Source organism: Zea mays, chromosome 9 (genome assembly GCF_902167145.1).
Source record: "Zea mays cultivar B73 chromosome 9, Zm-B73-REFERENCE-NAM-5.0, whole genome shotgun sequence".
Taxonomy (NCBI): Eukaryota; Viridiplantae; Streptophyta; class Magnoliopsida; order Poales; family Poaceae; genus Zea; species Zea mays.
The window spans coordinates 27816471-27886154 of NC_050104.1; the positions used below are offsets into that span (position 1 = coordinate 27816471).

The 69684-nt window shown below is 48.2% G+C and overlaps 6 protein-coding genes and 1 non-coding gene across 15 annotated transcripts; 4 read left to right on the plus strand and 3 right to left on the minus strand.

The window, feature by feature from the left end:
• The first annotated feature begins 11443 nt into the window (after nucleotides 1-11443).
• LOC100276407 (uncharacterized) lies at nucleotides 11444-12196 on the plus strand. Its single transcript, NM_001150210.2, is given in 1 exon segment — nucleotides 11444-12196. A coding segment is annotated over 1 exon segment (510 nt). The 5' UTR covers nucleotides 11444-11491; the 3' UTR covers nucleotides 12002-12196.
• Nucleotides 12197-12260: 64 nt separating this feature from the next.
• LOC100383490 (uncharacterized) lies at nucleotides 12261-18121 on the minus strand. 9 transcript variants are annotated; one of them, NM_001362087.1, is made up of 14 exons: nucleotides 17070-17333; nucleotides 16862-16973; nucleotides 16682-16799; nucleotides 15424-15648; nucleotides 15145-15191; nucleotides 14656-14796; nucleotides 14491-14539; nucleotides 14347-14399; nucleotides 13620-14260; nucleotides 13400-13446; nucleotides 13273-13318; nucleotides 12976-13024; nucleotides 12740-12868; nucleotides 12329-12630 (listed from the first exon to the last, which is right to left on the minus strand). In NM_001362087.1, exons 4-14 carry the CDS (start codon nucleotides 15616-15618, stop codon nucleotides 12510-12512), a joined length of 1518 nt encoding a protein of 505 aa, NP_001349016.1. In that variant the 5' UTR covers nucleotides 15619-15648; nucleotides 16682-16799; nucleotides 16862-16973; nucleotides 17070-17333; the 3' UTR covers nucleotides 12329-12509. The 9 variants fall into 9 exon arrangements, 8 of the variants coding, with proteins under 8 accessions (XP_035818249.1, XP_035818247.1, XP_008658874.1 ...); NR_156722.1 differs by having other exon boundaries at nucleotides 12261-12630; nucleotides 13620-14066; nucleotides 14255-14260; nucleotides 15424-16973; XM_035962356.1 differs by adding an exon at nucleotides 17471-18121 and having other exon boundaries at nucleotides 12300-12630; nucleotides 15424-16967; nucleotides 17070-17340.
• On the plus strand, nucleotides 17783-20440 carry LOC100274012 (superoxide dismutase). Its single transcript, NM_001279630.2, has 8 exons — nucleotides 17783-17997; nucleotides 18413-18640; nucleotides 18715-18909; nucleotides 18991-19162; nucleotides 19433-19551; nucleotides 19644-19670; nucleotides 19759-19782; nucleotides 19873-20440. Exons 1-8 carry the CDS (start codon nucleotides 17842-17844, stop codon nucleotides 20110-20112), a joined length of 1161 nt encoding a protein of 386 aa, NP_001266559.2. The 5' UTR covers nucleotides 17783-17841; the 3' UTR covers nucleotides 20113-20440.
• Nucleotides 20441-20979: 539 nt separating this feature from the next.
• LOC100281027 (uncharacterized) lies at nucleotides 20980-22059 on the plus strand. Its single transcript, NM_001153946.2, has 3 exons — nucleotides 20980-21126; nucleotides 21467-21584; nucleotides 21718-22059. Exons 1-3 carry the CDS (start codon nucleotides 21115-21117, stop codon nucleotides 21861-21863), a joined length of 276 nt encoding a protein of 91 aa, NP_001147418.1. The 5' UTR covers nucleotides 20980-21114; the 3' UTR covers nucleotides 21864-22059.
• Nucleotides 22060-23459: 1400 nt separating this feature from the next.
• Nucleotides 23460-26019, plus strand: LOC100194095 (uncharacterized). Its single transcript, NM_001139149.1, has 3 exons — nucleotides 23460-23786; nucleotides 24502-24707; nucleotides 25500-26019. Exons 1-3 carry the CDS (start codon nucleotides 23691-23693, stop codon nucleotides 25825-25827), a joined length of 630 nt encoding a protein of 209 aa, NP_001132621.1. The 5' UTR covers nucleotides 23460-23690; the 3' UTR covers nucleotides 25828-26019.
• A 223-nt stretch (nucleotides 26020-26242) lies between these two features.
• On the minus strand, nucleotides 26243-27305 carry LOC100382496 (uncharacterized). Its single transcript, NM_001321462.1, has one exon. It carries the CDS (start codon nucleotides 27231-27233, stop codon nucleotides 26550-26552), a length of 684 nt encoding a protein of 227 aa, NP_001308391.1. The 5' UTR covers nucleotides 27234-27305; the 3' UTR covers nucleotides 26243-26549.
• Nucleotides 27306-33889: 6584 nt separating this feature from the next.
• Nucleotides 33890-33961, minus strand: TRNAH-GUG (transfer RNA histidin (anticodon GUG)). Its single transcript has one exon. It is a non-coding gene; the product is annotated as a tRNA-His (tRNA).
• Between the last annotated feature and the right edge of the window lie 35723 nt (nucleotides 33962-69684).

The following is a 69684-nucleotide window of genomic DNA, read 5'->3' on the forward strand; positions in this document are numbered from 1 at the left end:
TATAGGATTTTTGTGCCTCAACAAATTTATCATGCTCTTCATACAACAAATCCTCTTGCTTTTCTAAAAGTATATTCTTTTCATTCAAGGCATCAATTAATTCATTAATTTTGTCTATCTTAGATCTATCTAAGCCCTTGAACAAACATGAATAATCTACTTCATCCTCATCACTAGATTCGTCCTCACTTGAAGAAGCATAGGTAGAGTTGCGAGTACATACCTTCTTCTCCCTTGCCATAAGGCATGTGTGACGCTCGTTGGGGAAGAGGGTTGATTTGTTGAAGGCGGTGGCGGCGAGTCCTTCATTGTCGGAGTCGGACGAGGAGCAATCCGAGTCCCACTCCTTGCCTAGATGCGCCTCGCCCTTTGCCTTCTTGTAATGCTTCTTCTTTTCCCTCTTGTTTCCCTTTTCCTAGTCACTATCATTATCGGGACAGTTAGCAATAAAATGACCAAGCTTACCACATTTGAAGCATGATCGCTTCCCCTTGGTCTTAGTCTTGCTCGGCTGTCCATTGCGACCCTTTAGCACCGTCTTGAATCTCTTGATAATGAGGGCCATTTCTTCTTCATTAAGACCGGCCGCCTCAATTTGCGCCACCTTGCTGGGTAGCGCCTCCTTGTTCCCTGTGGCTTTGAGAGCAAAAGGTTGCGGCTCGTTGATCGGTCCATTCAAGGCGTCGTCCACATACCTTGCCTCCTTGATCATCATTCGCCCGCTGACGAATTTTCCTAGGACTTCTTCGGGCGACATTTTGGTGTACCTGGGATTCTCACGAATATTATTCACCAAATGAGGATCAAGAACGGTAAAGGACCTGAGCATTAGTCGGACGACGTCGTGGTCCGTCCATCGCGTGCTTCCGTAGCTCCTTATTTTGTTGATAAGGGTCTTGAGCCGGTTGTATGTCTGAGTTGGCTCCTCGCCCCTTATCATCGCGAACCGTCCAAGCTCGCCCTCCACCAACTCCATTTTGGTGAGCAAGGTAGCGTCATTTCCCTCATGAGAGATCTTGAGGGTATCCCAGATTTGCTTGGCGTTATCCAAGCCACTCACTTTATTATATTCATCCCTGCACAATGAGGCTAGAAGAACAGTAGTAGCTTGTGCATTCTTATGGATTTGCTCATTAATGAATATAGGACTATCCGAACTATTAAAGTGCATTCCACTATCTACAATCTCCCATATGCTAGGATGGAGAGAGAATAGGTGACTACGCATTTTGTGGCTCCAAAATCCGTAGTCCTCCCCATCAAAGTGTGGGGGCTTGCCGAGTGGAATAGAAAGCAAATGTGAATTTGAACTTTGCGGAATACGAGAGTAGTCAAAAGAAAAGTTAGAATTAACCGGTTTCCTTTGTTTGTCGTGGTCGTCGTCCTTTTGGGAAGAAGAAGACTCATCGCTGTCGTAGTAGACGATCTCCTTGATGCGTCTTGTCTTCTTCTTCTTCCCATCTTTTCGCTTGAGGCCCGAGCCCGAGTCATTGGACTTGTCATCCCTTGGCTCGTTGACGAAGGACTCCTTCTCCTTGTCGTTGATCACAATTCCCTTCCCCTTAGGATCCATCTCTTCGGGCGGTTAGTCCCTTTCTTGAAGAGAACGGCTCTGATACCAATTGAGAGCACCTAGAGGGGGGGTGAATAGGTGATCCTGTAAAAACTTAAACTTATAGCCACAAAACTTGATTAGGCGTTAGCACAGTTTATGCCAAGTGGCTAGAGAGGAGTCAAAACACAATAACCACAAGAATCCAATCACAGAGATGACACAGTGGTTATCCCGTGGTTCGGCCAAGTACAAAACTTGCCTACTCCACGTTGTGGCGTCCCAACGGACGAGAGTTGCACTCAACTCCTCTCAAGTGATCCAATGATCAACTTGAATACCACGGTGTTCTTGCTTTTCTTTTCTCAATCCCGTTTGCGTGGAATCTCCACAACTTGGAGCCTCTCGCCCTTACAAAAGATGTTCACAGAGAATCACAGAGCAAGGGAGGGATTAGCAACTCACACACGACACAAAGATCACAGCGAATACGCACACACAAGACCCAGACTTGAGCTCAAAAGACTAGCACACTAGAACGGAGCTCAAATCACTAGAATGTCGAACAAGTGCGCGAGATTGATGTGTGAGTGATCAAGAGTGCTCAAGGAATGCTTGGTTCTCCTCCATGCGCCTAGGGGTCCCTTTTATAGCCCCAAGCCAGCTAGGAGCCGTTGAGAGCACATCTGGAAGGCTATCCTTGCCTTCTGTCGTCGGGCGCACCGGACAGTCCGGTGCACACCGGACATTGTCCGGTGCCCGATTTATTTCCATAAATAGCCGCAGCCGACCGTTGCCGACCACTGCAGATCTGGCGCACCGGACAGTCCGGTGCACACCGGACAGTCCGGTGCTTTCTTCCGACCGTTGGCTCGGCCACGTGTCGCGCGGCGATCGCGCGGCCGACCGTTGGCCCGGCCGACCGTTGGCTCACCGGACAGTCCGGTGTACACCGGACAGTCCGGTGAATTTTAGCCGAAGTCGCCGGAGAAAAACCCGAGAGCGGCCTCTTCGGCCGAGGCAACCTGGCGCACCGGACACTGTCCGGTGCACCACCGGACAGTCCGGTGCCCCAGACCGAAACAGCCCCTTGGCTGCACACAGCCAAGTCTTCTCTTCTCTTCTTCTTTCTGTTTCTAACACTTAGACAAAGATATTAGTACACAAAACCAATGTACTAAGACTTAGAAACATACCTTTGTTGAAGATTTGCACTTTGTTCATCCATGGGCGTTGATTCACATTTAAACACTTGTGTTGACACTCAATCACCAAAATACTTAGAAATGGCCCAAGGGCACATTTCCCTTTCAGCGGCGCGCCAAGTCGTTCGTCTTACTGGGTGATGAAAAGGAGCTCTACCACCGTAGCCCCTCAGGCATTCTCCAACGATGCATATCCGTCGCTGAAGGACAGGAGTTATTGCAAGAAATACACTCAGGGGCTTGCGGTCACCACGCAACACCTCGAGCCCTTGTGGGAAACGCCTTCCGACAAGGTTTCTACTGGCCGACCGCGGTGGCCGACGCCACTAGGATTGTACGCTCTTGCCAAGGGTGTCAATTCTACGCAAGACAGACGCACCTGCCCGCTCAGGCCCTGCAGACAATACCCATCACCTGGCCGTTTGCAGTGTGGGGTCTGGACCTCGTCGATCCCTTGCAGAAGGCACCCGGGGGCTTCTCGCACCTGCTGGTCGCCATCGACAAATTCTCCAAGTGGATCGAGGTCCAACCCTTAACCAGCATCAGGTCCAAGCAGGCAGTGGCGTTCTTCACCAACATCATCCATCGCTTTGGGGTCCCGAACTCCATCATCACCGATAATGGCACATAGTTCACTGGGAAGAAGTTTCTGGACTTCTGCGAGGACCACCACATCCGTGTGGACTGGGCCGCCGTAGCTCACCCCATGACGAATGGGCAGGTGGAGCGTGCCAACGGTATGATTCTGCGGGGACTTCAACCGAGGATCTACAACGACCTCAACAAGTTTCGCAAGCAGTGGATGAAAGAGCTACCCTCGGTGGTCTGGAGTCTGAGGACGACGCCGAGCCGAGCCACGGGTTTCTCGCCGTTCTTTCTAGTCTATGGGGCCGAGGCTATCTTACCCACAGACTTAGAATACGGTTCCCCGAGGACAAAGGCGTACGACGACCGAAGCAACCAGACCAGCCGAGAAGACTCACTGGACCAGCTCGAAGAAGCTCGGGACGTGGCCTTACTGCACTCGGCGCGGTATCAGCAGTCTCTGCGACGCTACCACGCCCGAGGGGTTCGGCCCCGAGGCTTCCAGTTGGGAGACTTGGTACTTCGGCTGTGACAAGACGCCCGAGGGCGCCACAAGCTTACTCCTCCCTGGGAAGGGTCGTTCATCATCGCCAAGATTTTGAAGCCCGGAACATACAAGCTGGCCAACGATCAAGGCGAGGTCTACAGCAACGCTTGGAACATCCAACAGCTACGTCGCTTCTACCCTTAAGATGTTTCAAGTCGTTCATATACCTCGCTTTTTTCTTTACATACATAAATAAAGTATAACCGTCAAGGGAGGATCACCCTTGCCTCGGCAAAGCCCGACCCTCCCTCGAGGGCTAGAAGGGGGGAACCCCCTCTGCGTCAAAATTTTCCTCGAAAAAGTCTTTTGCCAGAATGTCTTTCGCGCTTTTCGACTACTTCGATAGCAGGGTCCTAAAAACGACGAGAGTACACGTAAGCGGCAAGGCCGACCGAGCCGAGGGACTCCTACGCCTCCGGGATACGGATACCTCACTCATCACCTTCCACGAATAGTAACTCACGCTCGAACGAGGGATTCTGCTGCCGAACAAGTCCTAACGCTTGAAAACTTTTCTGCCAGAACGGCTTTCGTGCCGTTTCGACTGCTTTGATAGCAGAACCCTAAAAACGACGAGAGTACACGTAAGCGGCAAGGCCAACCGAGCCGAGGGACTCCTACGCCTCCGGGATACGGATACCTCACTCATCACCTTCCGCGAAAAGTAACTCACGCTCGGAAGAGGGATTCTGCCACCAAACAGGTCCTAACACACGAAACAAGAGGAAAGAAAACGTGGCTTTATAATCCGGCGTTAAAATGTTTAGGCCCCAGCGGCCGCAAAAAACATACACATACTACAGACAAACTGTTCCTGTAGGTTCAGACATCGGCAGAGGGAGCAGCAGCACCCTCGGCGTCGTTTCCACCCTCGGCGGAACCTGGCCCAGCCTCGGACGGCGATACAGGCGGAAGGATCTCCACCCCAAGGGAAGACGCCAGCACTGCGCTTGGGCCCTCATGGTCAGGTTCTCCGCAAGGGTTCCGGCCCGAGCGGATGCCTCGGCTGGCCGCTCCGTAGCCTTAGCCAGCTGTCCCTCGAGGACCTCAGCCCGGCTCACGGCCTCGGCAGCATGACTCCAGGGTTGGTCCCGCTAGCGGACAACCTGGCCAAGCTCCGGCCGCCGCTGCCGCACCTCCTCGGCCAGGGAAGCCACGTGCTCCCGGGCCGATGAAGCCTCTTTTCGAGCCGACTCCGCCTCTGTCCACGCCGACGCCGCTACCTCCGGCTCCAGCTCATCGCAGAGCAGCCGAAGGTTCTAAAACTGAGCAAGAGAAGCCTTGAGCGACAAGGCCGACCGAGCCGAGGGACTCCTACGCCTCCGGGATACGGATACCTCACTCGTCACCTTCCGTGCAAGGCAACTCACGCTCAGTTAAGCGGTTCAGCTAGCCGACAGGCGAGTCCTAGTGCTCAAAATGAGGGAGAAACACGATATTACACTCAAATACCCAGATGTTTAGGCCTCGACAGCCACAATGAACAAACACCCATACTCAGGGTACCATTACAAACGGGACTCCGGTTCCACTCCCGCGGGTATGAACAACCTCCACACCAGAGGGCCTGCGGGACAACAAACTCTGGGTGGCTTGCCGGCGACCGCTCCATCAGCAGCGACAACGACCTCCGCCTCGGGTGGATAAACAGCAGCAGCGATGACCTTAGGGCAAACGCTGCTATGAGAAGGCCCTCGCCCACGTCCCCACTCGAGGGGCGAGGACAAGCCATCAAAGCCAAAGAGCCGGAGGTCTGACCGCGGGTGGCGCCAACGGTCTCGTCGGCGGAGAAACCTCCTCTGGCGACCACCACCTCAGCACCGACGACAGCGGCCACCTGCGCGCTAGCGCTACGCCAACGAATGGCGGTCGCCCCAGCCTGCACCGGCAGATCCCCACTCAAGTCCTCGCGAACGGGCAGGCACCGACGTCCGCACGGAGGCGTCGTGCCGGAGTGAGGACAAGACAATCCAAGAACACGAACGCCGCCCATGCGGCATATGACGTCTTGGACGATCCCCCGGTGCACACGGCGCAACAGTCGCCCGTGCGGTGGACGGACGACCACGCCTGGATCAAGCGGCAGGAGGCAGCGTCGGAGGCCGCGATAGAGCCAGCTAAGCTAGCGAGCCAGGCACGCTGGAGCTGACGACGCTTGCGGCCAACCGGTCCCGCGTTGTTGAAGTTCGCCCCCTCCGCAAGGCCGGTGAGCGCCCTCTCCCCTGAATGCTGAAGGAAGATGCGGCCTGCCGGCCCATGCGGGAGGTAGAACCCCGGCTCAGCTCGCCCTCCGCCACAGCAAGGATGATGAAGATCCTTGAAGCTGAGGGCGGGGCAGAGGCCGCAGCCCAGCTTGCTTCTCCCCACCACCGAACTGGTGGTCATCATCCTGGATGACCATTGGTGAGGGAATGTAGCTGGGCTGCATGATGAAAATCCTTGAAGCCGAGCGATGGCTGAAGGGCGCCAACCCCCGCGAGGTCGCGCTCCTCCAACAGCAGCAAGACGAAGGCAACGCGGGTGCTCCCCATCCGGGGCTCGAAAGGTGGAAGGGCGCGATGCATGAGGGGAGTGCGAAGACATGGCTACCGCCCGGGGGATCGACCCCTTTTTAAAGGCGGCACTCCCCACTCGCATCCTCAAGCGTCGCGAGCAAAGTCTCCACCGACGAGCTCCAGGGTTCCCACCCTCCGGCGTGGGGGCTGGGTCCCACACGTCATGCGGGCTGACCAAAAACGGAAGAAGCCAAACCACTGCACGTGAAGCAGGTAACCACCCCGCAGTTATAAGCGTTCCCCCATTCTCGCCGAAACCAGCGGGCGAAAGGGCGGACCGCCATGCAGGAGGCGTGCAACCGCACCACGGTTGTGCACCCTTTCGGCTTCATCGCGTCTGGTGGGCCAGCGTGAAGGCCTGGGCCTGCATGTCTCGCAACCGGCACAACGGTTACTGCGTGCAAGAAACCGCACCGCCACTCGCGCCAATGTCGCGCCTTCTCGACTGCGAAACCGGTGCTGCGACTCGAGGCAGCCATGCGCATGACCCAACAGTGCCAATCGAGCACAACGATCACGGGTCAGTTAGCCGCGGGAGGAGGCGCGACAGTTGATGTGGCCAAAAGTGGACCGGCAGTAATGGTGGCAGCAGACGAGCGGAAGCAGCGGTCAAATCGCCTGCAGGCTCGCGTCCCCTCCTGAAGCGGCAGGGGGGCCCTCTCCCACTGCGTGAAGACGACGCGCCTGTGTTCCGTTCCTCGAACGACCCGCGCACACGGCCGCCTCGCGAATCGCCTGTCCCGTCGCATTAACTCCTCGGCAGGGCAAGCGACACCTTTGGCAGGTGAAGCGGGCATCGTTTCACCTCCGCCATGATGACCGCGTCAAAAAAGGTGCGCCACACTATTTAAATTCACATCCTTTTCCTCTTCCCCTTTCTCTCTCTTGTTAACAGGGACCGGGAAAGGGGATATTTCGAAAGGGATCCTTCTCCGCGAAGGAAGCGGGCCCTGAGCCCTCCTACTGATCAGGGGTTCGAAGGCTGGCCCCTCGGAAGGGTTTGATAGCCGCCCCAGAGCACTCGGGCTCCGCGCCCACTACTGATCAGGGGGTTCGAAGGCTGGCCCCTCGGAAGGGTTCGACAGCCGCCCCAGAGCATTCGGGCTCCGCGCCCACTACTGATCAGGGGTTCGAAGGCTGGCCCCTCGGAAGGGTTCGACAACCGCCCCAGAGCACGCAGAGTGAGGGATGACTCTGGTACGTCCGTTACATGGCCGAGGCTCGGGCTACGCTCCCGAGGTACCCTAGGATATTTTCGAGACCAGCAGGAGCGATTTTGTAACGGAATCCCACCAGAGGGAGGCATCGACCCTCGGACCCTATCGAACGGGTCCGGGTCCGACAAATCACCTGCAGGTACTTTTGGAGCGCGCCTCTAGGCCACTAGCCAACCCTTATCGAACGGGGCACGGGCGTCCACTCGGATCACCCGTTAGCAACTCACTGGAGACACCATGTTCGGCGCCCTCCGAGGGCAACATGGCGCTTTCCCCCCCTTCCTCCTTGCGGAAAGGCGACGAAGGGGCGTATAATAAAAGTCGAGACAGTCCTTGATCGTCCTCTCGCTCCGTGCAGAGGCTCGGGGGCTGCTCTCGCAATCCGGCTACGGCCAAACCGTTGACAGCGTCAACAAACCAGCCTAAAAACTCGGAACCTGACCATGCACCCGGGCTACAATCAGGTCGCATGAGGGAACAACCAGGCCGGCCAAGGCATCACAAAAAGCATTAAGACCTCAGAGGAGTCAAACCACTCCTCCGAGGCCTCGGGGGCTACACCCGGCGGGTGCGCTCGCGCGCACCCACCGGAACAAAGTATAACCGAGAAAGGCCGGTCCCCTCGCAAAAAAGTGCGGCAAAGCCTCCAAGCGAGTACCAACACTCCCTTCGAGGCTCGGGGGCTACTGTCGGGTACCGTAATTAGGGGTACCCCCAACACTCCTACACATGGCTGGTAACCACTCTCAGCACAAACCGCAAAGACTGATGGGCACGGTTCAGGTCAAGGCCTCGCCAACCAAGGGACGCAATCTCGCCTCGCCCGACCCTGACCTCGGGCGGGAACAGTAGTCCTAGACGAATTCACGCCTCGCCCGAGGGCCTCCTCAGGCAATGGGCGCACCCTCGGCTCGCTCGAGGCCCAGCTCGGGCAGGCTTCGTCGAGAAGCAATCTTGACCAAATCGCCTCTCCAACCGACCGTATCGCAGTCGCATTCAATGCGAGGATCGCCTGACACCTTATCCTGACACGTGCGCCTCAGTCGGCAAGGTCAAAGTGACCGCAGTCACTTCACCCTTTCACTGACCGATCTGATAGGAAAACAGCGCCGCTCACCCTGCTCCGACTATTGTGCCAGCCACCCGGGCAAGGCTGACAACAGCAAGTTCAGCCTCAGGCGCAACAGGAAGCTCCGCCTCGCCCGACCTTAGGCCTCGGCCTCGGGAGGAGGTCTCCGCCTCGCCTGACCCCAGGGCTCGGCCTCAACCTCGGCCTCGAAAGGTGGTCTCCGCCTCGCCCGACCCCAGGGCTCGGCCTCAACCTCGGCCTCGGGAGGAATCGCATCCTCGCCCGACCCCGGCCTCGGCCTCAGGAGAAGTCTCCGCCTCGCCCGACCTTGGGCTCGGACCGACCGCGCCACGGGGGATACATCATTATCCTACCCCTAGCTAGCTCAGGCTATGGGGGAACAAGACCGGCGTCCCATCTGGCTCGCCCCGGTAACAAGTAATGATGGCTCCCCACGTGCGTTCATGACGACGGTGGTTCTCAACCCCCTATGGAAGCAAGGAGACGTCAGCAAAATTCCAGCAGCACCGACAGTTGTGCTTCTACAGGGCTCAGGCACTTCTCCGACGGCCATGTTACCGCGTACACAGGGCTCTAGCACCTCTCTGACAACCACGTTGGCATGTACACAGGGCTAAGACACTTCCCTGCCATACACGTTAGCGCCTAGCTACACCCCCCATTGTACATCTGGACCCTCTCCTTGCATCTATAGAAGGGAGGTCCAGGGCCTTCATGCGGGAGGAGGTGTGGGGGAACGAGCTAACGAACAGGCTCACTCTCTCTCTCTCTCGCGAACGCTTGTAACCCCTACTACGAGCACACCCCCCTAGTGCGAGATAATACGAGCCGCGTTTCTCCCTTGTGTTCCATCTCGCGCCAACCCATCTGGGCTGGGGGTCCAGGGACCCCCCCCGGGGGTCGAAACGCCGACAATATGTGTAAAGGTGATATTTGTGCAGTAAAAGCACCGCGCTGGGTGCACGGGAAGGTGTCCTACCTTCGCACTATCGTATATGCTCGCCTGATGGTTGCTTATGTGTGTTTTTCCCTATTGGTCTTGGCCTTGCGGGCGATAATGGTCGTGGCTCTTGGTTGCGTGACCATTGACACCTCTGCTTCGTCATCCGTCTCCTGTTGGTAGTGACATCAATCTTATGCCAGGTGGACCCATTATCTCACACTCTCTTTAGAGGCTTCATCCCCTTTAAGGGCGTTGGATGGTAGTTTATGGTGCCTGGATGTGCTGTCTATGGGGTGCTCGTCATCAACTTCAAGAAAGATGGTTGTTCTTTGGCAAGCTTCAACTGGGGTGCTCCCTCACTCTTAGTCCTCTCTCAGTTGGGTGGTCCCTCATCCTTTCAAGGATTCCTCCTCTTGTTGTGTGAAATGGAGGAAGACAACTGTGTGGCGTTGCTACGACGGATGATGTTGTTTACATTGGTTTGGGCTAGCCGACGAGTACATTGTTTGATGATGAGGTCTTCAGGAATTCGGTTGTCGTTGTCCTACTCACATCAAGTCTATTCGTGTTGTGTTTGCTTTCTTTTCCTTCTTGTCGCTAAAGTACTTGCTGTGATGTGCTTGCAACTGCCTATAATCTGTGGCCTGCCACAAATATGAAAAGGTTTTCCGTCGTTTCCTTAAAAATGAAGTCATTGAATCATTGAAATTCATGTGGGAGCCCCTCCCTCCGTTAACAGTTAAAAAAACTAGAAATGGTTGATGAGCGTCTAATTATTTTATATCAAATTTTACTAAATAGAAGTTTACAACACATACCTCTACTAGTTTTGGCATTATTCTGGCACTTGTTCGTTGGTTTTGGTTCCATATTTATTATTCAATATTACTAGTATATAGTTCGTACTAACACTATGATCTCGAAGAAAAGGAGAGGAAGGATTGACAGCGACGACGATGATACGAAGGGAGGGGGAAGCTGGAGGCGACGGGTCGCGGGGGAGAGATGAGGGTTATATCTTGATGGAATTGGATTGATGGTTGTCTCAATGTTGATCCTTCAAATTTTATGAACATGTCACATTTTTGGGCCTGCCTTATTTCTCGTGCTTGAATCATTAACTACTTAACCGAGACTCTCATGCTAGGGAAATTGAAAAATAATTTAACATCTTCTGTTTTGTGGAATTTATGAGAATGTTCACATGCTAGTATATAGATCATGATTAAATATATTGTTTAAATTACTTTTAAAATTTTTATATTATAATTTAGAGGATGAGTTTACGTGGTAAGGCTCACGGCTCGCTGGCTCGATGAGCCGAGTCGAGCCGATTTTTTAGGTTCACGAGAGGAGTGAGGCGAGAGCTCGACTCATTACTTGACTCTCATTAGTTGACTGATGAGCCGAGGTTCGACTTGTTTTCCACCGCCTACTTCTAGTAATAGAACCTAAATTGGATCCAACGGTCCCAAAAGATGGGAGTGTCAGGTGTTGGGTCACGATGGCTGCATTATATAGCTGCATACAGAGTTGCAGATAATGGTAGCAAAACATGCGTATAGCGTTGGAGATTATCCTCGACTAACAGAAATTAAAGTGTTGGAGATACAGCTCCCATCTAATCTACAAGAAAATCTCAACAACCAAATGTCTGTTTCCGTTACACCTCTGCCTGCGTCGGACTCCGAACGACATCGATATTGAGGCGTCCATATATATATAGACGCCGCCTGCCGCCAGCATCTCATCCCCGACCAAAACCAATCGAACAGACTCGAGGTAGCGGCGATGGAGATGGAGAGCCTCATTGCCATGGTGGCCTTCAGCGAGGCACCGTTCGACCGCACCTCGGCTGCGTCGTCGCTTGCCGCCGGGAACAGCCCATCCTCATCCAACGTTCCCAAGGCTGCGCCGTCGAGGTTGGCGTTGCTGGCCGCCAAGTGGCCGATGGAGAGGGTCGCGGCCATGATGGCCTTCTGCGAGGCGCCGTTCGACGGCGCCTGGGCTCTGTCGCCAGGTGCCGCTGTCGGAGGCCGCGCCTGCGCAACGAACGTCCCCGAGGCCCCGGCGAGGCTGGCCGCAGCCGCGAAGACGAAGAAGCGGCCGGTGGATAGGCTCGTGGCCACGATGGCCTTCTGCGAGGCGCCGTTCGACGGCACCTTCGATGGCACCTCGTCGGATGCCGCCGGTGACGTTGAAGATACGGCGGCGTTGAGGCGGCGGCCGTGGCTGGCCGACGCCAAAGAACTGGAACGAGTGGCCATTGCGGCCGCAGCAGCGGCTGCTGGTGAGCGAAAAGGTTGATGGGCTCGCATCGCATTGGAGTGACCGATGGAGTCAGCAAGGACCAAGGAGATTGTTTTTTTTTCCAGTCTCTTCTTTTCCTTTTTTTAAGATGGTCTTTAGGGAAAAACCGTAGGTGTCTTCGCTTTGCGATTTTCAATCTAATTAAGACTGCTGAGTTTTGTTCAAATCTACTACTGAAATAACGATTACCCGCATGTCATGTTCTGTTTTTATTGGTTGCAACTAGATACACATAACACACATACTCCACATTCATATCACACGCATGTTCTGATTGATACCCATGAGGCCAACATGCTGCAGGAAATAAACTGTAATCCCTGATCCCTTTGCTTGTTGATATTCGTATACGTTACACTTGTGAAAACAAGGAAAGAATGGTACATTTAGGCCAGCACTTAATTCTTGCTGCCCCCTGCTGGATTGTGTATGTGTATTTGTATCTAGGACCATTTCAAGTCTAATTCTATTAGTATATAAAAAAATGTCAGAAATGATTGGGCGGTCATGTGTTGGGGTCAGAGACAATCCTTTCGATCTCTTCCACCAGCCGCTCCTTCTCTTCGGCCAAATCCTCGTTTTGCTTCTGAAGCTCCTCGATCTGCTTGGTCTGTTCTGAATCTTTCCTGTAATCGTGTTTATAAACATTTAATCAACTCGGTTTACAAAGGTGGCTTATGATTACTTGACAAGAATTTTTCTTGGAAACTTGTGTCCTTGCGACAGTGTACCCACCTGTTCATGAAAGACAGGTTAAGTTTTAGTGATCGGACCTCCTTCTCTAGGGTTTCACAGCGTTTAAGTACGGCTTGCATATCAGATGGTATTACTGGTGTGGAACTTCTTTCCTTTGCTTCTGCCATTCTGAACCGTAAGAATGTAATGGAACATCACATACTGTATGATAATTATAACTCATTGTTCAAGGACAATGTATTTTTTTTCTGAAATAAGGGAGAATCATCACATACTTGCGTGAGCGCTCAACCCTGCGCTTCTTTGTAGGATCTCCATTATCAGCTGCAGAGTTAACTAATTAGATTGTTTGGTGATTAAGAAGAAACTGTACAGTAGTATATGATATGCTAAACAATTGTTCATTTGGCACAAGCACATCTGCGCACGACAATTTCATATATTTCAAGTCTCCCCCTCCCCCCCCCCAAAAAAAAACCTTATGAACATGTGTTTAGGGTGAGTAATTGTTTTGAGAAATCACCATATGCTAAGTATTTAGTGCCTAAAAATAAGTCATCTTCTGGATATACCTGCTTGTTCAGATGAAATGGATCCTATTCGAGTTAGGGCTGCTTTCTGCAAACGAGAAAATGATTCATATTAAAATAATTCGACAGAGTAGTTTTTTTATGCTCCAGAAGTATTAGTTGAACTTACCTTCCTCCCATCTTTCAAATTATCCTTTTGTACCCTCTCTCTATACTCTGCAGTTTGAACAAATAAACACAATGTTATTTTCCCATGGCATGATAACAATGACATCATTATAAGAGAAAAGATCAAGTGTTCTCACATCCATGTTGTGGCTATAAGTATCTATGCCAGGCCAAGTAAAGCTTTGCTTAACTCAAGGATATATGTATTGACAGAATTATACCTTTGCCTTTTGATTTGCAGTCGGTTGTTCCATTTGCAGCATTTTTTCTGGTGCTCTCACAAACACTCATCGCTTGCGCTGCAGGAGGTAGCTCATCACACATTTCAAATCCAGCTGAATGAGTAGTCATAGCAGTAGACGATCCACTGTGTGAAGGCTCTCGAGAAGCTGCACTGAACCAAACCTGGTTTGCAGGAGCAACGAAGTTACCATTGTTTGGTTCCATGGGCCTGTCAACCTTGGGAAGCATCAGGGAATCCTGAACTTGGGCAGTTGTCACTATGGGAAAGAAATCTGTTCCTCCAAGAATGTTTTGTTGAAACTGCTGAGTGTCATAGAATCCAAAAGAATTGCCTGCTGAGGTGTCTTTGTTAGCATGGCTACCAAGCTTCTTGCGCTCAAGTGTGTCCTTGAGCATGCTCACCACTGAGGTAACAGTATCTTGTGCTGCCACATGTGGATTATCCAGAGGGGATGTTGATGAACTTGAAGGAGATACAAACTTTGGTGTATGAACAAGTGTGTTGCTCATTGGTGTGATGTTTGTTGTGTTTGTAAAATCTTGTTTTAATTGGTTAGGTGTTTCAATGCTTCCTATTGTTATTGGTGCCATATTAGTTTGCATCGCAGCATACCTCCTCCTGCAAATATGACCAAGAAAACTGAGGCAAGAACCATATATTTCATGCGGGAAGGTAATAGCGCACATGGAATCAGAAGGTCCTGCCTTAACTCTGACGAACGACTTCTAGTCATTGGTTGAGTGCTGTGGAACCAGGCCTACAAATGGATAAAATGAGAAAAGCTACTGCCTTTTACTCATATACAAATTTGTGAATATAGCATCAACTGGATTGTGAAGATGACTAACTTTTGCTAGAAGTAGGTCACTGGCTTGCATTCCCTTCTCTGCTGCATTTCTGTTATGGCAAAAGAGCAAGGTCAATAAAACTTATAGTACATAGATCATAAAGTAGAATGCAATTTTATTTTTTCAGAAACTGTGGAAGGTGATGTTGGTGTATAAATACAGTACTTGAGTGATTGCTGGTTGTGGTTATTTGGATATTCGACAGAAGGAATTGTTAAATTCTGTGGAACCAAGTTGTCAGTGAGAAAACTTTGTTGAGCAATGTCATGCTGTTGATTCGGAAGGCCTGCGGCTTCTGATGACAACCTGCATAGTTTTGGGCAACACTTTGTGAGTTAGGAATTACAGTTAAACAAATCATAAAAGTTGATCATAGTAGGAGTAGACCTTCCATGCATTTCCAACCTTTAATTGGGTAATACGTGTACCTTTATATGCTTTCTTAAAGTCATTTTTTCTCTTTAAAATAGATAACACAATCTATTTAGTATCTGAGGCATATGAGTTCAGATAGCCTTTTTAGATTTGTTTCAATTAAATTTATTATCTTTGTTTTGAGGTGTTCTCTCCACCTACGTAAACATTTTTTTCACTGGTGTATATTTACAGATCTAGAAAATTTAGTTAATTCTGCATCATTTACCAGCATCCTACCTAGATGGTTGTCGAGGGTGATTGTTCACTGACCCAAATCCAGGGATCTGCAAATAAGCAGCCATACATTTAGGTGACAGATTCTGAGTAAGAGATTAGTCAACATAGTCAGTGGCACTTTAGTATTCATATAGCTTACAGAATATCCACTATGTACTTTCCGAAATGATAGAAGTGAGTGATCCCCAGCAAAAGGGACCATATCTTCTGAAGCATGAGCTATTTCATCTTCATGCTCGCAGAAAAGAAGAAACGACAGGAAAATTTCAGAATTCTTGCCTCTCCATTCATAAGCCAGTTGTTGAACAGCTCCTCGCTGTCTTCTCTGAGACTTCGCGACGTGTTCTTGAACCCCAGCATCTCCATGCTTGGCGCTGCTGCTACTCCCATCGAGTTCTCCATCACTGCCTTGAGGAAGATCTCCTCGCTGGTGTTCCTGAACAAATCAGACAGGCCTCTGCCCTCCATCTCCATGAAACCCCTCTCAGCTCACCCTCCCCTCTCCTGGTGCAACGATTGACCAGATTGATAACGGGAGTCACAAGAAGCTGTCTTTAGTAGTGTTGCAGTAGCAGGGCTACTAAGGACAATCGCTTGAAATTCAAGCAACAGAAGCAATGAAACATATGAGATAATATAAAATAGAATCCCACCTAAAGCACCAAATAACCTTACAAAAATAGTGCCTGGCAGAAGAGTTCAAGCACAGAAGACATGTACTAGTTGAGTGTGGCACTAGCTAGCTGGGACTAAACAAAGTGATGGCAGGTATCTTTCCCTTCATCGGAGGCAAAGATTCCGTTCTCCTCATTTTGTCTCATCAGTGGAAAAATCGGCCAGTGAAGAATTTGGCCACTTTCGCGCCAATGAACACGCACAAGCGGCCTATATTAGGTGTATGTATGAACAGAAAAGCAGTACACTGCTTGAATTCAACAACACGTCTCAGAATTCCTAGTCCAAGGATTAATTTGCAGCAGCTTGGTCCTAGGTGTTTTGACACTGACAGCATCTAACATGATGCAGCAATTGGAGGAAGTGGATGGCCAGTCTAATAAGTGCCCATAGATTTACTCGGCATTACAGCGACATATTTGAATCATATATATAAAACACTGACGCAAGGCTGAAAAGCGCCGGTTTGGAGCCTCCCTTCCCTAACATGGACCTCTCGCCAAATCATGTCTCTGTATTACTGGTAAGGTAAACTGGCTCCTCTCGTCATGTTTAATTGTTGACATAGTTTTTACAGGAAAAAAAGTGTTGCTTTGGAAGCTTCTGCTGATCCTGACAACGGTTCCTTTTCGAATTTCTTGCGAAACTGCAAATCTCACAAACGAATTTTTTTCCCATCCAATCAAAAAACAAAACATCTGGAAAAAAAGGTTGTGTTTCGTCATGCTCCTCTAGCTGCAGCAGTCAAACACGAATTTACTGGCTAGTTAACACGGCAAAAACTGTACCTTCTCTACCTTTTCTCTAAACCAACTGAATGACCAGAAAATTGGAGGGGATCCATGTGAAGAAATCTTCTTACCAGATAATTGAATAGCAAGAGAATTTTCCCACTTCAATTCTCTGATCACCAAACAAACCTTGTTTTTTCCCCAATGAATCCAATCCCCTCCGATCAGGGATCAACCACCAAAAAGGGCCTGAAGAAGGGGCATGGTGATGGATTCACACGAATTTGCATATGGTTTTCACTGACACTGACCTTTGTGTTTCCTATCCAACTTCCATTTACAGAAACAAAGAGTGTTTGACCAGGACAATCAACCGAGATCTCCGTCGTCAGTCCGTCCAGATACATCCCTGGCTGCCTGTGTCTAACAATAAACAACCCGGATTAGTTGGTCTGTCAGCATCAGCCACGATCACACAGCAAGTATTCTACACCAAAACCGCACCACACTAGACACTACCTCGCCAATCTTTGCAGCAGCCGTAGGCCCAATAGCTCCTGTCCAGGCGCAAGGGCGGATTCTGCCGCCGGCGCGCACGCGGACGCGGCATCGCCCCCCGGCGATGGCGACCGCACCCGTCGCCTGACCTCAGAACAGAGGGGCCCGCATTTCTTTAAACCCCCCTTCATGGCGTCGCCGGAGTGCCAAACTGCAACTTGCTTTCAGATCTTTGACGGTGTCGCTGACGGGTTCAGGGGTGGTCGTCACGCGCGTGCTTGCCTCTCTCTGCCTGCGTTATTCCGGACAAATAAAAAGGATATAATATTATAGTACGTTTCCAATAGTCACGGTTTATGATTGGGTCTTCGTCTGACATGAATATTCGACGGGAGGATCCGGAGATGCTTCTTCTTTCTTACAATAATATGCGCAGTGCAGGTTTTTGTTGTCTTCACGCATGCTTCAAGGTTCATGCTCACCCGCTCAGGTTATTCAGAGTCTTTCAGCCTTTCAGCTTAGATGTTGACGCCTCCGACGTGGAAGAAGCGTACTTTCTAGTATACGCCTTCACGAGACGGCTGCACTTCTGGGCAGTCAAATGGGCCGCTGGATGAGATACGTGCCACGAATCGGCCGCAAAGCTAAAGCGAGGCCCAAATCCGAGGTCCGTTTGAGGCAATCCGCTCCGCGGCCGCGCTTATCCCCTCCGGCCGGCCCTCTGCGGCTCTGCCACATCTTAACTTTGCCTCGCTCGAAACCCAAGTCGGAAGCCCTCAGGCGTAGCGCGTCCATGGCGTCCACCGCGCTGGTGGCAGTGGCAGTGGGGGGCGCCATTTCTCTCGGTCTCGTCGCCTCCTCTGGCGTCGCGTCCTGCTCCCTGCGCGCCGGCGGCGACTCCCGGCGGTTTGGCCCCCGACTCGTCCTCCTGCGGAGAGGAGGCGCCGAGGTGAGAGTTTTCGTCTTCCCCGTCCCTCCTACCTCCCCTTGCCATTCCATTACTTGGTAGCTTCGAATCGGGAGGTACTTGTCTTTGTTTCGTTATCTGTGCGCTATTTAGTATATTTGCAACTCTGTCTGCCGAAGCAGAGGGGGGTGTTTGAATGCACTAGAACTAATAGTTAGTGGCTAAAATTAGTTGAAGACATCTAAACATCCTAGCTAATAGTTTAACTATTAGGTATTTTTAGTAAATTAGTTAATAGTTAGCTCTCTTTTTGTTAGCTAGCTAATTCCAGTAGCAATTTTTTAGCTAACTAATTATTAGCTTCATGTCAAGTTGTACCATTTTTCTTTTGCCAAGGAGGTCTCCTGACTTAACTGCAAGGCTAATTTGATGTGATTGAGTGAATCCTTTTGATCAGGGGGAGGGGACGAGGACACGGAATTGCCCAATATTTCGTTGTGCCAATAAGGTGGACGTTGTGACCGAGGATGACAGCGTCGATGGTGACGTTACCGACGATGGAGAAGACCTTGAGGATGCAGCTGATGACGCCATTGATGCTGATGTTGGTACCGAAGATGAACTGGAGTCTTCGCTGCCTGAGGATGTTGAGTGGATAAAGCAGCAGCCACTTCCTTATCCTTTGGTATGTACTCAGTGTCGATCTGCTAAGATTAGTAGTGAATGGAATGACAGATAGCCGCCGGGACGGTAATGTAGGATGCTCTGGAGCCATACATAAGCAAGGAGACGGTGGAGCAGCACTGGGGAGTTCACCAGCAGATTCACGTGGACCGGCTCAATGGCATGATCGGTGGCAGCGAGTGGGAAGGCATGTCGCTGGGGCAGATGATGCTCGCCTCCTTCAATGAGGGCAGGGAGCAGCCCCATCCTCCCTTCTTCCATGCCGCACAGGTACCATTTGGCCATCGCCTGCTGCGCATCTATGCTTACTTGCGTATGCTGCCAGTAGCTAACTCTTGGCCATGTTTTCAGGTATGGAACCATGATTTCTATTGGCGATCCATGAAACCTGGTGGCGGGGGCAAGCCACCGGAACGGCTCCTGAAGTTTATCAATAGAGACTTTGGCTCCCACGAGGGTATGATCCGGCAATTCATGGATGCTGCACTAACTCAGTTCGGTTCTGGATGGGTTTGGCTTTCCTGTAAGTGATGCTGACGACCATGCCTCTTGCCTTCACTGTTCTACGTACTCTGTAGCGGGCCAATTCCCTGTATGCCACTGGAAAATATACTCATTCCTTATATGACACTGGCCCCACATGTCATAGACACCAAAAAATATACCTATATGCCACTCAGTGGCACACAAGGGATGAGTATAAAATCTGATGGCATACCAGGAATTTTCTCTACTCTGTAAGTCGCACATGTTGGTCAGATGAGCATAAATCTTTTCTTTTTACTGGTTGTAGACAAAGGAAGCGGGTTGCCTTATGTGAAATCGAGAAGCCCCATCCCATCGGACAACCATGGTAGGCTGGTGATCTCAAAGACTCCAAATGCCATCAACCCTCTTGTCTGGGGCCACTCTGTGAGTATCAACTCCACAACTCCCTCTCCCCCCCTCGTATCACCATGAGTTCATGTATCTACATGAGTCTCACGAATCTGTTTCTTTGGCAGCCACTCCTCGCGATTGATGTTTGGGAGGTATAGTTTTGACATTGTACTTTTCCTTTCCTTTCGTTTTCATAAAGTTTACATCTTTACTAACAATTATCTTCACTTCCGGGGACAGCATGCATACTATCTGGATTACGAGGTTAGACGTGGAGAACGATGCTTGAAGTTTGCCGGTAGTTGAACAGCACATTTTTCTCTGACGTGTTTAGTTTCCGTTTCATTCTTACAGGATCGAAGGGCTGACTATGTTTCTGCGATTCTGGAGAAGCTTGTGTCGTGGGAAACAGTCGAGTCCAGGCTCGCGAAAGCCGTTGCACGGGCGGTAGAAAGAGATGAGCATCTCCGCAGAAGGATTCTAAGGAAACAGCGTTTAGCTCAGGCAAACGGACAGAGCAGAGCTAGGTCTCGCGCTCGGCAAGGGAGGCAAGGAGACCAGGAAGTCGCCAGGAGCCGTCCCGTGGAGGCATGACAACGCAGCTGGTAAATGGGGTGCATCAGGACACCGTTATGTAGCTGAATGGCGATCAACCTTTTCCCTGGTGACAGTCTTGAGAGCTTGCATGGTCATATTGGTCTGTTTTAGGCCGCATCCACCCTCAGCACTGCGAGGAGGGTGGGATAAGTTTTGCTAAGTAGGATTAGGGGTAGAGGTAGAGATGTAAAATAGACAGAATTTCGTCAGACTTGGACTCTTGGAGAATTCGTTTTGCTCGTTATTCTTTGTGGGATGTGAGTGACAATGTAAGAGGACATGATTGTGTGTTCTGATTTCTACAATCCAGTGCTCGGTTTTGGTGAAATATATGGATTTAAGATCTCAACTTAACTGCGCAGATACTTGTGTTTTATAGATTTATTATTAAATCTAGCGGTATTGTTTTTTTAAGTAATAAACGATGTGTCTAGCAATAGTAGATTTATGCGGGTTTATTCTTTGGAAGATGTTCATGTTACGTTATCGTAAATATTCCCTCCGGTTTCCTATTAGTTGTCATTTTGGATAATGTTCGAGTCAAACTTATAAAATTTTGACTACAAATAACTATTTTGTTATTTAGTTTTAGAACCTAATATTTATATGCATAAATTTATCATAAAAAGTACTTTTATAAAAGTATAAATGTATTAAGAGTTTATTTGTATTTTAACGAAAAACATTGGTCAAAGTTATATTTTGGAGACCGTGTTGTTGTCCTAAACGACAACTAATAAGAAACCGGAGGGAGTATGATAAGTATACATGCTGCGTTAAAAGAAAAGGAAAGGCCTTGGAGCACTCGGAGTGCAAGCTCAGCCCCGCGATAAAATCCAAGCCGGAGGAGAAACAAAAGACGCAAGAAGAGCAAGCAGTAACGCGGGAAGCGAGGGGGGGCGGGCCCACGGACAAAACAGTGGATAGATATAAACAAGAGGGCGAGCGCATCAGCTCGGACTTCCCCGCCCCGTCCAAGAGCAGCGCCGTCTCGTCGCCATGGGTCTGCAGGTACGGCTTCTCTCGCCGCTCTGTATTTGTATCTCTACCTGCATCTTCGAACAAGTGCCGTGTTTGGGTTGTGGAGCAAAACCTGCTGTGTGGTTTAATTTGTGACCTCGCCGTCGCCGGCCGGTTCGGTTGTTGCTTGCTTGGTGGCAACAAGCTCAGTCTCTCTGGATTAGGTGGGATGGTACCGCCCAGCGTCGTCGCTGATGTATGGATGGAGTCCGTGGTTCAGGTTCCATCCAGAGCCAACGAGACGGTAGCGCATCGCCGTCGATGCCGGCAACGCCATCCGATCCTTGCTTTTATGGGTTGCGTTTGCTAGCCTTCTCTCTGATTTTGGCAGGAGGAGTTCGAGGAGCACGCCGAGAAGGCCAAGACCCTGCCTGCCACCACGACGAACGAGAGCAAGCTCGTCCTCTACGGCCTCTACAAGCAGGCCACCGTCGGCGACGTCAGCACCGGTACGTTTGCGTTTTTTTTTGGTCTCGTCGATCTCCAATCTCCTGCCTGCTGCTGCTCGGGATGTTTTCTACAAGTATTAGTTCCAATAATCTCGTCACTCTACTCTGAACCTAGCTGTTCTGTCTCTGCTAGGTCGTCCTGGCATCTTCAGCCTGAAAGAGAGAGCCAAATGGGATGCTTGGAAGGCTGTTGAAGGGAAATCCAAGGACGAAGCAATGGCCGACTACATCACCAAGGTGAAGCAGCTGCTGGAGGCCGCCGCCGCATCCACCTCCTAGGCTACTCAAGGGAAAACAAAAACCATGATCCGCAGTCGCATATACGTATACATGTTGTCATGATATACGCTCGCCAATAAATCTTATCATTGTTGTACTGCTTGGTATGGCTTCTGATGCCATATATACTCATCACCCTTCAAACTAAGGCTGTAAACTCTTGCGAAAACAAACTGGATGTCCCTGTGATACTAGCATATGCTGAAATGTTTAGGCTGGGTCCCACTAACATCGGCGTCGACGGATGACATGGCAGTCGTTATTGCCCGGTTGGTCTAAATGTCAACTGGTCTGCGCTTTCGACCAGTTGACCCGATCGATAACCGGATTGATTGGTATCGACCTGCCTGCTAGAGAATTGGTTGATGCTGATTTTGATAGAGAATTGGTTGATGTCGATTTTGATCGATCGATACCAATCATTTGTTGCTATACAACAATTTCTGATTGGTTTGTGTCGTTTTAAACTAAAAAAACAAAATTCTAGAATTTGGTTTAAAACATAGAAGGTGTTTGAGTCCATTCACATTTACTCTTACTCGACTAAATCATTACAATCATATCTCTCTCGAGCTCAGATATTAAGATGATTGAGATTATCGATATCATTACGATAAAAGATTGTCTCTGGGACTTCAATGAGATGAGGAAGAAAGCAAAGGACGCAACATCAGGTCTATATATGTTGGCCGAGATGATAAAGCCAACAACGACCAGTTGATGCAAGACTATTTCAACAACACGTGCTATACCATCCGCTCTATTTTTGTTAAAGTTATGATTGCCAAAAAGTTCCCCCTTCAATCTTAGAAAGGTTGGACAAGCATCCCCTACCTTACACTTAGAATTGATGCACTCGACCTACTGCTGATGAATATATTAAAATGGAGATCTATTATCAAATATGCTATATAATAACTATGGTCATTCTATAATATAAAAATATAATATAAAGTAAATAAACGATCTAACTGTAGTCTAGGAGGCCATATCATGTCAATCTTTGTCTTGGAGCAAACTTAATAATACAATCTTCTGTTGGAGCAAACTTAATGATGCTAGTCTGGTCAAACCAAGAACATATTGACGTATGTGTAGGACAATTTGAGAATCAAACAACTGGTGTGTTTTCTCTCTGGTTGGTCGGCCTACTTTGGGAGTACACCAACAAGGGACGAAAAATCACAGCTCGCGCCACCTTCCACTTGCTTTGGCAGTCGTGCCAGATTTCCACCCCCGGCCCCGTCCGGCAAGCAAAGCAAAAAAGGCAAAAGAACACGCGACGGCTGCCTACAGGCTACAGGCAACATACAGCAAAGCAGAAGCCCCGTGCACCACGTCCACCGCGCACCGCCCGAGGACCGGGCCCCTCCTCCACCGGACCCCGTGCACGTCTGCCGTGGACCGTCCCCACGCCGCCTGCCCGCCTCGGACGGGGCGACGTGGTTGTGCGGAACGCTGCTGGCGATTGGGCCCGTGGCCCCCACGGGCAGCGGACGAAGGGACGCGAAAGGCCGCGGAATAAACGCGCCCCTCGAGAAAAATTCGGGGGAAATTCCAGTTGCTCGCTCCACTCCACTCCCCTCCCCCGGTCCCGTTCCGTCGGCGGCCGGACAAAACCGCCAGACTCTCTCGTCCCCCGGCCCGGCCCTCCCAGACCCAGTTCCATCCTTTTGCTTGCTTGCGGTTGCGGGCAACCGCTGTGATAGAGCGAGCGACCGACCTGTAGTACGGGAGAGGGTTGGAAGGAGCGAAAGGAGAGAGAGGTTGGTGGTTGTTTGGTGGAGGAGAATAGTTGGTTGTCTTCAGGGAGGGAGAGAGGGAAAGATGGAGCGCAAGGCGGTGGTGGTGTGCGCGGTGGTCGGCTTCCTCGGCGTCCTCGCGGCGGCGCTCGGCTTCGCGGCGGAGGCCACCCGCGTCAAGGTGCGTCTCGCTCGCCGACTCTCCCCCTTCTCCTGCGCTCGGTATGCGGCTGGCGTCGTACCGTACCGTACGGCGTACGTCTATGGCCTTGCCTGCCGCCGCCGACTCCGAGAGGTAGATCTCGGCCGCTCCTGGGTGCGAGAGATAGATCTAGTACTGCACTACTAATGCCCGGTGATCTTCACGCTTGCGCGTTGAGGACGGTAATGATCCCGACTCCCGAGTGTACCTAGCCGGTGTATTTAAATACAATGCTGAGAGGTGAACGAAATCTGTGGCCTTGTCATAGAAGTAGACATGGTGCGGTTGCCATCGTGTGAGAGGTCCAGTGCTTCGTTGGTTTCATCTTCGTTGCAACTGATCCATCATCCATCCCAAGTGATTCGGATCAATCGGGATCTTCTGTGACTTTTATTGCCTTCGTAACACCATACTTCATCTTTGGCCTTTGGGGTCACGACGTCACATTGCCTTTGGGGTCTTTAAGGAAGATCACGCACTATTATTGTACACTAAAATTAAAATGCATTCTTCGCCACGTCTATTGGACACATTCATGTATGATTAACTTACCATTTTGGAACTGGCAAATTTATTAATAATAATTGAATGTTTAACATAATGTGCTCTAAAGAGTGGTTCTTGAAATGGTAACAAATTGTTTATATATTTGTGCTCATGTCCAGATACAACTTGCATCATGTGAACCATGCAGGTTTCGGACGTTCAAACAAGCGGCAGTCCTGGTGAATGCATATACCCAAGAACCCCAGCCTTGGCACTGGGTTTAATATCTGCCGCCTCTCTTATGCTCGCCCAGTCCATCATAAACGCAGTCGCTGGTTGCATCTGTTGCAAGAAGCATCCTGTTCCCTCAGACACTAACTGGAGCATAGCCCTGATTTCGTTCATCGTATCTTGGTAACGTCCTGGTCTAGAAGTTTATCATCTCCTTTATTATCCTGTCTCATACTTCGTAAGCCTTGCATAATCTCTTTTTATTCCTGTCTCATATTTCTTAAGCCTTGCATAGCCTCTTCGTGAATTGGTTTACCAGTAATGGATGCTGAATGTTGCCGTGTTATGTCGAACGTTGCAATGTGTTGGATTCTGTTACTTGTTTCAAGTTTCAACCTTACGCCTGATTACTTGACTGCGTTTGACTCGTTTGATTATTATTTTTTTGCTTGGAGAAGCAACCATTATAAAGAAGTAGCGTAGCATTGAATATTGATGCCAGGAGAGTAAAGAGTCAACAATCTGTAAAACACATACTCTGATCTAGTAGTTGGTACACTGTTAGTTGACTGATGTTTGTTATTAGGGAAATTTGGATCCATACCATTAAAAGATCACCACTTTGGATCCATACCATTACTATCTCACTTACATGTGGGTCCATATGAGTCAATGACATGTGGGGTCCATGGTATATATCTAAAGTTTGGATCTTTTAATGGTATAGATCCAATTGTTCCTTGTTATATTCCTTGGAAACTAGGAATATGAGTAAGTAGTCCACATGCTCGATCTGTATAATATTAGTTTTTTTTTATAGATCCCAAGCACATAGTGGTTGTAGTGAGATCCTGCCTCTTCCCAGGAGCATCTCGTTAACTTGTTGGTTTTTGTAACCTGTGATATATGTGCCTCTGCTAGTTAAGTAGTTAACCTGCAAATGTGCTAATCAAAGATATTGCAAAAAATCTGCAGGTGCACTTTCATAATCTCGTTCCTTCTCCTACTGACTGGGGCCGCCCTGAACGACCAGAGAGGCGAGGAGAACATGTACTTCGGTAGCTTCTGCTACGTGGTGAAGCCGGGGGTCTTCTCCGGGGGAGCGGTGCTGGCCCTCGCCAGCGTGGCGCTAGCCATAGTCTACTACGTCGCGCTGTCATCATCCAAGGGCCCTCCGCCGGCGTTCGCAGCCCCGCAGAACCAGGGCATCGCGATGGGCCAGCCCGTGATCATCCCGCAGCAGAGCAGCGAGCCGGTGTTCGTCCACGAGGACACGTACAATCGGCGGCAACAGGTCCCGTGACCTGACCACACAGAGGTCTATGGTTGGTTCGGTTGGTTGTGCTTGGTCTGTATAGGTTGCAGGTTAGAACAGTAGCCGTCGCCATTGCTGTTATAGCTAGATCCTGTTCTTTTTGTTTTTGTTCTACTTGTACCCTCGTGTTTGTCGAGCATGGAATGTTTGGTTCTGAATGAACTGGGTAATGTTGAAGAGAGCCTGCTTGTTTCGTGTTCTGTAAACGTGGGGGCTCGCCGGCATGAAGTGCTTCCCTTTCGTCGACCTCCGCAGCATTCGCTCACTAGATATCCTCGTGTCTGTTACAAAATATTGTATATTGTATATGTGACCAATCCAAAGGGTGCGACAGATTCTCCCTAAGGGACATACCCCTTGAGAGACACCCCTTCACATGTATATAATCAGGACTCTCCTGCAATAATAAAGGACAACTGTCATTTGCACTGTTCCTCTGTTCACTTGTTTTCCACTGAGTTACAACACGTTATCAGCACGAACTCTCTCCACTGAACGAGGAAAAGTCTTGCGTGTGCACCAGCGACGGCGGTTACCGGATCGTCTTCGGCAACAGTGAACATGACGATGTGCAGGCAGGCTGATGATGTGCAAGCACGGATGCAGTGGTTCATGGCGTTGGCCACGTGAACAACCAAAAAGTAAATCTCTATTATATTCAGGTTTGAGATTTACCTTTTGATCTAGCAAATTAAATATGCATGTTTGCTCTACCAACGTTGTGCCGCTACCCATCTCGGTATGCATTCCAGTGATTGGGATGTGTCGCTTCCGTTCGCACGTCCACGCATGGCAGCGACGGCGAGTCTGCGGCAACAGCGAAATGCACTCCGCGGGCCACGCATGCAGCAAACGCTATGCCGCTGGCGGGGCTGAGAAGCCCACCACCGTAATGGTGCAGTTGCACCGGACCATGCAATGGTGCGGTTGCAGGCTTGCAGCAGCGCTCGCATGCGTGTTCGGACCCGAGCGGCGTAGGAGGTTGGGCATTGGCTGGGGCTGTTGCGCCCGTACTGGGCCGTCACATGGTCGGAGCCCATGCTGGAGGAGGACGCCGGGGCCGCGCACCGGAGTGTGTTGTGGCCGGCAAAGCCAGCCTCGGAGCCGTGCCCGGCCGAAGCGCCAGCGTCGGGACGCCGAGCCACCAGGGGCCGCTCCCGCGCACCCGCACAGGGGCTGCGCGCAGCCACCGCCGGCTGTGCGCCCGTTGGGGAGCGCCTGCAGTGTGGCCGTCGTAGGGCGGCGTGCCCCGATGACGGGGCCACGACACCGGTGGCCACGCCCGCGTCCGCAGGGCTGCTAGGGCCAGGGTCGCCGTGCCCAGGCCGCACCATGGCCGCGCCCGCGCGTGCAATGCTGCTGGGGCCGGAGTCGCCGTGCCCAGGCCGCACCATGGCCGGATCCCGTGCCTGGCCGCATGCCGCGCCATCGGCAGTGGCCGCCGGGGCTTGGCCGGAGCAAACACCATGGCGGCGGCTGCAAGAAGGTAGGAGCGGTTAGGGTTTCCAATACCCTTAATACCGTGTCTGGCCGCCTGGCCATGCTTGGGCCGCACCAGGCCTCATGGGCTGGCCGCGCCTGGCCGCGTGGGTCGCGCCAGACCGCCTAGATGCTTGGACCGCTTGGGCCGTGCCTGGCTTGGCTGAGCCGCCCGGCCACATGTATGACTGGCTAAATTTACTCATTATTTTCTGCAAATTTAATTACAAGACTCTATGATGTATCACAGTTTCAATCAGTATTTAGTATCTAAATTTGAATATTTAGACTGCTGATGATATATATAATTGTGATAGTCATCTGTTTTTATTATAAAAAATGCAGACATGTTAGTGAATTATATTTTTATTTACATTTATAATTCACATAGTTTTGACTTGCTTTTGTTTTTGCATTCTTTTATGTTTGCATGGAAAACATAGCACATAATTAAGTCAAAACAATTGGTCCTCATGCAAAATGATATTGCATTTTTGGAAAAGCATAGGGTGATGGAGTCCTAAGCACTGGCTGCACTAAATTCTTTATAGAGTTTAGTAGCCCAGAGACCGTGCTTTAGGCCGCATTTGAAATGCCTATCACTATGAGGTCTACATCTTTCGAGATGATTACCTATATGTGCTATCCAAAAAGATCACGGACCACACAGGCGTCGCGGGCTATGGAGCCATGCTGGACGCTGCAGTCATGCTGACTGCTACAAGAATTCTTTTAATTAAGTTCTACTTAATTAAATGATGAATTCTTGCAAAATATGATACATATCTTGAACTTGGGATTATTCAACACATGATGGAGATCTAGGCTTTGGCTGCAATAAGTTCTTGGAATTTATTTGCCCTGAGACCAAGTTTTTAGACAGCAAATGGTTATTTGCCCATCAGTAAGAGGTCTACATCATATGTCGATGATGATTACCTATGTGTTCTCCCAAGTAGATATATTGGAGATGTGATGTTGGTTAATCACCTTTATGGTGATTTCCATTTTATTTTTGAAATTTTGGTCAAGCACAGGGTAGTGGAGTCCTAAGCATTGGCTGCGGTATGTTCCTTGAATATATCAGCCCAGAGACCATGTTTTCAGGCAGCAATAGTTTTGCCCACTACTGAGAGATCTACTCCATTGTTTCATTACATGGAGATTATCTACGTTGTGTACACCAATTTTCAAAAATCCTTTGGTACACTTTATGTGATACCTAGAGTTCTCCAGCATATAAAGATACGATATATTTTGCGACATATTACAACATCAGAAAATGGTTAAGCCATTTGGAGGATAATTATTTAATAGAGTTTGATGAACTCGCCTACTGGGCTTAATTATCCTCAGTGTTCATTGGATGTAAAGATCATTTTTCCATAATATGGGGATTCACTTCTTCACTTTGGAGGAAGTGTGATGCTCTCATTCTCTTATGGTTCTTATGAAAAGAACTAATGTGCTTTTGTGGCTTGATGTGCAAGCCCAAAATGAATAGCAAAGAAAATCATAAGACATGTGGACTTATGAGTATGTGTCTACATTATGTTGTAGACTAACACTTTGTATTCATATATTTTGCTTGAAAGCAAATATATAAGCACATTAAAAAGGGAAGGGCAATGAGTATGACAAACTCTTTTGTCATTACACTATACGTGGTATAGTGTTGTATGCCTAAGCATCTAATCTTGTATATGAAATACCAATAGATGCATACTACTCATGAAAGCTAAGATATGAAGTGTACTTCAATCTTCCATCTGACATGATAACAGTGGTTAGTTGTGTAATTCATGATTTGGACTAATCATGTAACAACACTTCTTTTTCTAAGAGAAGACCACCTTGTTAGATGATTCGCTTTTGAGTACTATATAAATGATGCATGAGATTTGGTATAATCTCATAATTGATGTTGTGATAGGTTCAACTCATGCGATGTGAGTTGAACACACTCATGTGATTTGAATGTAAAAACTCATATGAATTTGAGTTAAACAAACTCATCGATTGGAGTTGATCACTCATGTGATTTGAGTTGAACAAACTCATCGATTAGAGTTGAACCAACTCATCAAGGGAGTTGAAGACTCATTGATTTGAGTTGTGCAAACTTGTACAGGGATTCTTCCAATCGAGGAAGAAAAATGCAATGTGGAGAATTGAGCCACAAACTCTATAAGTGGGGAAACAAAATATTCTCATATTCCTTTGGAAAGAGGAAAGAATATTTTAACAATCGCTTCACGCGATATCATGGTATGTTATTATCATATCCCCTTTGGTATTGGAAGTATCAATGATGTGTTGATATATCCCAATTGTTATCTTACCATATTATAGAGATATCCATATAATTTCTATCGTGTGGAAACACAAGGTGATAGTGATGGATATTGCATATGTTTCTCAGAAACATTTCTTATGGACTGTATTCTACATACATCCTCCCATACAAAGTGTTGCATATGTTATAACTTTTCAAGTGATGATACTTACCATGCTGGGTAAGATTGAATTGGTCATCCCATTGTTGGAATGAAATGAAAAGTTATGAACAATTCTATTGGTCATGTTTTTCCCATAAGATGGATACTTGATGAGTATCATTGGGAATGAGATTTTAAGTCCCTCTTATCTTAAAATCTGATCTAAATTGGTTAAGTTCTTTGAATTGTTTCAAAGGAACGAGTGTGGTCCATTACATAGATGATATGGACATTGAAGGCTTTATATGGTTATTTGGTGCATCTATATGATGACTTGAAGTGTGTCCTTCGGACAACACATGACCATTAAGTAATAATGTCTCAAGCTTGAGCACATTAGCCCCCACACTACTGAATTTACCAAATGTGCTTACAATGATGATTGTTTGTCTTGGTATTCAGAATGATATCCATAAAGGATATGATGAATCTGTGATAGATTCGAAAAATTTCAGATCATTAATGACCATCAACAATGAATTGTCATTTCCAACTGGTTATGGTTGGAGTCAGGAATTTTGCACGCTCCTGACTTGTGATTAACTGCATGTACTGTATGTACAAGTTCCCCTATGGTTTTAGTACGTGGGAATCCAAGAAAGATTTCCCATGCGTACATTGGGTATGTTCCCAATCTCACCACCGCAGCGTACATATATGGGCACACAGAAAACTGGGGATCTATGTGAGAATTCATTCTCCGTCGATCATTAAGTTTTAGAATCTCTTCATGAGAATCTATTTATGGCCCGTACGCTTGCTTGAATCATGAGCTTTTCCAGGCATTAGGGGGAGATTTCAAGTACCAAAAATGAATGCCAGGAAATTATAATGAATGCAGTAAGCATTCAGGCTCAGGATCACGTACTAAAACTGAACCTTTGGGTTCGAATGATTTGCAAGAAGTTGCAAATTAACTGCCATGTGCATTTACTATGAGGTGTCACTCAAATTAATCCTATGTGCAAGTGCCAGAAAGAGTGGTTAAATGGAACACCACTAAACTCCCTATTGCAACGTTGTTGTAAATAAGAGGGGGAGAAGTATGGTCACAAATTGGGATTAAGATGCTTGCAAGCAGCTGAAGGCTATGCCTTCTGAGATAGTAAATGCAGACCAACTATTCGTTGGTAACCAACCTAGTGTTGGTAGACACCTAGAGGATATGGATTATCCTGTGAATGGAAGACATTCACAACCTAGCTCAGTGCGCACTGATGAGGCTAGGTTATCGGAAGCCCTTGATTCTCGTTTTGGGATTTCACGAGGAATCATAAGGGTACATAAAATTGACTTTATGTCAACTGGAGAATTGTGTTATTTAAAAGCTACAAGTGTCGACACATACATCTCAGCAATTGTATATGCACTCCAAGTGATCCAAAAGACTATGGCCATAGCAGAGCACGAGTATGCTCAAATTGGATCTTGTTGAGTGATACAATGTTGCAGAGATAGCCTTGCTCACCGGAAAGAAGTGTTAACTTATTTTCACTTCAAGGTATCTTACTGTGGATACAAGTTTGTTTTCATGGACTTGGAAACAATGAGGTGGTGAGAAAGCATGGCTAGTAGCAACTGGGTTTATACGCAAACCCAAGCATTATTTTAATGCTATAAATTCTCCTCTACTGTGAGTAGTTAAATTCCGATACAATAATATGGGCAGTAAATCATCTATCTGTGCAGTTGATAGATGTAGTGACAACATGTGCATATGTGGTCACTAGATTATGGTATTTATGGAGTTTTGAAGGATTCCAAATACATAATCACCAATCACAAATTTGCAATGCTTGGAAAGTCTTTGTGACTTAGAGCATCCTGGTCAAATATGGTACATTTGACCTAGTGAATCCTTCCTTCTGAAAGGATACACAAAGTATGGTATGTTTAGTGTAAATATGTGCAACATATTTTAAACATACATTACTTATCGACGGAGTTCGAGATAGAGGATATGAATTGAAAGAGATTTTCAATTCAAACTAAACTATCTTGAGTATCTTGGATACAAAGTTGTCTATATCCAACGTATATTGAAGAAATTCAATATAATGGAATCATAGTCATTTGATTCTTTCAGATCATGAGATGTGCTATTGTATCTTGCAAGAGCATCCGGCCGGATATTGCTTTGCAATGATTTGCTAGCTAACAGCACATGAGATCGAGTTATGATCTCCAGGTGTACTCATGCTCTCCTTATGTTTGGATATATTGATCTTGGATATCTATAGAAGATCCCCAGGTACAAGATCAATGACATACTTCTGGTAAGTTGGACCTACTGTTTGATAAATGTTAATCAACAGAGATTAATGGTCACTTACACTAATCATTCTATAGTACACTTCGTGGGATTGTACAGAATGATATACTACATACAGAGGGTATGTGGTGGTCATGATTTTATATCAGTGACCTTATTATCTATGAAGATAATATTACTTTGTGTTGTTTAGATGAAAAACAAGTTACGAACTAAGTCTCTACTTACTCCACATTTTAGATGTGTTTGAGAGCAGGTATGGGATGACTTAGTGTTTTGTAAAGATCAGGGGGAGTTTCCCTCTTGATCGAAAGAACTTGTTTATACATCATGTTGTACTCTTTTCTTCGCATGAGTTTTTCCCTGCTTGGGTTTCTCATTCAAAGTTTTTAACGAGACAACATCAACACAAGGTCTATGTCGTATCATCTATTTTTCCCGTAGAGGTTTTCAAGGATGATATATTATGACATAGTTATTGTTGTATTTGAACTAGGATATGAGTTTATATCCCTAGAGTTCAAATGGATCAACAATAGAGTATGACTACTCTCCTTATTTTTCCCGTTGGGTTTTTAAGGAGACTCGGCTGATATGTTGATTTCTCAGATTTTCTGACTAGATTATCTTGGAGAAATATTAGCCTGAGTTATATGTCTCATCATTTATTTTCCCCACTGGGGTTTTTGAGATGATGGCTATAGACATATTATTGTTCTTTGGGCTAGAGGTCCATTGGAGAACAATGTCGTATTGTGTTTCAATTGAACCACTAACCATTATCCATAAGGATAATTGAGCTTGTGTTGTTCAGATGGAAACAGGAAAATGGAAACATTAACATCTTGCAAAGTCTTGTGATAATCTTGTTGATCTATTCACAAAATCTCTACCATACTCAACGTTTTCAGAAATGTGTTGAGGTGATTGGTATGAGAAGACTCAAGTGTTTGCAAGATCAGGGGAGTAATTCTCCGTGATATTCGACCTGTTTTATACCATCATATTACACTCTTTTCTTTGTATGAGTTTTGCCTTGTTAAGGTTTTCTCATCCAAAGTTTTTAACGAGGTAATATCAACTAAGCTATATGCTTCATCATTGACTTTTCCCCACAGGGGTTTTTACACATGATGATTACAAGCATATTTTCTTTTAGACTTTAATACGAGTTTTACTCATAATCCAAAAGACATTGTATACTCCTTATTTTTTTCCCACAGGGTTTTTGAGGAGATAATATATTGGAAGTCAGCTTGCAGATGATCAAATGGACTTGGATTGATCAAGGGGGAGTGTTACAAAATATTGTATATTGTATATGTGACCAATCCAAAGGGTGCGACAGATTCTCCCTAAGGGACATACCCCTTGAGAGACACCCCTTCACATGTATATAATCAGGACTCTCCTGCAATAATAAAGGACAACTGTCATTTGCACTGTTCCTCTGTTCACTTGTTTTCCACTGAGTTACAACAGTGTCAATACCAGTAGCACAGGTTTCCTCACTCAGTTTTTCACGCGTCGCGTTCTCCCCTAATAACTCATGAGACTGCAGAGCCACAAATTGGTTGGGCTTCCTTGTAAACAATCTGTCTTCTCCATGTAGTCATGTAGGGTTCAGAAGCTTGTTTCCAGCACAAAATTCCCTAGCTTGTATTGGTAAAAATTTATATAGAAAAAACTACTATAACAGAGAAGCTAGGGAGAAGTACCCAGCTTTTATTGATTCTTGACCTGATAGGGATTATACGGAAAAATGATTTAATAAAAGGGTGCAAAAAGAAGAAAAAGTAATTGTGGCTGCTGGGATTCGAGCCCAGGTCTCCACGGCCACAACGTGGAATTCTCACCACTAAACTACAGCCACTTTTTTGTAAGTCTTGTGCACTTACGATATCTTTTTGTGTCAAGCTCTCAGTTGATCGGTGTGGCGCTGAATGGCTGGAATATGTCTTCGGTGCTGAACTGAATGACTGGAATTTGTATCTTATCAACTTAATGCTGCAGAAGTTATGGGCCCATTTATTTTAGATATGTACAGTGGCGGTCCTGAGTTTTCAGTGGTCCGGAACAAAGTTTTAAATAGAGGCATTTGTTAATATTACATATAAATTTTAACAGTAAAAACTCAATGGAATATATTAAAAATTATAGCCTTGATAAGTTGTTTATGTTTCCACGAGTGTGTTGTGAGGCATCTTCCGCCCTAGTCTTAGCTGACATGAAGTTTTTAGCTTGAGAAGTCACTTTATTCTAGATACCCTGTCGTTAGGTGCTAGTGCTACTGCCAGATCTGCCAACAAACCAAGCCAGACAGATCTAAATACCCTGACTTATTACAGCCTCTTCTAGTCCCTACTCGGGTATGTGAGGTAATATCCATGGACAAACCTTACCACCCACAAACCAATGGGCAAACTGAACAAGTGAATCAATGTTTGAAAACATTTTTGACATGTTTTGTCCATGCCTGCGGATCTAAATGTAGTTCTTGGTTATCCCTGGTTGAGTACGGGTACAATACATCTGAACATTCTTTAATGGGACGATCACCCTTTGAAGTGCTTTATGGCAGGTCTCCTAGAACTAGAGATGACAATGGTTAAATACCCATCGGGTATTACTATTCATATTCATACCCACGACAAAAAAATAACTCTGTCGAGTCATATCCACTGGTGGGTATGGATTTACCCCCATACCCATAGCCATGTGAGTATGGGTCACCCGTACCCATAAAAATTAGACATCTATCATATGTGCTAAACATCATTCAACACATATAATGAACTGTAAAAAATACCAGCTACTAAACATCAAATTTAAATTAACCATGTTTCATAATTAAGCATCACACCATTTGAATCCTAACAATATAAACACTGAAAAAAATCAAATCTTATGCTAGGATTGTGCTAAGATATATAGAAATAATATTAATTACTCCATCCATCCCAAAATATAAGTCATTCCAAGATTATTGGAGAGTCAAAGTTTTTCAAGTTTGACCAAATTTATACAATGAAATAATAACATTTACAATATCGAATGTATACCATTAGATTCTCCATTAAATAAATTTTCATATTATATCTATTCCGTGTCATAAATTTGTATGATTCTTGTTATACTTTTTGTCAAACTTTAAAAACTTTAACTCTCCAAAAATCTTTGAATGACTTATATTTTGGAATTGAGTACATAGTTGCACAAGAAACAATATAAAATCTGCTTGGAAACTATGCTTACACAATTGATTAGACGAGGATATGACCCGGATGAGCAGGAGTATGACTGTTTGTGGATTGTGCATGACTTTCTATGTATTTTTAATGTAGAAAGAGATTATATAGCTAGGATTTTATTTGTTTTGGGTTAGCCCATGGTTCACCAAACCGGTTTAGGGGTCAAAACCGGTCGAGACCGATAAGCGGCTTATCACGATAAACTGGCGAAAACATGTAGAAACCGGCCGAAACGAGGTGGACTAGATTTTGAATTTGAAACGATTTCGAATCAATAAACCAGTTGATAAGTGTAACACCCCGGGCTTTAAGGGACAAAACCGGGTGCATCTCATACATGCGCCAAAGAAGACAACATATATAATCACAGAGTGTATAGAGATAAATGTCACAATAATCAGAGTACTTATTACATAGCGGAAGTCTTACAAAATAAATGATAAATATAGCAGGATCTAAAATCCATCCTTGGCGCCAGAAAGTCAACTGGGAGACGCCACCTAGATCGAATCGAACTCCTCGTTATGGCTCCTCTTGAACCACCCGTTCTTCTCCTGTGGGGGGGGGGTGTGAGACAGCAAGAGTGAGCTCACATACGTTCATCGCTCAACAAGTTGTGGGGAATAATGTGCATGAACTCGGCAAAGGTGGGAGCTCATGAAGTGTAAGGCTTATCAAAGAAAATGGTTAAAGTTGAGCATTGCTTTTAATGTTGGTCAAACTTTTATTAGCAATTACTAGATGTAAGTAAATACTATCGGCGTTTCGAGACCGGGGGGTCCCCGAGCCGACGAGTGAGTGTGCCGCGTGCCCCAGCCCAGATGGGTCGAGCGCGTGGGCGAGCGCGAAGGGGGGAGAGGCGAGGTGTCCGGAGACGGGCGTGAGAGAGGTGGAGATCCCGCGGCCTTCGTGTTCGTCCCGCGCCCAGGTCGGGTGCGCTTGCAGTAGGGGGGTTACAAGCGTCCACGCGGGTGAGGGAAGCGAGCGGCCCCAAGAGAGCGCCTGTCCCGTCCTCGTCCCCGCGCGGCCAACCTTCTCTAAGAAGGCCCTGGTCCTTCCTTTTATAGGCGTAAGGAGAGGATCCAGGTGTACAATGGGGGTGTAGCAGAGTGCTACGTGTCTAGCGGAGGGAGAGCTAGTGCCCTAAGTACATGCCAATGTGGCAGCCGGAGAGATCTTGGCACCCTGCTGGCGTGATGTCGTGGCTGTCGGAGGAGCAACGGAGCCTGGCGGAGGGACAGCTATCGGAGCGGTCGAGTCCTTGCTGACGTCCCCCTGCTTCCGTAAGAGAGTTGAGAGCCGCCGTCGTCACAGAGCTTGTGGGGCGCCATCATTGCCCATCTGGCGGAGCTAGCCAGAGGGGACACCGGTCTTGTTCTTCGTGACCCGAGTCGGCTCAGGGTAGGATGATGATGGCGCTTCCCGTTGACGTGGCGGGCCTGTGCCCTAGGTCGGGCGACGTGGGGGCTCCTCCGAAGCCGAGGTCGAATCTGTCTTCCGTGGCCGAGGCCGAGCTCGAGCCCCTGGGTCGGGCGAGGCGGAGGTCGTTCGGCAGAGGCCAGGGCGGAGTCCGAGCCCTGGGGTCGGGCAAAGCGGAGTTCGTCGTCTTCCGGGTCTCAGCCCGAGTCCGAGCTCTGGGGTCGGGCGGAGCGGAGTTCGCCGTCTTCCGGGTCTTAGCCCGAGTCCGAGCCCTGGGGTCGGGCGGAGCGGAGTTCGCCGTCTTCCGGGCCTTAGCCCGAGTCCGAGCCCTGGGGTCGGGCGGAGCGGAGTTCGCCGTCTTCCGGGTCTTAGCCCGAGTCCGAGCCCTGGGGTCGGGCGGAGCGGAGTTCGTCGTCTTTCGGGGCTGAGCCCGAGTCCGAGCCCTGGGTCGGGCGGAGCGGAGCTTCCTATGGCGCCTTTGGCAAGGCCTGACTGCCTGTCAGACTCACTCTGTCGAGTGGCACTGCAATCGGAGTGGCGCAGGCGGCGCTGTCCTTCTGTCAGACCGGTCAGTGGTGCGGCGGAGTGACGGCGGTCACTTCGGCTCTGCCGGGGGGCGTGCGTCAGGATAAAGGTGTCAGGCCACCTTTGCGTTAAATGCTACTGCAACTCGGTCAGTCGGTGCGGCGATTTAGTCAGGGTTGCTTCTTAGCGAAGCCAAGGCCTCGGGCGAGCCGAAGATGCGTCCGCTGTTAAAAGGGGGGCCTCGGGCGAGACGGAAGTCCCTCGAGGTCGGCTGCCCTTGGCCGAGGCTAGGCTCGGGCGAAGCGTGATCGAGTCACTCGTATGGACTGATCCCTGACTTAATCGCACCCATCAGGCCTCTGCAGCTTTATGCTGATGGGGGTTACTAGCTGAGAATTAGGCGTCTTGAGGGTACCCCTAATTATGGTCCCCGACAGTAGCCCCCGAGCCTCGAAGGGAGTGTTAGCACTCGCTTGGAGGCTTTCGTCGCACTTTTTTGCAAGGGGACCAGCCTTTCTCGGTTGCATTTTGTTCCGGTGGGTGCACGCGAGCGCACCCGCCGGGTGTAGCCCCCGAGGCCTCGGAGGAGTGGTTTCACTCCTTCGAGGTCTTAATGCCTTGCGTAATGCTTCGGCTGGTCTGGTTGTTCCCTCATGCGAACTGGCCGTAGCCCGGGTGCACGGTCGGGGCCCAAGCTCTCGGGATGGTATGTTGACGCTGTCAACGGTCTGGCCGGAGCCGGGTTTGTGAGAGCAGCCCCTGAGCCTCCGCACAGGGCGAGAGGACGATCAGGGACAGACTCGGCTTTTTTACATACGCCCCTGCGTCGCCTTTCCGCAAGGAGGAGGGGGGAGAGCGCCATGTTACCCTCGATGGGCACCGAACATGGTGTCTCCGGTGAGCTGCAAGCGGGTGATCCGAGTGGACGTCCGTACCCCGTTCGTTGGGGGTCGGCTAGGGGCCCAGAGGCACGCCCAAAAGTACCTGCGGGTGATCTGCCGGACCCGGTCCCCTGGCGACGGGGTCCGAGGGCTCGATGCCTCCCTCCGATGGGATTCCGTTACAAGATCGTTCCCGCTGGTGTCGGAAATGTCCTTGGGTACCTCGGGAGCGCAGCCCGAGCCTCGGTTATGTATCGAACGTACCCCCGGTCATCCCTCGCTCGGCGTCTGAGGCGACTGTGAACCCTTCGGGGGCCAGCCTTCGAACCCCTGATCAGTAATGGGCGCGGAGCCCGAGCAGCCTAAGGCGGCCATGTAGCCCTTCGGGGGGCTGGCCTTCGAACCCCTGACCAGTAGTGGGTGTCGGGCCCACGCGATCTGAGGCGACTGTTGAACCCTTCGGAGGGCCAGCCTTCGAACCTCTGATCAGTAGGGGGGGGGGGGGCTCGGAGCCCGGTTCCTTCGCAGAGAAGGATCCTTTTCGGGGTATCCCCCTTTCCCGGTCCCTGTTGCAAGAGATAGAGAAAGAGGAAAAAGGAAAAGGATACGAAATCGAACAATGTGGCGTACCTTTTTTGGCGCGGTTATTACGGCGAAGGCGAAGCGTCGTCCGCTTCTCCTGCCAGAGGCACCGCCTGTCCCGCCGCGGAGTTAATGCGACAGGGCGAGTGGTTGGCGGGGCGGCCGTTTCGCGTGCGCGAGCCGTTCGAGGAACGGGTCACGGGCGCACCGTCTTCACGCCGTGGGAGGAGGCTCTCTTGCTGTCCCTGGATGGGACGTGAGCCTGGCTGACGACGTGACCGCTGCTCCCGCCCGCCTGCCACCGTCATTACTGCCGGCCCACTTTCGGCCGCATTGACCGTTGCGCCAGGCTGGCGCTGCTGGGTCGTGCGCTGGGTCGCCTCGAGTCGCGGCATAGGCTCCGCAACCGAAGAGGCGCGACAGTGGTACAAGTGGCGGTGCGGTTGCTTGCATGCAGCAACTGGCGCGCTGGTTGCGTGACGCGTGGGCCTGGGCCTCCAAGCTGGCGTGTCCGAAGTCGGAGAAGCGCGTCCACCTGGCGCGGTTGCACGCCGCCTGCATGGCTGCCCGCCCCTTCCGCCCGTTGGTCTGGGCAAAAGTGGGGGGTCGCTTGTAACCGCTGGGCGGTTGCGTGCACCACGCGCGGCGGTTTGGCTTCTTCTGCTCTGAGCCGGTTTGCATGACATGCGGGACCCAGCCCCCGCGTCGCAGGGAAGGGCCTTGGAGCGTGTTGGAGAAGACTCGATCCGTGGCGTTTGGGGCGCACGTAGGGAGAGTCGCCTTTAAAAAGAGGGCGACCCCTTTCGGAAGGCAACCATGTCTTCTTCCTCCCTTATGCGTCGTGTCTTTCCATCTTCCAAGCCCCCGGATGGGGGGTATCCGCTGCCTTTCCGCCTCCTCGTTGGAGGAACGCAACTCCGTGGGAGTTGGTACCTTTCAGCCATCGTTCGGCTTCAAGGATTTTCATCATGCAGCCCGGCCGCACCCCTCCACCGGCGGTCACCCCGGATGGTGACCTCCGGCTTGATGGTGGGGGAAAGCGAGCCGGGCTGCGGCCTCTGCCCCTCCCTCAGCCTCAAGGATTTTCATCACCAAGGCTGGGGAGGGGAGAGTGCCGAGTTGGAGTCGGCCCCTGCGTGGGCGGTGGCCCGCTCCTTCACCCAGTGATGGGCGGAGGAGCGGTTGTTGTCCGTGGCGCTGGCAGCTGCAGCGTGCCTGGCTTTCGGACGCGAGTGGCTTTGGAGCCGCTCGCGACGCCGGCGTCTGCCGCGGCAGCCGGAAGAGGTTCTTCCACCGGCGTGATAGCCAGGGCCGGCCACGGGCTGACCTCCAACTCTACGGCCTTCTGCCCGTCCTTGCCTTACGAGTTTCGGCATGGGCGGGGGCCTCCTGGCGGCAGCACCCGCCCTGAGGTCAGTGCTGCCGCTGTTCGACCCCCCGGAACAGAAGTCGTCGTCGTCGCCGCTGCTGGAGAAGGTGACGGCGCGCCGTTCGTCGGCCTTCCGTTGCTCCGCAGGCCTTCCCCCTCGGAGTGGGGTTGTTCGTACCTGTGGAGGGGGAACCGGAGTTCCGTTTGTAATGGCACTTCGAATGCCAGTGTTTTTGTTCATTGTGGCTGTCGAGGCCTGAACATGTATGTAATTTCGGCACGGAGCCGTGTTTTTTCCTTATTTTCGAGCACTAAGTCTCGCCTGTCGATTATCTGAACCACTTCACCAAGCATGAGTCGCCCCGTGTCAAGGTGACGAGTGAGGTATCCGTATCCCAGAGGCGTAGGAGTCCCTCGGCTCGATCGGCCTTGTCGTCTGAGGCTCCTCTAGCTTAGTTAAAGGGACCCCTTGGCCGCTCTTCGATGAGCCGAGGCCAGGGGTAGCGATATCAGTACGAACAGAGGCGGAGTTGGCTCGAAAATGGGAACCTGGTTGGCCGGAGCCTAGCCGGGTTGCCCGTCAGCGGGGCTGGCGCCGAAGTCGATCAGCCGAGGCCTCGGGTCGGGCTGGCGCCCTTGGAAGATGGTTGGCCGAGGCCCCAGGGGTAACCGGCCGAGCCGCCTGCTCAGGCCGGATTCCCGGAGAAGTCCCTGGACCGCGTCGCCGTCCGAGGCTGGGTCGGACCTCGCTGAAGGCGTCGTCGATGCCGAGGGTGCTGCAGCCCCCTTCAGCGTGAAGACCCGAGCCTGCAAGATCAGATTGTCTTGTAGCGTGTGCCTTCTGCGGCCGCTGAGGCCAGAAAACACACCCTCGCTGCGCTTGTAAAGCTGCGTCTCTTTTCCTCTTATTCCGAGCATCTGGACTTTTTTGTCGGTAACAGGGATGTTTGTGCGGGCGAGAGTTGCTTCTCGCGGAAGGTGATGAGTGAGGTATCCGTATCCCGGAGGCGTAGGAGTCCCTCGGCTCGGTCGGCCTTGCCGCTTACGCGTACTTTCGCCCGTCCATGAGGCCCTGTCTCCGACTTAGTCGAGAAAGCTTGAAGGACCGCTTTGGCAGAAGAGCTTCCAAACGTGAAGACTTGTTCGGTCCATGGAGTCGCTTTATCCGAACGCGAGTTACTTATCGCAGAAGGAGATGAGTGAGGTATCCGTATCCCGGAGGCGTAGGAGTCCCTCGGCTCGGTCAGCCTTGGCTGCTTACGTGTACTCCGTCGTTTCCAGGATCCGCTTTTCGAAGTAGTCAAAAAGCACGAAAGAAGTTCTGCTAAAAAGAGATCCTTTTTCGAGGAAAATTTCGACGCAGAGGGGGTCTCCCCGCTTTTAGCCCCCGAGGGAGGGTCGGGCTTTGCCGAGGCGAGGCCGACCCTTCCTTGATGACTAAACTTTGCGTGGGTGCGAGGTATATGAACAATTTGAAAACATCTTAAGGGTAGAAGCGACGTAGCTGTTTGATGTTCCAAGCGTTGCTGTAGATCTCGCCTTGATTGTTGGCCAGCTTGTATGTTCCGGGCTTCAGAACTTTGGCGATGACGAATGGCCCCTCCCAGGGGGGCGTGAGCTTGTGCCTCCCTCGGGCGTCTTGCCGCAGCTGAAGCACCAGGTCGCCCACCTGGAGGTCTCGGGGCCGGACCCCTCGGGCGTGGTAGCGTCGAAGGGACTGCTGGTACCGCGCCGAGTGTAGTAAGGCCTTGTCCCGAGCCTCCTCCAGCTGGTCCAGTGAGTCTTCTCGGCTAGCTTGGTTGCTTTGATCGTTGTAGGCCCTCGTCCTCGGGGAGCCGTATTCCAGGTCAGTGGGCAAGATGGCCTCGACCCCATAGACCAGGAAGAACGGCGTGAAACCCGTGGCTCGGCTCGGCGTCGTCCTCAGGCTCCAGACCACCGAGGGGAGCTCCTTCATCCATCGCTTGCCGAACTTGTTGAGGCCGTTGTAAATCCGAGGCTTGAGCCCTTGTAGAATCATGCCGTTGGCACGCTCTACTTGCCCATTCGACATGGGATGAGCCACGGCAGCCCAGTCCACCCGGATGTGGTGATCCTCGCAAAAATCCAGGAATTTTTTGCCGGTGAACTGGGTACTGTTGTCGGTGATGATGGAGTTTGGGACCCCAAAGCGATGTATGATGTTGGTGAAGAACGCCACCGCCTGCTCGGACCTGATGCTGTTCAGGGGTCGGACCTCGATCCACTTGGAGAATTTGTCGATGGCGACCAGCAGGTGCGTGTAGCCCCCGGGCGCCTTCTGCAAGGGATCGACGAGGTCCAGACCCCATACAGCAAAGGGCCAGGTGATGGGTATCGTCTGCAGAGCCTGAGCGGGCAGGTGGGTCTGCTTCGCATAGAATTGGCACCCTTCGCAGGTGCGGACAATTCTAGTGGCGTCAGCCACCGCCGTTGGCCAGTAGAAGCCTTGCCGGAAAGTATTCCCGACAAGGGCTCGAGGTGCTGCATGATGGCCGCAAGCCCCCGAGTGTATTTCTTGCAGGAGTTCCTGACCTTCGGCGATGGAGATGCATCGCTGGAGGACGCCCGAGGGGCTCCAGTGGTAGAGCTCCTCCTCATCGCCCAGCAAGACGAACGACTTGGCGCGTCGCGCTACCCGCCGAGCCTCGGCTTGGTCGAGGGGTAGCTCTCCCTGGCGGAGATATCGCAGGTACGGGGCCTGCCAATCTCGATCAGGCGTGGCCCCGCTCTGCCCCTCCTCGATGTCCAGTGCCTCACCCTCGGGGGCTGAGGGTACCTCGGGCTGAACCGCGGACGCCTCGGGCTGAGCCGAGGGTGCCTTGGGTTGAGCCGAGGGTGCCTCAGGCTGTGCCGAGGGCGCCTCGTGCTGTGCCGAGGGTGCCTCGGGCTCGGGCGTGTCGTCGACCTTGACGGAGGGTCGATGCAGATCCCGGGAGAAGACGTCCGGGGGAACTGTTGTTCGCCCCGAGGCTATTTTAGCCAGCTCGTCCGCAGTCTCGTTGTAGCGCCGAGCGATGTGGTTGAGCTCGAGCCCGTAGAACTTGTCTTCCAGGCGCCGAACCTCATCGCAGTAGGCCTCCATCTTCGGGTCGCGGCAGTGGGAGTTCTTCATGACTTGGTCGATGACGAGCTGCGAGTCACCGCGGGCGTCGAGGCGTCTGACCCCTAGCTCGATGGCGATCCGCAACCCGTTGACCAGAGCCTCGTACTCAGCCACATTGTTGGACGCCGGGAAATGGAGGCGTAGCACGTAGCGCAGGTGCTTCCCGAGGGGCGAGATGAAGAGCAGGCCTGCGCCGGCTCCCGTCTTCATCAGCGACCCGTCGAAAAACATGGTCCAGAGCTCCGGTTGGATCGGAGCCGTCGGTAGCTGGGTGTCGACCCATTCGGCTACGAAGTCCGCCAACACCTGGGACTTGATGGCCTTCCGAGGGGCGAACGAGATTGTTTCGCCCATGATTTCCACCGCCCACTTTGCGATCCTGCCCGAGGCCTCTCGGCACTGGATGATCTCCCCCAGGGGGAAGGATGACACCACAGTTACCGGATGAGACTCGAAGTAGTGTCGTAACTTCCGCCTCGTCAGGTTCACAGCATACAGCAGCTTCTGAACTTGTGGGTAGCGGATCTTGGTCCCAGACAGTACCTCGCTGACGAAGTAGACTGGCCTCTGAACGGGCAACGCATGCCCTTCCTCTTGCCTCTCGACCACAATCGCGGCGCTAACCACCTGAGTGGTAGCGGCGACGTAGACCAAGAGGGCTTCTCCATCAGCGGGGGCACCAAGACAGGCACCTTTGTAAGGAACGCCTTCAGGTTCCCGAGGGCTTCCTCGGCCTCAGGGGTCCAAGCGAAACACTCGGTCTTCCTTAAGAGGCGGTACAGAGGCAGACCTCTTTCGCCGAGGCGTGAGATGAAGCGGCTCAGGGCCGCGAGGCATCCCATGACCCTCTGTACGCCTTTTAAGTCCTTGATGGGTCCCATGCTGGTGATAGCTGCGATCTTCTCCTGGTTGGCTTCGATGCCTCGCTCGGAGACGATGAACCCCAGGAGCATGCCCCGGGGCACCCCGAAGACACACTTCTCAGGATTGAGCTTGACTCCTTTCGCCTTGAGACATCGGAATGTCACTTCAAGGTCGGAGAGGAGGTCGGAAGCCTTTCTTGTCTTGACTACGATGTCATCGACGTAGGCCTCGACTGTGCGACCGATGTGTTCGCCGAACACATGGTTCATGCACCGCTGGTACGTCGCGCCCGCATTCCTCAAACCGAACGACATGGTGACATAGCAGTACATGCCGAACGGCGTGATGAAAGAAGTCGCGAGCTGGTCGGACTCTTTCATCCGGATTTGGTGATACCCTGAGTAGGCATCGAGGAAGGACAGGGTTTCGCACCCAGTAGTGGAATCCACGATTTGATCGATGCGAGGCAGAGGGTAGGGAACCTTCGGACATGCTTTGTTGAGACCAGTGTAGTCTACACACATCCGCCATTTCCCCCCTTTCTTCCTCACAAGCACAGGGTTGGCAAGCCATTCAGGATGGAATACCTCTTTGATGAACCCTGCTGCCATTAGCTTGTGGATCTCCTCGCCTATCACTTTGCGCTTCTCCTCGTCGAATCGGCGCAGAGGCTGCCTGACGGGTCGGGCTCCGGCCCGAATATCCAGTGAGTGCTCGGCGACCTCCCTCGGTATGCCGGGCATGTCCGAGGGACTCCACGCAAAGACGTCGGCGTTTGCACGGAGAAAGTCGACGAGCACTGCTTCCTATTTGGGGTCGAGCCCAGAACCGATCCGGATCTGCTTGGAGGTGTCGCCACTGGGGTCGAGAGGGACGGCCTTAACCGTCTCCGCTGGCTCGAAGTTGCCGGCATGACGCTTCACGTCCGGCACCTCTTTGGAGATGTTCTCCAGGTCGGCGATGAGGGCCTCGGACTCGGCGAGGGCCTCGGCGTACTCCACGCACTCCACGTCGCATTCGAACGCGTGTTTGTACGTGGGGCCGACGGTGATGACCCCGTTGGGGCCCGGCATCTTGAGCTTCAGGTAGGTGTAGTTGGGGACGACCATGAACTTCGCGTAGCATGGCCTTCCCAGTACCGCGTGGTAGGTTCCTCGGAACCCGACCACCTTGAACGTCAAGGTCTCCCTTCGGAAGTTGGAGGGCGTTCCGAAGCAGACGGGGAGGTCGAGTCGTCCGAGGGGCTGGACGCGCTTCCCAGGGATGATCCCGTGGAAGGGCGCAGCGCCTGCCCGGACGGAGGACAGATCGACGCGCAGGAGCTTGAGGGTCTCGGCGTAGATGATGTTGAGGCAGCTGCCCCCATCCATTAGGACCTTGGTGAGCCTGACGTCGCCGACGATGGGGTCGACGACGAGCGGGTATTTCCCCGGGCTCGGCACATGGTCGGGGTGGTCGACCTGGTCGAAGGTGATGGGCTTGTCGGACCAGTCTAGGTAGACTAGCGCCGCCACCTTCATCGAGCAGACCTCCCGGCGCTCTTGCTTGCGATGCCGAGCCGAGGCATTCGCCGCATGCCCACCGTAGATCATGAAGCAGTCGCGAACCTCGGGGTATTCTCCTGCTTGGTGATCTTCTTTCTTGTCGTCGTTGTGGGCCCTGCCACCCTCCGCGGGTGGCCCGGCCCTGTGGAAGTGGCGCCGAAGCATGACGCACTCCTCGAGGGTGTGCTTGACGGGCCCCTGATGGTAGGGGCACGGCTCCTTGAGCATCTTGTCGAAGAGGTTAGCACCTCCGGGGGGCTTCCGAGGGTTCTTGTACTCGGCGGCGGCGACAAGGTCCGCGCCAGCGGCGTCGCGTTTCGATTGCGACTTCTTCTTGCCCTTCTTCTTGGCGCCGCGCGGAGTAGACACCTCGGGAGCCTCTTCCGATGGGCGGCCCTGGGGCTGCTTGTCCTTTCGGAAGATAGCCTCAACCGCCTCCTGACCAGAGGCGAACTTGGTGGCGATGTCCATCAGCTCGCTCACCCTGGTGGGGGTCTTGCGACCCAACTTACTCACCAGGTCGCGGCAGGTGGTGCCGGCAAGGAACGCGCCGATGACATCCGAGTCGGTGATGTTGGGCAGCTCGGTGCGCTGCTTCGAGAATCGCCGGATGTAGTCCCGGAGCGACTCTCCTGGCTGTTGCCGGCAGCTCCGAAGGTCCCAGGAATTTCCGGGGCGCACGTACGTGCCCTGGAAATTGCCGGTGAAGGCTTGGACTAAGTCGTCCCAGTTGGAGGTCTGCCCCGGAGGCAGGTGCTCCAACCAGGCGCGAGCAGTGTCGGAGAGGAACAGGGGGAGGTTACGGATGATGAGGTTGTCGTCGTCCGTTCCACCCAGTTGGCAGGCCAGGCGGTAGTCCGCGAGCCACAGTTTCGGTCTCGTTTCCCCCGAATACTTCGTGATAGTAGTCGGGGGTCGGAACCGGGTCGGGAACGGCGCCCGTCGGATGGCCCGACTGAAGGCTTGCGGACCGGGTGGTTCGGGCGAGGGACTCCGATCCTCCCCGCTGTCGTAGCGCCCCCCACGCCTGGGGTGGTAGCTTCGGCGCACCCTTTCGTCGAGGTGGGCCCGACGGTCGCGTCGATGGTGCTCGTTGCCGAGGTGGCCCGGGGCCGCAGGCGCGGTGTTGCGCGTGCGTCCGGTGTAGACCGAGGCTTCCCGCATAAATCGGGAAGTCGCGGCGTGAGGTTCCGAGGGGTATCCCTGCCTCCGGGAGGCAGTGCTCTCGGCCCGTCGGGCCGCAGCGCCTTCCAGGAGATTCTTGAGCTCTCCCTGGATTCGCCAACCCTCGGTGGTTGATGGCTTCGGCATCGTGCGGAGGAGCATCGCTGCGGCTGCCAGGTTTTGACCAACCCCGCTGGATGCGGGCGGCGGCCTGAGCCTGACATCGTTGGCGACGCAGTGCTGGAGACCTTGGGGCAGGTGACGTATTTCTCCGGCCGGGGGTTGGCCCGCCCATACCTGCCCGACGTCCCGGCGGATCGTCTCAAGCGCCCCTGTTCCCTCGTCGAGCCTGGCCTGCGCCCCGCGGACTTGCTCGAGCTGTGGGTCGTGACCCCCCGCCGGAACGGGGACCACAGCTAGCTCCCGCGGGATGTCGGCGCGAGGCACCGGCCTAGGAAAATCACCGTCCTCCGGCATGCCAAGATGGTTGCCTTCGGAGGGATCCCCTAGCTCGACGTGGAAACATTCGCGGCTTGGGCCGCAGTCCTCGTCGTCAAGGCTGCGGCTTCCGTCGGAACAGTCGGAGAGGCAGTAGTCACATGCGGTCATGAAGTCCCGCATGGCACTGGGGTTGCCAAGTCCAGAGAAACCCCAACAGATGCTGGGATCATCATCTTCCTCGGACCCAAAGGGCCCGTAGGTCGAGACGTCCGTCAATCGGTCCCAAGGCGACCGCATACGAAACCCCAGTGGGGTTGCACTCGCCTCAATGAGAGCGCCCGCCAAAGCGAGGTCGCTTGGCGGGTCGAGGCCGAGTCGAAATGATGTAAGATGGGAGTTAGTTAGTACCTTTTGGTCGACGCGGAGCGACGTAGTCACATCGGGGACTGGTTGCACCATCATCTCAGGTACGAGGGCGACGTCCTGCAGGCTTTCCGCGAGCGTGCTGGCGTCGTCTTCTTGCTCGGGATCAGCGTGTCGCGGGGGGACGGCGCTTGCCTTCGTCTCGAACGCGAGGTCGACGCCCGGCGTGCCCTCCGTCGGGGCGCTGGGGACGTCGATTCGCTCGACAGCCGACGAAGCGCGGCCTCCCGCTTGGCCTTGGTTGCCCCGCCTCCTCCTCCGTTGGCGGGGGAGAGGACGGGGCGAGCTCGAATGTTGTTCTTCCACCGCGCGGGGAAGATGTCGTCGGTTCCGCCGCCGGCGGGCGGGATGTCGGCCGCCATTGTCGTTGTCGCGCGGCGGTGGAAGGAGTATCATGTCGTAGCTGCCGTCGAAGGACATGAACTCAAGACTCCCGAAACGGAGCACCGTCCCGGGCCAGAGAGGTTGCTGGAGACTGCCCATCTGGAGCTTGACGGGAAGCTGTTCGTCAGCACGCAGCACGCCCCTACCTGGCGCGCCAACTGTCGGCGTTTCGAGACCGGGGGGTCCCCGAGCCGACGAGTGAGTGTGCCGCGTGCCCCAGCCTAGATGGGTCGAGCGCGTGGGCGAGCGCGAATGGGGGAGAGGCGAGGTGTCCGGAGACGGGCGTGAGAGAGGTGGAGATCCCGCGGCCTTCGTGTTCGTCCCGCGCCCAGGTCGGGTGCGCTTGCAGTAGGGGGGTTACAAGCGTCCACGCGGGTGAGGGAAGCGAGCGGCCCCAAGAGAGCGCCTGTCCCGTCCTCGTCCCCGCGCGGCCAACCTTCTCTAAGAAGGCCCTGGTCCTTCCTTTTATAGGCGTAAGGAGAGGATCCAGGTGTACAATGGGGGTGTAGCAGAGTGCTACGTGTCTAGCGGAGGGAGAGCTAGTGCCCTAAGTACATGCCAATGTGGCAGCCGGAGAGATCTTGGCACCCTGCTGGCGTGATGTCGTGGCTGTCGGAGGAGCAACGGAGCCTGGCGGAGGGACAGCTGTCGGAGCGGTCGAGTCCTTGCTGACGTCCCCCTGCCCCCTGCTTCCGTAAGAGAGCTGAGAGCCGCCGTCGTCACAGAGCTTGTGGGGCGCCATCATTGCCCATCTGGCGGAGCTAGCCAGAGGGGACACCGGTCTTGTTCTTCGTGACCCGAGTCGGCTCGGGGTAGGATGATGATGGCGCTTCCCGTTGACGTGGCGGGCCTGTGCCCTAGGTCGGGCGACGTGGGGGCTCCTCCGAAGCCGAGGTCGAATCTGTCTTCCGTGGCCGAGGCCGAGCCCGAGCCCCTGGGTCGGGCGAGGCGGAGGTCGTTCGGCAGAGGCCAGGGCGGAGTCCGAGCCCTGGGGTCGGGCGAAGCGGAGTTCGTCGTCTTCCGGGTCTCAGCCCGAGTCCGAGCTCTGGGGTCGAGCGGAGCGGAGTTCGCCGTCTTCCGGGTCTTAGCCCGAGTCCGAGCCCTGGGGTCGGGCGGAGCGGAGTTCGCCGTCTTCCGGGCTTTAGCCCGAGTCCGAGCCCTGGGGTCGGGCGGAGCGGAGTTCGCCGTCTTCCGGGTCTTAGCCCGAGTCCGAGCCCTGGGGTCGGGCGGAGCGGAGTTCATCGTCTTTCGGGGCTGAGCCCGAGTCCGAGCCCTGGGTCGGGCGGAGCGGAGCTTCCTATGGCGCCTTTGGCAAGGCCTGACTGCCTGTCAGACTCACTCTGTCGAGTGGCACTGCAGTCGGAGTGGCGCAGGCGGCGCTGTCCTTCTGTCAGACCGGTCAGTGGTGCGGCGGAGTGACGGCGGTCACTTCGGCTCTGCCGGGGGGCGCGCGTCAGGATAAAGGTGTCAGGCCACCTTTGCGTTAAATGCTCCTGCAACTCGGTCAGTCGGTGCGGCGATTTAGTCAGGGTTGCTTCTTAGCGAAGCCAAGGCCTCGGGCGAGCCGGAGATGCGTCCGCCGTTAAAAGGGGGGCCTCGGGCGAGACGGAAGTCCCTCGAGGTCGGCTGCCCTTGGCCGAGGCTAGGCTCGGGCGAAGCGTGATCGAGTCACTCGTATGGACTGATCCCTGACTTAATCGCACCCATCAGGCCTCTGCAGCTTTATGCTGATGGGGGTTACCAGCTGAGAATTAGGCGTCTTGAGGGTACCCCTAATTATGGTCCCCGACAAATACCAAACCATAATAAATAATAGAACAAAATTAATAAATAATCCCATGCAAATGCATATGACAAATTGAATTTAGGTTTCATAAATTAATCATGTGAGGGTCCAAGCCGCTCATGACCGTGAGCACGGCTAGTATACTAGTTTTACACTCTGCAGAGGTTGCGCATCTTTACCCACAAGCCTTGTTACCCATCTGCCAAGGGGTCATGAATCCCATACACCTCTACCAAGGAAGCGAGGCAGGGTAACACTACGAGGCCTTTACAAAGTTCCACTAGCTTCAGAAATCCCGCTACAGTTTATAGGAAGCTCCAATGCAGGGTTCTTGCCTGACCGCCATCGCAGCAAAGTCAACCCAAGGACCTCCCTACACTGACCACTCCCTTACTGCCCTTGCCCCTTTCGGGTAAGGAAGACCTCCACTAGCTTTCCTAGTTAATTAGCCAAGGGCGTCCCATTAAACCCTTGTGGTAGCACTGTTTTCCCGGGTGGTCGCTCCATGTTCCAATTAATATAATGATCTTATCATGAACATAAATAACATAACAGAATAATTGGAACATGGATGTAATGAAATATTAATCCCAAAACCATATAGAGCAATAGCATAACTACCCAAGTGAATCAGGGGTAAACAAGGTAAAAGGATAAACAGACTAGGGTGACCTATTGGGTCCCATCAAAATTAAACCTATGCATTGAATAGTGATAACAAAGAACATTATTGGGTAACAAAAGTGGATCAAGGGCACAACTTGCCTGGCACTTGAGATTCCAGTTACCAGGGTGATCTTCAGGTGACTCGAAACCTCGCTGCTAGTCGTAGCAATACAAACAGACATGGTATAGACAAAATTAACATTACACCAAACATAAGTACAAACTAAATAATAATAATCTACACGTTGCTACGAGATCGCAGGACCGAGAACCACTAAGATCGGATTTATGATTAAGGAGTTATGATCTATAAAAGCTCTACGTGATTTAAATATTAAACTATATTATAAATTGGTTCATATAATCATATAAGAGGTTATTCTATAAATAATTATCTCAACTTTAATCTAAGTTATAAATTAATCATAGATCATATTCTAGTAGATTATAAGGATAAGCAGATTAACAAGACTAACCGACATCAGTTAAATAAAGATCTAATTATAAAGTAATGAGACATGGTATAATAAAGGTTGTTACTACGTAGTAAATACTTACGATGCTAACGCAACTCGAACGGGTCAAATCGAAATTAAAACGAGGGAGTTATGAATTTCTAATGATTTTATGTGCTTTGTACAAGATTAAATAATATATAAATTTTAATGTAACTTTCATGTTAAAACAGAGGCACTGACTGATAGACAATAACATTATAAAATTATAGAAATTAGAATGAATAAATTTGGACTGAGTGTACATTTTCTATGAATTAGACACACTCTAGTATTTATTTTATAAGTATCTTCCAAATGAATTTATTGATTTTCTAACTATCTGGACGGATCACTAAATCTATAAAAACACAGGGGCGAAATCATAAGTGTTCCCCAGACTCAGCCCAACCCTAGGGTGGACGGCGGGTTATTTTCTAGAAAACGAAGGGGCTCTTTAAGAAAAGTGCACGGCGAAGGGATAAGATCTATTTTGAGCCGTTGGATTAGACACCAAGGGCCTAGATGAAATGCTCACTTTACCGAACCGGTATGCCATCAGGGCCCTTGGATCTCGGATCTACGGTCTAGCTTCCATCGCCCAAAAGGGGATCTGCGATTTGATCGTGGCCGTTCGGATCGCATCCTATGGCCCTGCCTACGTTTCCCATCCTAACCAATCGTGATCGTTAATTATGGATCAAACGGCCACACCCTTCTATTCCCCACGCTCCCGAGCAGAACAGTGGCACAACAGCTCCCCTGTTCCCCCGCACGACGGCGCAGCCTACCTACAGCGGCGCCATCGCCGGTGACTCCCGAATCGACGCCCGGACGCATAATACACGAATCAAATAGGTGTTACGCAAGGAGAAGGTGCGTGCAAACGCTAGGCACGATTGCTTACCCGCTAATGATGCGCTAGAATTCCCGTCCGCGGTGACCCGTGGATCAGCGACGGCGATGGAGCTACGACGAGTAATTGCTGCTCCTCCCGTCGCCCACAGCTCCAGGAATCGAAGCGCTCGCGTCAGGCCCCCCATCGCCGACCTCCCCGGCGGCAGAACCTTCAACCCGCCTGGCTATGGTGAGGAAAGATGCCGCGGATGAGACGACCGACGGTGGTGCACTGGCTTCGGGGATCTCCGATTCAGCGCGCACAAGACCCCGCAATTGGTTCTGGGCGTGGAATAGAGGAGGGAGAAGGGCCACACCGCGCTTTATGGTGCCAGAGAACTCCGAGCGTGGGGGATTTTGTTGCGCGGACGACGCGGTCTTCACGGACGTTCACATATATGCGTAGGAGAATCGGAGCTGCGCAGGGAGAAGCGGAAGGTTTGTTACGCGGGCGAGGAGATTCCGTCATCATCGCGCAGCAGAAGTGCGGCGCCGTGGAGAAGGAATCACGTTTCTGTTGGAGGTAGGGGAACGAGCTGCCCGAGAGCGCACGGGCTTCTAGGCGAGAAATTCGGCAGGAGGAACGACCATTATCATGCGCGGCCAGTGAATTTAGCTAGGATATCCCCAACCATCGGACGAACCAGGCGAGTTCCAAGGCGGTCGTTTGCTATGGTGAAGAAGAAGCTGTGCCGGGGGACCCACGGTCAGCCGCTGCGGTGAGCCCAGGCACGATCGCGCGCAGCGGACAGACGGGTGGGGCCGCCGAGTTAGCGCCTGAGACGCCGACCGACTCGGCCACGAGCGCGAGCGCGCGGAATCCGTCGCGTGGAATCCGTCTGGTAGGTGGGGCCCACATGTAGGTGCGACCAGAACCAAAGAAAAGGGGAGGGGAAAGAAGTGGGCCGCGCGGATGGGGAAAGGTTTGCTGGGCCGAGGACGGGGGAAAGAAGTCGGCCCAATATAAACGTTTTTCTTTATCTTTTTCTGTTTTAGTTTTGCAATTCCTTCCAAATTTCAAACTTTGGTTTTGAAATTCAAATCCGTTGATAAGTTTCACACACAAATTAAGTGCACAAATAAGAGTGCCCTCATGAAATGTATATTTATTCATCTATTTTTGTTCCTTTATATTATATTGTTTCCCTTTTCTTCCCTCTTCTTTTCCTTATTCATTTTCAAATTCTAGATTTTGAAGTAAATTTAATTCCCAATTTCAATCCTTAATATATTTTTATTTCATTTAAATGCACAAACAACTAAGCTCCCACATGATGCAATAGATATATGCTTATTTTAATTATTTTATTTGTTTGGTAGATGTTTTGAAATATGCAACGCACTCGTATGGTTTTCTTTATTTTTAGAAAAATAGTATTTTAAATATGGGATAAGAGGTAAAAGTTACCCAATAATAAAATATTCATATAAACAAATGCTTATGGTGTGTAATCCTTCAGTTGAATAGAATACCTTTCTATTACTTCTTTTCTAATATAATTCCTTGGTTTTCAAAATTTAGTTCTCAATCAAGTATAATTTGAGATATCTGAAATTACTATTTTATTTCTTTATATTTTTATTTTTATTATTAATTTTTTTTTCCTATACAGATTTTGGGCATTACAATAAGGCCGATAAATCGGCTCCTGGCCTAATAAACCGGCATCATAGAAATAGAAACCGAGCCGTATGTATTTTTGCAAATAAAGCACATTAAGGTCCCTAAATTTGAACAAAATATCACCCCAAACATTATCACAAGTCCAATAACAATATTTAGCAGTTCAAATACATTACATAACATTGTTCCATAGTTCAAAAATAACATCGAAGATACATATACATGTTTCATAGTTTACAGTTGATCCTCCATCGAATATCATTCCCATGGGGCTGCATTCCGCTGATACTGTGCTTGTGCCATATTGTACTCCTCTGTCGATAGTCATAGTTATATTAAAGTTGACCTTAGATGTAATAATTAGGGATGACAACGGGCTTTAAATTTTACACTATAAAATGTAAGAATCGGATCGGGTTAGGGTCGGGCCCTAATTCTATTCGTTTTTGAACTAAAAATAATTTAGAGTTCTAATAATCTGTGAAGAAACGTTTGGATCATGATTTATACCCAGGAATAACTAGCTTTCTTACTAGATTGCTAAACACCGCATAGCAAAGCAGTGCTTAGAGACGAGTGTTGGGAGTAGGCCAACGATGAAGGATGTTGCAGATAGGCCTGATAGGTTGAGAAAGATCTTGCAGCATCCATGGGGACATAAGAATCCTGAAGAACTGGACAGCCGTCTACAGCCAACTCGACTGCTATTATTGGAAATTTCAGCTTCACAAAGAGAGCTGCCATGGGCTTGCAAACAGAGCGTTAGATTCTTTAGAACCAGGAGAAAAATTCATTAAGGGCTAGTTTGGAAACTCTATTTTTTCAAGGGGTTTCTATTTTTCCAAGGAAAAATAAACTAATTTCCCTTGAAAAAACGAAAATCTTATAGAAAAATGTGGTTTTCAAACTAGCCCTAAGTGAATGAAAAAAGTATCAAGGCGCTAGCCAGCTACTGTAAATAACATTACGTTTTATTACCTCATTATATATACAGATAGATATTGCACACTTTTTTTGGCTATAAAATTATTTAGTACTATCCATATGTTATTCTATTTTTAAATTAGCAACATGAACAAAACACAAAGATGCGACACAATCTTTCTCTTGGACCTCTAATCAACTTACTTGCTTTAAACATGGTACTCCTATTTCACAAACTATCATGATGAACTTTCAGGTGCGCTAATCATGTGACTGACCTTTGGTATATTGTTTGCACCTGTAACTTGCAAGCTTTGATAGTAATCCCACATGTTTTCTTTATTTCAATATTCACAATTGTATGTGGACATGACGCTAAAAATGTACTATACCTTAACCATGATGTATCAGACTATGTGACTCTATAGCTATTTGGTTACGTGCTGAAGACAAACATCACGGCGATTGGTCCTCTGATGTTGCCGGTGTCGGAGCAGATGCTGTTCGCTAGACCGTATATAGCTCAGGCTAGTACTGAATAACTACTTAAGCGAGCAAATCTTTCCCGTTGTTGAAGTTGGCAGTCAATTGCAAATTGTAGATGCTATAAATACTAGATATTCTTTGTGGCATTTAGTTACTATTTTACATCTAACTCAAAATCTGAGGATCTCCTCCTCTGGGTTACACCGTGTTAGTAAAAATAAGCTTGATATGCTTAATGAATGGCTGCTTCATATTGGTAAAGGGTAAAACAGAAGCGAAGGCAAAAGATGCTAAAATAGAGAAATATTGCATAAAAGCACTCAAGATTTTCTACTGTTGTCTAATCATGACGATTTGCAGTGCATTGTAGATTATGCTTATCCAAATCTAGAAGACAAGTTTGCAAGCATTGAATGCTTTATGGAGCGTACAATATTTTCTCCAACAAATCAAAATGTAGACTTTAATTAGTTATATTGTATATACAATTTCTGGAGAAACAAAGGAATATCTTAGCATAAATGGATTGCTAAAGGACCAAATAGTCATGACTCTTATGATCTACTTTGCACTAACTTAATTTTATCTCTGCACTTACATTAAAATTATTCTATTCTCAATTTACTGGAATTGTTGTCATTGAGAAACTATTCACACTTCAAATCAGCTTTTCGAAGTTTAATAGTTCAACATGGCATAATCATTACAGTATTTGTTGCAGGGCAAGAAGCAAATACTGTTCACCCATCTCCTCCTAGCCGTTCACTCTTAACTGCTGAAAGAGTAAGTACTTTTGTTCTTTCATTTGAATTTTTTTTGGCTAAGAACGTCAGTTGTGGTGAGTAAGTTAATTATAGTTGTTTACAGTATATTAACCTGCAGTTCGATCGGTCACGTAAATTGCAGAAGCATCCTGAATCCGGACCTCTTATGCATGGATGATAATTTGTTTAGTTGTCAGTGTTTATTTTCCTTAATTGGCCAGCAACAGTATGGAGTACCGAATTTTCTTCATCTTAGAAAATATATCCTCATTAGTTGTGCGAACCTCTTAACTTGTGGAATGATACTAAGTTTGCTCTGATTCTCTTGGCTTTATCTGATCGTTCTTTTACTGTATTAGTACAGTTTCTATTTTCAAGCTACTAGGAAAGCTGATGAAATTGGACTGCTGAAAAAGGGCTATATGTTTGACACATTAACTTACATGTCACCGATGTGAGCATACACCTTGACCTCCATTGACCTGCTACAATTTTTGCTAGATTTTGAGTTTTTGACATTAGTTACTTATAGGTTAATTAGGTGAGTGCCCATGCGTTGCGACGGGAGTAAAAAAAATTGTATGAAACATATATCATGCCAAAGGAAGATCTTGGTAGGATCATTGGGGTCAACATATTTTAACATATATCAAGTGTTTTGCCAATTCAGTTAACATATATCAACTCACGCATGACACATCCTATCTCATACACATTAGCAGAAAATAGCTATCACAACACAATTGATGGTAAAAGTAAATATATCTATCTCTACTAATATTAAAGGGAATAACATAGAGATAGGAAGTGTTATCACTTTTATCATGTATTTGTCCCATGAATCACTTGAACTGATGCTGACAAAATACAACATGTTTATTCATTACTTTCAGGATCATCTCACTCCGAAATCTCTAAAACACGGGCACATGAGGATAAGACAAATGGAGAATACATATGTGCCTAGCTCTTTTGAGTACTTGTAAATTGTTAAGCATAGTTAGGTGCCCATGTGTTGCATTTTTTGAACTTCTCGTCCAAGGTAATTGTATATCAGCATAATCAGTTTGATGGGCTCCAGGATGTGTATCACCACAAATGTTTTTTAAGTATTTCTATGTACCAACAAAGTTTTGACTGAAAATATATCTACCTTTATATATCCTTGATATACTGTAAATGGCAAGCTTCGACATGGTATATATTGCAAGCTGAAGTGTGATTTGATTAGAGTGAGCTTCCTGTTGGTGGTTTCTATATCCTTCTGGAACATAATGGAAACAGAACAGAATGACCTATAGGATGTCAATGATAGTTTAACTCAACCAAATGATTAGTTATGAAACAAAAAGGTCTGACCAATCAGGACAACATGAAGTGACAAATAGAACCATATTTGCAGACGTAAAAGTGCAAATGAAAAAAATGATAGGTCCCTCCAAACTTATGTGCCGCTAGTGTAATGGACAAGGGGTCACAATTCACAAAGACTAAAGGTAATAAAAGAGGCCTAACTTTTGAGGTAAAAATCAGCAAAAGCAAGAAACTAAACTACAACTACAAGTGTGAGGTCAGAAGCAAGACACGTTCTCCGTTCTCATGGCCATGTTGCAGGTCGAGTAGATTGATGCGGCGACGGCTTGCACCGCCCACTCGCTCTCAGAAATATCTAGGTTCTTCAGCTTCCTGTTGACATATTTCAGTTAGACACTTGCTCAAGCATTGAGTGGAATGGATAAAGCAAGGAAAGGCAAACCAATTTTTGGTCAAAATGTCATGATGAACTAACCATAGCTCAGCCATAGGTCCTAGCAGAGGAGCTTCACAACTCATGTGTTTGAGGCCTTTATCACAATTCGATTGCATTTCTTGCACTTGCTTCAACCGGTTCTCCTGCAACAAGTATTAGGCAATCAGGTACTCCGGTCATTCATGTATATACTCTATGAGCATATACATTTTACAAGTAGTATGAATATGTCTATGTACCAACACGAACGATGATTATATATACAAATCATTGTGATCAGGAAAAACACACTATAGATAGCAGATAGATAGCAGTTTAATGAACACCAAAGTTATAAGGTCAAGTTGATTAAACTTTCATGCAATAAATATTTTGTTGATTGCAGATAGATAGCAGCATTGTAAATTTGAACCCATTTAAACTCAAGAATAACTGAAAGATCAAGCATCCGAATGTCTAATAAAACCACTCATTAAAGTTCACATCCATAAATACAAGTGAACGTTAACAACTAACCCTTATGAAGCAAAAACACTAATTTATATAAGTCATAAAGAACTATAATGAGCACAAATAAAGGGACATGCCAACAACAGGAGTAACAATGTAGACTATGGTAAATTAATATTTTTAGGACCACAAAACATATCTGAAATTTCCAGTCTCCAGTTGTAAGGTCAAGCCGATTAAAGTTTCATGCAATAAATATTTTGTTGATTGCAGATAGATAGCAGCATTGTAAATTTGAACCCATTTAAACTCAAGAATAACTTGTATGTGATTTATGTGTTAATACCATGCTAAAGTGTTAGCATTAGTTATGTAATCATAGTGTCCCATCCCTGAGTGTCCGTTGGTTTAGATTTTATTTCCAGCTGAGCCAATGAATAGTTAATACTTAATAGCGCCATAGCAGGATGCTGTGTTTATAATCTATATGTGCAGTAGAACAACATAAGGTAAATAGGTCAAACAAACACAAGGCAATGAAGTTTACCATGTTTCAGTTGTTTGATATAATGCGACAGAGCTTCCAAAGCATGAATTAAGCATGTCAGTATTCACAACAACAGGGCTAAGAGCAATGGCTGCCAATCCAGGAGGTAGCTCTTTAGCCAACGAGCGTGTCAAGCCCTCAATCGCCCACTTCGAAGCACAATATGGAGCAACCTGAAATGACAATGTGCAATTTAGTATGCATTGAGGATTTTGATTCATCAGAAAGAAACAACTATAATGCATTTGATGGTTTTCTGTATGACCTCTGCGGTAGCAGATCTTCCCCAACCAGAGGATAGATTGATTATAATCCCATGTCTCTTCTCTATCATAAGTGGTACAAAATGGCGAAGCACATTTGCTGTTCCCTTGATATTTGTATCGACCACCATATCAAAATCTTCCGCTGGAACATTCCATGTCTTGTTATTCTTGTTTATTGTACCAGCGTTGTTTACTGCCAGAATACCTCAACAGTTAGAATCCAGGAAATCTTCTTTTCTCATATACTCAGAATGAGCATACAAATATGTGATTCCATAATAAACTTCATGGCTCAACTGCATGCAGACACAAAGCATAACCAACCTATAATATCTGGAACTTGCTTCTTTTCTACAACAGTCTTTGCCAGCTCGGCCACACTACTGTCAGACCTCTGCAGTAGAAGCATAAAATAATGCTTGAGAAAATGTTTTCACATAGCAAACAATTTAAAAACCAACAGTCAGATTATTTAAACATGTCACTGATAAAATGTAATTCTATTGTCATCTCACTATTGTCCAACACTTAGCTGTCATCCCTCTGCAGCCATATATACGCCCAACATTCCTGCACTGGACCAAGAAGCCATGGCTCGCTGCCGCTTGGTGCTTGGAGCTCGCTCTAAATTCGTCACCAAACACCAGCCGCCCCCACAACACATCACCCCCACCACCGTCGCATGTGAACGTATGACGACACATAGCCAGAGCCCAACCTAGAGGCAGAATGGTGTGAGCGAAGTGCAATGCTTGGTGTTTCTCAGTCGGCCCTCTACAAGGCAAATCTGACCGTTATCATTGCTGCCGCTCGGATGTCCAGGAAAAGGACTTTCTAGGCATTATGAGCGATAGAACACAGCGCAGTCGGCGAAAGAATCGCGTCACCTGTGGTTCTGCTGTGTGAACACATGTATTTGTTTTCCCCAAACTTTCCCCCTTTATTATTGAAAGTCGCCTAGAGGGGGGGTGGATAGGCGAAACCTGAAAATCAAAACTTTATCCCCAACTAGATCCTTTGATTAGTGGTTAGAACAAGATATAGAATTAGGAGTATACAAAACTAAGTCCTTGCTTGTAAAGAGTATTGCTTTCAAACAATGCGGAATTGATAGATCAATACTACTAATAAGTCTATGAGAATAAAGCAATAGGACTTAAATGAGAAGAGCAATAACACAAGTTCTTTCTTGCAATGTGTTGCTTCACTAAATGAGAATTAAACTTAAAGCAACACCAAATAAAATTAGTAAAGAGTAGTGCAAGAAAAACTTAGAAAGGGAAAGAACAAACAAATCACAAGCAATAAGCACACGAGACACGAGTGATTTGTTTTACCGAGGTTCGGCCCTCGAAGGCCTAGTCCCTGTTGAGGAGTCCACTAAGGACGGGTCTTTTTCAACCCTTTCCCTCTCTCCACCGATCACTCAAGATCGGTGAGCTCTTCTTCTTCTCAAGGATCACTTAAGACCCCACAAGGATCACCACACTCTTTGGTGTCTCTTGCTTAGCTTTTACAAGCCTCCAAAACTTTGGAGGAAGTTCAATGGGAGTCAAAACTCCACGCGCAAATGAACACAAAGATGTAGTACACACTATCTCTCAAGGAATCTCACAAGGCACTAGTGCTAAACTCAAATGAGTAGCTCTCTCTTGCTTGCTTTCTCTTTTGTGGCACTTGTGTTGGTTGTAGTGGTCTAAATCTTGTGTATAGGATGGATCAATGAATATACATGGTTGGGAGGGCTTGAGTATGTCAACTAGATGACTTGGAATGTTGCTTGGGCTCCCACGCTTTGAAGTGACCGGTTGGGGTGGTATTTATAGCCACCAACCAAATGTAGCCGTTGAAGAAGGCTGCTGGCGATGGGCGCACCGGACAGTCCGGTGCGCCACCGGACAGTCTCCGGTGCGCCGCCACGTCATCCTACCGTTAGGTCTTGGAGCTGGTCGACCGTTGGAGGCTCTATCCTCATGTGGCACCGGACAGTCCGGTGTCGCACCGGACAGTCCGGTGCCCCTCTGACCGCTGCTCTGACTTCTGCCGCGGTATTGTTCATCCGTCAGAGTCGACCGTTGCGCGCAGATAGCCGTTACTCCGCTGGTGCACCGGACAGTCCGGTGAATTATAGCGGAGCTGCGCCTGGGAAACCCGAAGGTGAAGAGTTCGAGCTGATTCACCCTGGTGCACCGGACACTGTCCGGTGCGCCAGACCAGGGCAGCCTTCGGTTTGCTTTTTGCTCCTTTCTTTTGAGACCTAACTTGTTCTTTTGATTGGTTTGTGTTGAACCTTTGGCACCTGTAGAATGTATAATCTTGAACAAACTAGTTAGTCCAATTATTTGTGTTGGGCAATTCAATCTCCAAAATCAATTAGGGAAAGGTTTGACCCTATTTCCCTTTCAATCTCCCCCTTTTTGGTGATTGATGCCAACACAAACAAAAGCAAATATATAAGTGCATAATTGAACTAGTTTGCATAATATATGTGCAAAGATTGCTTGGAATTAAACCAATCTATTATTTCATAAGATTTGCATGAATGCTTTCTTCATATTTAATGTTTTGGACCATGCTTGCACCATTTGTTTTGTTTTTGCAAACTCTTTTAGAAGTTCTTTTCAAAGTCTTTTGCAAAATAGTCAAAGGTATATGAATAAGATTTTGAGAAGCATTTTCAAGATTTGAAATTTTCTCCCCCTGTTTCAAATGCTTGTCCTTTGACTAAACAAAACTCCCACTCAATACAATCCTCCTCTTAGTGTTCAAGAGGGTTTTAAGACACCAATTTGAAAATACTACTTTCTCCCCCTTTTTAATACAATAAGATATCAATTGAAAAATTCATCATTTCAAAACCTTTTCTTAGCATTAAATTTTGAAAATTGGTGATGGTGCGGTCCTTTTTGCTGTGGGCTAATACTTTCTCCCCCTTTGGCATGAATCGCCAAAAACGGATACTTGAGTGAAATATAAGCCCTTTTACTTTTTCTCCCTATTTGGCAAATAATATATGAGAGAAGATTATACCAAATTGTAGAGCTGGCGGAATACCGGCAAGGAAGGATAATACTATTGGAGTTGAGTGGAAGCGATGTCTTTGCCGAATACTCCATTTCCCTTTCAATCTAAGACTTAATACATGAGATGCTCATGAAAACATATTAGTCTTAGCCTCGGCACAAATAGAGATAAGAAATTTGCAGATGTACCAAAGGAAAGAGACATGATTAAAAAGATATGTCAATTAAGCTTAAACAATTCTATATAATATAGATTGCTCCCCCTAAATATGTGCTTTGGGAGGAATACAAATTTTTTTGGTCTTAAAATGCCAAGTGCACATAATTAGGTTAGTGAGAACATGTCTATATCATAGAGAATGTGAAGTGCATTGTGTCATAGTATAAGTATGATGCTCATGACAGTTTATGCACTTATGAAAGCATGTTATAAACATCTCAAGCATTCACCCTTAAGGATTTCAAAGAGGCTTAAGGACCATCCACCTTTGGAACAAAGGCAGCTTATCCTCGTTACAAGGTTAAGCTTTAAGCTATTTGACAATAAAATTACTTCACCCAATTTTAACAAAGATGCAAGAATGAGTAATTGAGAAGTTAAACTCGGTATGAAGCAGGGTTAATGTATGAACATGCTTTCTCTTCCTTTTATACAAGATATGCAAATAAAGTATGAAAAAGGAAGATTTAGGTACAAGGTAAAGTGAAATGAAGTTATTTTACCCTTTTGTACCTTCACATAGAGGTGCTCCCTTCATTGTGCTTTGTCCTTAGTCTTAGTCACTTATGACCTATACTCAAGACAATATATGGAAATATTTTGCACAAGAGAGAGTTCTACAACTAGTGATCCTTTGTAAGTCATTGTTTAGCATATATCAAAATGGATCACAAGGTGCATAATTGTAACATGAATTCTCCTGTTAACTTAGTGCGTATCAAGAGAGATATTGATTGAAATTGCATGAAGCACTAAGAAACATAAGTGTTAATTGAAGTTATTCAATGATCAAACAACAGATGCGATCAAAAGAACAACATAGGCATTAGATTTTCAAACAAGTTTAAAATGGGAGAATCCAGTAAATATGCTACTTTAACAATGAAAGCTACAATCCTTGATAAAGGTGACATTATTTTACCAAGTTGGATTGAAATGTAGTAGCATACTTTATGAGAAACATTATTCTCATTCAAGAGACTATATGAGAATACTAAGATAAAGTGTTAGTCTCAATATAATTAAGATTTAGAAATATGCTCCCCCTAAAGATATGCATCAAGAAATTGAGTGAATTGGATAGATGTACTTACTTTTATAATAAATAGGGAGAAGCATTATTCATCTTGATCAAGGCTTACAAAATTTGCAATAAACATTTTATGCCTAGTATTCTCACAATGAAAAAGATTTAGAATGCTTACAACCACACCATTGATTATTTTGAAGATCTCATTATCCAAGTAGGTGTTGTTGCTCTTGATGTCTTCCTTTTTCATTTGAGTGTCCTCCCTTTATAGTTGACTCTTTTTCTTTTCAAACTAATTGAAAATACTCAAGAGAGATGTTAATAGCACAAGGGAGTATATGATGAAGAATGATTTCTTTTAGATAAGAAATATAAACAATTCATCATTCACAAGTCACACAGACATGAAGTAAAATCCTTAACATTAGTGCACATTATTATGATTTAAGAGCATATCAATATGAGAACAGATATATCAAAGGCATGAATTAGATTCTAATGGACAAGTGCATTTTTAAGAGAATGAGATTGAATGCATATCTAGATGACTTAAGTCCAATAAAGAATCTATTCTTCTCATAGGTAGAATTTAGAGTAAATAACCATTGATGGGAACTATATTGATTAAGAAGATGAGTTCCCATACCTTTGCTTTTACCTTTCTTCCTTTGGGTGAAGATCAACCCTTTGAGGCTTGTGGCATTAAACTTGCACTTACTTTCTTGTAGATTTTCATAAGTAAACTCAAGAGAAATGTTAATAGCAACACAAGCACTAGTTTCCCTTGTGTAATCATTTTGATAAGGAATGAAAAGTGGATTACTGAAGCATGGAAACTTTATAATATGAACTAGATTATTCCTTGAAGAATGCTCAGTTTTAACTTATAAAACAAGCATAGTTAGTTCTTTAAAGATTATGGGAATAAATCTAATTTATAACATGGAGAGCGATAAATGAAGAAGAATCATATCCAATATAAGCAAGAAGCAAAACAACATAAATCATTGGATTGACTTTTCTTTTTATGTTAAATTACGCATCTCCAAAGAGAAACATATTCTCTACTAGTTAGACTACATGGGTTACTTAGTTAAGAGCATTAGTCTCACGATTCTAGTTATAGAGAGAATTTTCCTTTTATAGGTGTCCTAAGGATTTGAATTTCTTACATGACACCTTATACTTTTAGGAACTTGGAATATCTCTCTATATCTAGAATCATGGCAATAATAAGATAATTAGTGTAAAATATGCCATGGGGTACTTACAACAATTTAAAGTATGTAGATTGCTATGATATCGAAATGATGAATGTACAATCTACCATATGAGAGGAATTTATTCAAAGAATGGTTACATAATTTAAAAACATTTGAAGTGCTTTCTTTTTCTATGTGACTACACAAGACACATAAGAAATGATATTTTAAGATACTTGCACTTAAAAGCATAAATGTTACCATCCTTTGGCTTTCCTCCATGTTGTAGGTCTTGATTTTTCGGCAAGGAATAAATCTTTATTTCCTACAACATCAATATCTTCCCTCGAGATGATATGAGTTTAAGATATAGTAATTTGAAAAATAACCTTAGGTCAATCATGGATATAGATCTTTGATAGCTTGAGTTAATAAAGATTGAATTGACTCTCAAGCACCCCAAAGCATCATACCATCTCTTTTTCCTGCAAAGCTTGTCAAGCATATTTTGGTACCCATCGCTTGATGGGCCCATCAAGGTTAGTAAATAAAGATCTAGGAACCCAATAGTCCTTTGTGTTAGCGCTTGGTAAACTCATTACCTTTCTAGCACAAGTTGCAATTTTGGGTTGCCTAGTTATATGTGAAATAATTGACAAGCTAGAAGTGGGGTTGTTACCAATTGGACAATCCTTGCATTGATGTCCCTTTTTCCGGCATATGTAGCAAAGTCGATCCTCAAGTCTCGAAGATTTCTTCTTTCCTTGTTTCTTGCTTGCTACATGGTTAGTCAATATTTTCTTTTCTAACCCTATGCCTTTTTGTTTAGAATAGGGACAAGATTTAATTAGGTGTCCCTTCTTTGAGCATTTAAAACAAAGTTTATCATCCTTGTTAATAATCAAGCCATTTTTAATGTAGGGACATGACCTAATCAAGTGTCCCTTTTTAAAGCATTCACTACACTTCTTACTTTTCTTAGTGTGAAGTGTGGCTTGATCATTACCTTGTATGTTACCTTGTATGGAGGCATGGTTGAGGCTTTTGGAAGAGGTGTTGATTTTCTTCTTTTGTTCCCTCCTCTTGGAAATCCTCAAGTCCTTGACATTTTCTTCAAGGAATTTAGTGCACGCTACGGTTGTTCCTGTCTCAAGCTTCTTCACCATGTGATCACGGTTATCTTGAGAAGGTTGAGCAATGCACTTCCCTTTTAGTTGTGTCAAGCTCATCTGTAGCCTCTCATTTTCTTCTTTGAGCTTTTGATATGAATCATCGTTTGTTCCTGTAAATTCTAGCTCAAAGGAAGATTTGCTTGTCGACAGACAACAATCATTAGCACATGGTAATGTAGTTTCAATTTCAATACATGTGCATGAGTGAGGTTGTTGGGATTTTAAGTTTTCTATCACAACCTCATGAGCAATGTTTAATATGATATGATCATCAATAAGATTTTCATGAGAATATAGAAGCATATCATATTTTTCTTGAAAAGCTAGATTTTCATATTTTAGCTTTTCTACTTGGTCCTTAAGCAAGGTATTCCTATTTACTAATTGAGAGATACAATTTAAAGCGTTATCTTGCTCAATTGAAATAGTTTCATACCTTTGGACCAAATCAACATGAGAGCGCTTTAGCTCCTCATGTTCTTTAGTCAACTCGTCAAAGCATTGCATCTTCATGGAGAGAACATTCTCTAGTCTTTGACGAGCTTCGCTTTGCTCTCTCGCTCTTTCTAGAAGTTTGAGCATGACCGCCTTATCTTCTTGGCTTAGGCGAGCGTAGAGTTGCACGGAGCTTCTTTCTTCCTCCTCATCCTCGTTTGTGCTTCCGCTATCATTTTAATTAGCCACACAACACATGTGGGAATCGAAATGGGAAGACAAACCTCTTGGAGAGGTGGATTCGTCGTTTGGTCTCCATCGGTCATTTTCTTCTTCTTCCTTGCAAGGGTTAGTATCACAAAGACCAAAGGAAGTAGAAGTACAAAATGAACTACCATATTTGGACTCATCAAATTTATTTTTAATCCTAGTCCAAATATCATGCGCATCAGGAATATGTTCATCATGATTTGTAATGAGGGCATGATAATCTTCTTCGCTAAGAGAATTACCTAAGATGTCAAGAGCTAGATGGTTTAAGCGTATACATCTTTGATCTTCCTCGGAAGCATCATAATTAGAGGGTATGATACTCTTGTCTATAATTTGTTCTAATCGAGGATCTAGAGTTCTAAAAGCATTTAGTACACTAGTAGACCATGAATCATAGTTAGAACAATCGGAAAATAATATCTCAAGAGTTACCTCCTTTCGAGTTGTGTTCTTGTTCTTTTGGGATCTTCTTTGAGCCATCACTTCGAGTTGTTAGACTCAATATGAAGTGCCTAGCTCCGATACCAATTGAAAGTCGCCTAGAGGGGGGGGGGGGGTGGATAGGCGAAACCTGAAAATCAAAACTTTATCCCCAACTAGATCCTTTGATTAGTGGTTAGAACAAGATATAGAATTAGGAGTATACAAAACTAAGTCCTTGCTTGTAAAGAGTATTGCTTTCAAATAATGCGGAATTGATAGATCAATACTACTAATAAGTCTATGAGAATAAAGCAATAGGACTTAGATGAGAAGAGCAATAACACAAGTTCTTTCTTGCAACGTGTTGCTTCACTAAATGAGAATTAAACTTAAAGCAACACCAAATAAAATTAGTAAAGAGTAGTGCAAGAAAAACTTAGAAAGGGAAAGAACAAACAAATCACAAGCAATAAGCACACGAGACACGGGTGATTTGTTTTACCGAGGTTCGGCCCTCGAAGGCCTAGTCCCCGTTGAGGAGTCCACTAAGGACGGGTCTTTTTCAACCCTTTCCCTCTCTCCACCGATCACTCAAGATCGGCGAGCTCTTCTTCTTCTCAAGGATCACTTAAGACCCCACAAGGATCACCACACTCTTTGGTGTCTCTTGCTTAGCTTTTACAAGCCTCCAAAACTTTGGAGGAAGTTCAATGGGAATCAAAACTCCACGCGCAAATGAACACAAAGATGTAGTACACACTATCTCTCAAGGAATCTCACAAGGCACTAGTGCTAAACTCAAATGAGTAGCTCTCTCTTGCTTGCTTTCTCTTTTGTGGCACTTGTGTTGGTTGTAGTGGTCTAAATCTTGTGTATAGGATGGATCAATGAATATATATGGTTGGGAGGGCTTGAGTATGTCAACTAGATGACTGGGAATGTTGCTTGGGCTCCCACGCTTTGAAGTGGCCGGTTGGGGTGGTATTTATAGCCACCAACCAAATGTAGCCGTTGGAGAAGGCTGCTGGCGATGGGTGCACCGGACAGTCCGGTGCGCCACCAGACAGTGTCCGGTGCGCCACCGGACAGTCTCCGGTGCACCGCCACGTCATCCTACCGTTAGGTCTTGGAGCTGGTCGACCGTTGGAGGCTCTATCCTCATGTGGCACCGGACAGTCTGGTGTCGCACCGGACAGTCCGGTGCCCCTCTGACCGCTGCTCTGACTTCTGTCGCGGTATTGTTCATCCGTTAGAGTCGACCGTTGCGCGCAGATAGCCGTTACTCCGCTGGTGCACCGGACAGTCCGGTGGTGCACCGGACACTGTCCGGTGGCACACCAGACAGTTCGGTGAATTATAGCGGAGCTGCGCGTGGGAAACCCGAAGGTGAAGAGTTCGAGCTGATTCACCCTGGTGCACCGGACACTGTCCGGTGGCACACCGGACTGTCCGGTGCGCCAGACCAGGGCAGCCTTCGGTTTGCTTTTTGCTCCTTTCTTTTGAGACCTAACTTGTTCTTTTGATTGGTTTGTGTTGAACCTTTGGCACCTGTAGAATGTATAATCTTGAACAAACTAGTTAGTCCAATTATTTGTGTTGGGCAATTCAACCACTAAAATCAATTAGGGAAAGGTTTGACCCTATTTCCCTTTCAATTATTCTCGAAAAAAATACTACTACTAACCATGTCTCTGTGCTCGAGAAGCACATAGTGTTGCATTGGAGACGACATGTGCTTACATGCCCCGATGTTGGAGTCTTTGGATAGTTTCATCAGTCTATGGGCACAGTGCAGCTAGCGTCGTAGAAAAGACTCTATTGTCGTATCCTTTGAATGCACAAGCATAAACATGAACCTATCACCGCTTAGAAACTGAATCTAGATCTAGATTTATCATAGAGAAGTTCTACTGATGAATCTAAAAATTATCGTAAAAAGTGTTCAGCTAGCTATCATCTTTAGGTCCACACAAGAGTATTTTAGTTAAAATGGGTATTACTCTTGCGGTAAGGTAATAGTGTTATTTAATAACTGCATAAAACACACAGATGAGAATGGAACAAATCAGTAGCAAAAAATGCAGTATCAAAATACAGAAATGAATGCATTTTAAACATTGAAAACAGCACAGCAGAAGCAGCTAACATCACAGTCAAAAAAATCAAGTAATACCAGTCCAAATACAGGAAGAGAAATCTTACACAGAGGAATGCCGAGGGAAGACGGGAAGGAAGGCGGTGCGGTGGATCTCGTCGCCGACAAGATGAGGCTAGTGGATAGATGAAGAAGATATGGTGGCATCGATAGCGACCTCACCTGGGTCAAGTGTCGTGGCGCCGACGCAGGTGCACCTCTAATTGCCGGCGACATTATTATCACATCTAATTATAAAAGACTCTTTGTTATGATCACTGACAAGAGGATCTGAAACAACAGTCTTTTTACAAATTATCCGATAAAATGGCAAGATCATCTTTTATATCCATGCGCCACCAGTAGCCTGCCTGTGTGGGTGTGTATGTTTCCATCAGCTCAGCTGTGTCATCGGCTTGCTGGCACCTGCATCATATGCAGCTTTGTAAGATATTTACAGTAACCAACTGCAGCAGATCAAAGAAAACAAGATATTTTTTACAACACACCAAATACTATATGTTGGTAGCCTGGTAGAACCCAAGTTTCAATATGGACATGTGTTTCAGTATGAACAAGCTGCCGATGCACAATATTTTTTGGCGTGTTCAATGATATTCATAGTAAATACCTCATCTCAAATTAAAGGCTATTTTCGCATTTCTAGGTACAATAGCTTTAGGACAGAGGGTGAGATAAAAAAGAAGAGACAACTGAAAGTCGCCTAGAGGGGGGGTGAATAGGGCGAATTTGAATTTTATAAACTTAAGCACAACTACAAGCCGGGTTAGCGTTAGAAATAAAAACGAGTCCGAGAGAGAGGGCAAAAACAAATCGCAAGCAAATAAGAAGTGTGACACAAGGATTTGTTTTACCAAGGTTTGGTTCTCGCAAACCTACTCCCCGTTGAGGTGGTCACAAAGACCGGGTCTCTTTCAACCCTTCCCTCTCTCAAACGGTCACTTAGACCGAGTGAGCTTCTATTCTCAATCAAATGGAACACAAAGTTCCCGCAAGGACCACCACACAATTGGTGTCTCTTGCCTTGATTACAATTGA

Excerpts from the sequence above, each read along its gene's own strand:
- LOC100274012 (NM_001279630.2), top strand. The coding sequence starts at position 17,842 with ATGGCGTCCACCGCGCTGGTGGCAGTGGCAGTGGGGGGCGCCATTTCT. Across the intron at positions 18,641-18,714 it reads AGCCACTTCCTTATCCTTTG|GATGCTCTGGAGCCATACAT; the intron begins GTATGTACTCAG and ends ACGGTAATGTAG. Across the intron at positions 19,671-19,758 it reads TCGCGATTGATGTTTGGGAG|CATGCATACTATCTGGATTA; the intron begins GTATAGTTTTGA and ends TTCCGGGGACAG.
- LOC100194095 (NM_001139149.1), top strand. The coding sequence starts at position 23,691 with ATGGAGCGCAAGGCGGTGGTGGTGTGCGCGGTGGTCGGCTTCCTCGGC. Across the intron at positions 23,787-24,501 it reads CGGAGGCCACCCGCGTCAAG|GTTTCGGACGTTCAAACAAG; the intron begins GTGCGTCTCGCT and ends TGAACCATGCAG. Across the intron at positions 24,708-25,499 it reads ATTTCGTTCATCGTATCTTG|GTGCACTTTCATAATCTCGT; the intron begins GTAACGTCCTGG and ends AAAAATCTGCAG.
- LOC100281027 (NM_001153946.2), top strand. Across the intron at positions 21,585-21,717 it reads CGTCGGCGACGTCAGCACCG|GTCGTCCTGGCATCTTCAGC; the intron begins GTACGTTTGCGT and ends TGTCTCTGCTAG.
- LOC100383490 (XM_035962356.1), bottom strand. The coding sequence starts at position 15,618 with ATGGAGATGGAGGGCAGAGGCCTGTCTGATTTGTTCAGGAACACCAGC. Across the intron at positions 13,447-13,619 it reads CTGCAAATCAAAAGGCAAAG|AGTATAGAGAGAGGGTACAA; the intron begins GTATAATTCTGT and ends TTCAAACTGCAG. Across the intron at positions 13,025-13,272 it reads CATTTCATCTGAACAAGCAG|CTGATAATGGAGATCCTACA; the intron begins GTATATCCAGAA and ends TTAACTCTGCAG.
- LOC100382496 (NM_001321462.1), bottom strand. The coding sequence starts at position 27,233 with ATGGTGCGGCCTGGGCACGGCGACTCCGGCCCCAGCAGCATTGCACGC.